The sequence below is a fragment of the Oncorhynchus mykiss genome, chromosome 19, assembly GCF_013265735.2.
Source record: "Oncorhynchus mykiss isolate Arlee chromosome 19, USDA_OmykA_1.1, whole genome shotgun sequence".
Taxonomy (NCBI): domain Eukaryota; kingdom Metazoa; phylum Chordata; class Actinopteri; order Salmoniformes; family Salmonidae; genus Oncorhynchus; species Oncorhynchus mykiss.
The window spans coordinates 4,617,278-4,688,272 of NC_048583.1; the positions used below are offsets into that span (position 1 = coordinate 4,617,278).

Below are 70,995 nucleotides of genomic sequence, written 5' to 3' on the forward strand. Positions count from 1 at the left end.
AGACAATGCGAGAGAGCAAGAGCGCTTAGTCAGATAACTGATGCAGCTGATAACAACTGGTAGCTAACAGCAACCGATTCCTTTCAAATCAGTGGCTGTGAGGGAGAGAGGATATGAAAAAAGGAGGGCATTTTAGTGTTTTGAAACAAGACCCTTACTTTGCTGACAACGGACAGGGTTACAGTACATCCGTTCCTGACGGGGTGCTAGCGGGCGCCGTGAGGCTCACGGTACTGTTGGCTGCACCGCCCCCAGTCACCATGGAGATGTTGGCAGGGAAGGAAGAAGTGAATCTGGAATTGTTGGTGGCTCGGGCGGTAAAGGTTCCTCCGGTTCTGTTGGCCGTTTCTGCAGTGAAGCGTACTGAAATGGTGGAAAACTATGGACAAAACAGGGTGTACACAAATGAGGGGTTAGGTAATAGTAGTATTGATAAATGAGGCCTCAAAGCTCTGTTGGTACAGTCCGATCTGCTGTCTCTCCAGTTTTTAGTCTTGGTCGAGATGTAGAACCAACCTTCAAAATCATCTCTCTTCCTCTGTAGCTGGTCTCTCTCTTTAGTTTCATTTGTTGTAACTTGTCTGTAGCTGGTCTCTCTCTTTAGTCAGGGTGTTGTAACTGATCTGTAGCTGGTCTCTCTCTTTAGTCAGGGTGTTGTAACTGATCTGTAGCTGGTTTTTATCATTAGTCCGGGTGTTGTAAAGGGTCTGTAGCTTGTCTCTCTTCTCAGTTAGGTTGTTGTAACTGGTCTGTAGCCGGTCTCTCTCTTCAGTCAGGTTGTCTTAGATTGTCTGTAGTTGGTCTCGTTCCTCAGTAAGGGTGTTGTAACTGTCACATAGCTGACAGATGTGTCATAGTGCCGATCTCACCGTTCCCCCCAGGGCCTCTGCACTGATGTAGATATCCTGGATACTTACTTAGTTAAAAATACAGACACACGATAAAGTGTGTGGGATTTATGAAAATGTATGACTGTAGGTTTACTCACTGAGATTGGTAAGCCTCCCACTAAGAAAATCTCTCTGTCTGTAGCTGGTCTCTAACTTTAATCAGGTTGTTGTAACTGGTCTGTAGCTGGTCTATCTGTGTTGACTTGTGATGATCAATGGCTCCATCTGTAAAAGGGAAAAGTTCATCAAACATGTAACTACCACACCATTAATGAGTAAGTATGATTAAGGAGGCTACTTAAGTCTCAGTGACAACATACTAAACTTACAGTAGACAGACAGGCCTATGATCCCAGCCAGTAGGAGAACACACAGCAACCCCAGACACACTGCAGCAACTCCAGAGGGTCTCTTCCACCACTGAACATGTACTGAATCACAAATGATTAAAGATCTTTGGTAATGTGTTTTACTGTATCATCCAGGATTGAGACAAATAAAGGTATGATGCTACAGGTTACTCTCACCTATTTAATGTGTGTGTGCGTGTGCGTATGTGAGTGTGGTCAAATACAGTAACTTATTCTTCTAACCTCAACTCTAATATACATCTTGTAGCTGTGTCTTCTCCATGGACTGTCCTGCGTCTGTGTGACTTACAGTGGTTCCTCAATTAAACGTTTTGAGATTATGCCGCAGGATTTAGAGGTCATTTGTGGTTTAGTATGTTACCTTGAGTCACTGCTTCATTGCTCCAGACCACCACAAGGGGGAGGCAGAGGACTGATTATGCTTTTGGGTCCCAATGCTTAATGTGTCTCTACCTGAATTAATGCTGTCAATGAATGAGCAGTATAAACCAAATATGAACTGATAATTGTGCATTCAAAATTGGATTTCAATGAACTGAATGATGAGGATGAAGAAGGTGATGGAATGTAAAACAATAGTGTCGGAATTGCTATTTCTCTGTCCTGCACGCACTTCCGAAAAAGACCCCTATTTTTTTGTTTCCACTTGGTCAGACGAAGCTGTAACTGGACAGTAGCAGTAACTGAAACTGTAGTTAGATTAGTTTTTTATTCTAAGACAAATGAAAATGTTAAATTATATTCTTAACATATATATGTGTAGGCATACTGTTTAATACAATCGATACTTTACTAAAAACATGAATGTGTTTTTGCAGAGCAAACAACCATGCAGACAACCATCCGTGGAGATCTGTGGACAAAGGGCTGGACAACGGGCCACACCCATAAAACACATGGTTCCCATGAAAGCGGTTGGTTTTGCTACATTCTTAAAATGTGTTTCTGTTCGCAGAATTCGTGTGTTGGAGTCACTTTTCATTCTTAATTGATCTACCATTTCTATCACAGGACACCACAATCAATGGGGACGCAGAGCAGTACCATTCTGCTCATCTGATGAAGGTGCACGTGAATCAGTATCCCTCATTATTTGAAGAGACAGATACTTGTATTTTTTATTTAACTCGGCAAGTCATTTAAGAACAAATTCTTATTTACAATGATGTCCTAGGAACAGTGGGTTAACTGCCTTGTTCAGGGGCTGAACAACAGATGTTTACCTTGTCAGCTCAGGGATTTGATTCAACAACCTTCCGGTTACTGGCCCAATGCTCTAACCACTAGACTACATGCCGCCCCAACTGGGATGGATCCCGAGGCAAATGTGGCTCACCAGTGAACCTCCAGGTGTTCATCATTAATACTGTGACCAAGACTGATGCAACCCGAAAAAACATTCAAGACAGAGTTAATGAGTTCTTGAGGTCACTGAGAAAGTCTTGACATGGCCTGCTCTCTCTTATGTAAGGAATGAAGCATCTTTGCCATGTTTACTATGTACTGTGGGCTATGTTTACTATGTACTGTGGGCTATGTTTACTATGTACTGTTGGCCATGTATACTATGTACTGTGGGCTATGTTTACTATGTACTGTGGGCTATGTTTACTATGTACTGTGGGCTATGTTTACTATGTACTGTGGGCTATGTTTACTATGTACTGTGGGCTATGTTTACTATGTACTGTTGGCCATGTTTGCTATGTACTGTGGGCTATGTGTACTATGTACTGTGGGCTATGTTTACTATGTACTGTTGGCCATGTTTGCTATGTACTGTGGGCTATGTGTACTATGTACTGTGGGCTATGTTTACTATGTACTGTGGGCTATGTTTACTATGTACTGTGGGCTATGTTTACTTGTCAGACTGCACAGTAGCTTATTAAACGTGTGCATTTTGAAATAGTAAAAAATAAAAGAATAATCAATAACATGTTTCTACCACGGTGTGTTTCTGGTTGATGGCCAATATTAAGTACAGTCAAATGCATTTGTGAATTAAATCACGTTATTGTTTAATTAATTAAGGCTCCTTTCTCTATTATGTGCTGGAGTTATTTTAAGAATAAAGTAGGCTAATGAAGGCAACAAATTGTTGCGTACTGAAACTCCCAATGTCATCCAATTGTTACAATAGGATTTGAAGCAAAAGCCTACCTGTGTATGGTCAACTATTTCAGCACTGTTTTGTCCTGCTCTGAGAAAAGCAAGACAACTTAATAAACATATACATTTTTAAAAAGTAATTCAAAAATATATTTATATTGTACCACTGTAGATGTTGCAGGCAGTCAGAGATGAGTCCTATTGTAAAGTGTAGCCTAAAGGCCAAAATGGGCACACTTCAATGTATTCAATGCTTAAGTACAATAAAACCAGATTTGCCCAACCCCTACAAATATATGAATGTATTATTATCCCTGCATTATCATTGTATAAAAGCCCATTAGATATTAATTTAGAATCCTCTAAATGTAATTAGATCTACTATTGTAATTTGATGATCTGAATTGATCTGCAAGTATTTTCATTTTGAGTTTCCGGTAAACTCTTTGTTTCCTTTCATGTGTCCAACCAATTATTATTGGATTATTCACCACGGCAACCAGTGAAATGTATTTCTGAGTTAGGTTGGCTTGTTTTCACAATTCACAACAAAATGCCTCCAGCTGTCCATCACCACTGTAAATATAAAGAGTGGTTATAGAGGGTGAGCGTGTATGTGTGTGTTTGTGCGAGAGAGAATCGAAACACACACAGTAACGTGTGTAAATGAGTTCCGAGAGCAGATCTGTTATCCAACGATTAGTTTCATATTAAAAACGGTTAAATGTTTCTCAAATATGCTCTCTGGTGGTCAAACTAGCTCTAACGAGCGTTAATGGCAACAATGTCTGACACTTAAATAATAAATAATGTGACATAGAATTCTGCGGCAGCCCGCAAGTTGTGCTGCAATATGATGCAACTTTTTAAGGAAGAACCACTGTAGGAGTTGGCAAGACAGCACTAAACCGACCTGGGACTCTAGCTAGTAGGAGTTGGCAAGACAGCACTAAACAGACCTGGGACTCTAGCTAGTAGGAGTTGACAAGACAGCACTAAACAGACCTGGTACTCTAGCTAGTAGGAGTTGGCAAGACAGCACTAAACAGACCAGGGACTCTAGCTAGTAGGAGTTGGCAAGACAGCACTAAACAGACCTGGGACTCTAGCTAGTAGGAGTTGGCAAGACAGCACTAAACAGACCTAGGACTCTAGCTAGTAGGAGTTGACAAGACAGCACTAAACAGACCTGGGACTCTAGCTAGGGTTGGGTTAAGTTTAGGTAAGAAGAATTGTTTACGGGTTGGAGTGAGGTTAGAAAACAAAATTCATGCCAGCAACCTTGTGTTATGCCTTCCATTCAACACCAATTTATCACCTAGCAAGTGTATTTAACACCACTGGGCACTGTAACCTCTGCCCACTGACCATTGAGCTTTAATTGAACCAATCACATTCAGTATGTCCTTGAGACAGAGCTGCCCTCAGGGCAAGATTGAATACTGAAAACTGTCCCTAACCAATCTGGATTGTTGTTTGAGGTTTAGGCTAAATCTCTATCACCTGTTCACATTCTTGTAACCCAACACTTTGTCCATCTGCTGGTGAATAAGAGAAAAAGCATTTAGCATTTAAATAAACCGATAACCAAACCAAAAACAACATGGAAGCTATCAAAAAACTATGAAGATGAAGGCACTTAAAATGCCTTCACTGTGGTCGTACATATAATGAAACAATATACAAAAAATGAATGTAAAAAGAAACAAGAATACAATGGAGCATATTATCTACAATATTGTATGTATACTGCATAACTTTGCTCTTCAATAAAACATATTTGTTCATTGAACAATATATTTTAAAATGTTATAGATTGGGTTGCCAGGTGGTGGTGTCATACATGACCGATGACATCACAATGGTCTTAAAGCCAATTTGAACAATGGGTTAATGTGGAAATGTATCAGTCTTCATTGGTTATCGACATGGCTTGTTTCTGCTGGTGCAAAAAGGTATGAAATCAGGTCATTTAATCAATGAACAACTACTATAATTCTGGAGTAGTATGTTTCTCTTTAACCTAGTGGGAAGAATAAAAGTAAAATTACATTCTGATTGACGAATACGTAAAAAGTGTACATGAAATGTACATGAAGTTCTGCTATTGCAAATGTCACTCAATGTAACCTGTCTATACTGTGTTATTTGAGGTTTAGGATAGATCCCTATGATTCTCCATTTAGGCCAACCTCTTCCTACTCTTATGACCCCCTCTTCCATTGGTTGGGGATCTGGGGGGAAAGTATTTAGCACTATCACATTTTCTTGTCAACAGAAAAAACGTCAGAAAGCAAATTCAGTTGATGTGGAGCAGAAGACAAGAAAGAAGAAGGAGAGGGGCACTTCATCCCCCTCTCCAATTCCATCTGACCGTTCTGAACGGAATGGCTCCGCTACCTCTGACCCCTCACCCTCTGATCAACTCTCCTCCCTCCATCCACTTCCCTCTCCTGTTAAATGTTCCTCTCAGCCTTGCTCTCCTGCTAAACAACCCTCTGTACCCCGGTCACCTGCCAAAAACCCTTCCCCAGGGAAATCCTCTCCAGTGGTGTCCCAGCCTAGTTCTCCCTCTCCTACCAACCCTCTGGACCGTCATGGAGACACCAGCCAGGAGGGCACAACAGTCAGGTAATCCAAACATAAAGTACAGTGCCATCCTAGAGTCTCTTTGGAGAGTTGGGTTTAGTGCTACCAGATCAGGGCCAGTGTTAATCAACAGTATGAGTGCTAATCTAGGATCAGGTCCTCTCTGTCCATAATAATCTTTCATTGATCTATGATCTAAAATGCAAAACTGGTCCTAGATCAGACTCCTACTCTGAGACACTTGGTAAACACAGTCCCAGAAAGTTATTTTCCTGAAACTGTAGTTTTAGCCTCTTCTGTCTACATCTAGTGGATAAAGAGAGTACTAACCTATTGGCCTGGTCTACTTGGTACACTGCATTTATATGGACAGCAGTACATGCATAACTACTCAGACTGTGTTTATAGTACAGTACAGTATTTAATAGAGAGACTGTGTAGAGTGATAATATCTATGTGTTGGAGGCGTTAGACCAGTTTCTCTCCTTCCTCCAGACCTCTGTCTCTTCAGGAACACTCTAGTCCAATGCCCCAGAGACCAGTCTCAGCCACCAGAAGCATGACTCTTCCCAGGGCCAGCTCAGCCACCAGAAGCATGACTCTTCCCAGGACCAGCTCAGCCACCAGAGGGTCAGAAGAGACCCAGGGGGCCAGAGGAGAACGGGGGGAACTGGTCAACATGGAACTTCTTGGGTAAACCACAACACACTGCAAATGCATTGAATATAAGTTCTTTATTGTTTAGAGATCAGTGTCTGATATACTATGGGGATAAGGCTTACTATCTAGCATGTCCTTTTTATTAGATATTTATAAACCCATGAATTATGTCAATCTTGGTCTAAAGGACATCCACTTCTTTGTGTTAAATATAATGTATCCCTTATCCCCTGCCATTATCATCACTTTATAGAGATGTGAAGGTTATGATTAATCTCTATGTGTGTACTGATGACTGATTCTTCTTCACAGGTTGCCTAACATTGGCAACACTTGCTTCCTTAACGCCACCCTGCAGTGCCTCCTGGTCCTGCCTTCCTTCTCAAAGGAAATCCTGCACCAGGAACAACTCTGGAGCTCCTCCCCCTTCTCCAACCTGCTCAGGTAAGGGAAGGCTCAAAAGCAGACACTCACCCCACACAGCCATTAATTGTGGTCATAAATTAAAGAAGGGACACTCTTTTCACGCCACTTCTACAGAAAGGGATTGTCGTAGCAGGTTAAGATAGCACTTTCACTAATCCTAACCCTTTTCCTAACCTTAACCACTTCATATTTTGCTGTGTATTGTATTTATGGTTTATTTTCCAGTTTCTTTTTGTTTTGGAATCTTCATAACCAAGAGGAACAACAATGACACACTGATTAGGATGTTGGCATTTTGTAGGCCAATTTGGAAAGTGTAGAATGACTACATTACCCATAATGCTCATTGACTGAACATTCCACCTTACTGTGGGAAATTTGGTAGTTTTTTTAAATGCTCTGGAATTGAGAGCAGTATCCAAACCAAATATCTTAGGAGAATAAACAATACATTTTTGTTGTTTGGCTTCATTGTCCGTCCTCAAAGGTGAAATTGCATCAAATCGAATGAAACATTTCTAATGATGGGGTGCCACTAGATAAAACATATTTGTATATACTCATCTGCCTCTTCAGGCGTAAGCCAGTAGGTTGACACCATTCAGTCAGCTGCTAACTTACTCTCTGTCTCCCCTACAGGTGTCTGTCTGATGTGCACCGTTCGGGTCTACCTGACAGTGTGGCAAACCAGGCCTCAAAAGCAGACCTCATGTGGAAGGTCAAGTACTCCTTGTCGGGATACGATTTGAAGTATCTGGGGGACACGCAACAGGTAACTGAGGCACTACTCTCTTGTGTACGAGTGCTCTTCTTGCAAGGGTTAATTTTCTCTTTTTAATTTGCTTTTATCTTGGTGTGTTTCTTTCTCTTCCTCATCATAGGACGCACACGAGTTACTTGTCAATATGCTGTGCCAGCTGAAGGAGGAGGGCATGATTCTGAAGACACTCGGGATGAACTATACCTGCCCTGTTTCCCAGCTGGAGTTCCAGCTTGTGTCGGTGCGCACATGTACCAGGTAAGAGATCCCATTGGTTGTAATGTATCTACTGAGAACATGATCTTTCTATATATATATATATATATATATATATACAGTATATATTAATATTACAAAACACATGGCATAACAGAAACATTGTAGAGACCTGAAACAGAAACAGACTTGATGCATTTTTCTTCTCTTTGTCCTGCTTCGGAAGCTGTGGGCGCGAGTCGTCCACCAGAGAGGACTACAACCACCTCTCATTGGACATCAGCCCTGAGCGCACCTTGCTGAACAGCCTAGCACTCACTTTCAAAGTCAGCACTTAGGGCTCAGCCCTGCATGTAGAGACTAACACCCAGGGCAAGCTGCCCACTGCCTCAGAATACGCTATCTTATTATTGTAGTGGTATCATTCATTATGTAATGCTTTTGTTTCTAACCAGAGTGAACAGGTTGAATTCACATGTGAGGGCTGTAAAGGCCTCCACGCCTCAAAGGTGGAGCAGTTCCACACACTGCCTCTGTGAGTTGTCCCTTTATAACCTCTCATAGTACTAGCAGTGTTTAATGTCCTGAGCCTTTAGGAGTAGTTACCTTCCTGAGCAGGTTGTAGGACTTAGAGGTGAGCACCGCCAAACAAATTTCACTCATCTGTTATTTTGTTGACTGGTTTCATTGTCTGTCTGTTCATCTCTCTTCCTCTCTCTTTCTGGGCAGTGTGCTGGTTCTGCATCTGAAGAGGTTTGGAGGACCTGGGGGGTTGGAGAAGCTGGAGGCTCCTCTTTTGTTTCCTTCGGAGCTGAGGCTCTCCACCCTCTGTGGGGACATGGTGCCACACCTGCACAGTGCCAGCCCACAGGCCCTCACCAACCAGGCCCCCAGCATCCAGGGGTCCATCCCCCAGACCCTCGCCAGCCAAGTCTCCAGCCCACCTGGAGAGGCCAAAGACAGCACCCTCTGCTGTTCAGGTAGGTCATGGCACCATAACACTATTCTTGCTCCAACACAACACAAACCACCCACTCCCAAAACGGTCCTGCTGACAGAGAATCTGGAAGCTGCAATTTAAAATGCTTCTCAGACATCTTTAGTGATGTATGGGAGCTGTTTTAGTCCAGAGCAATTCAGACAAGTGACCACGTTTTCACAGTTCTTGATATGTATATTTGACCCCTCAGGTTCAAATGAGCAGGAACCAGGGAAAGTGCTGCTGACTGCCTCAGTGGTGAGAAGAGAGAGAGAGATAGAGAGAGAGAGTGAAACCAGTGAAAAATAAGTTATGACAGGACACTGAGATAGTTATGAGGAGTACACGATGTAGTAGACCTGTAGTAGACTAGTACTGTAGTAGACTGTAGACAGTGTGGTGGACTGTAGAGGAAATGAGAATCCTATGATCACATGTGTTTTCTTACAGAAGCAGAAGCCAGTACAGTCAGTGAATGGTTACTACCAGCTGACTGGCGTAGTCTCTCATTTGGGAGGCTCCGCAAACTCCGGTAAGTAAATACCATCAAACACACACATGCAGATGCACAATACATATGACATCAGCTGATTTCCAAATCACTCCCTTCTCCTTGGATCTCAATTTGCATGTTCACGTGTGCCTCTGCCGTATACACAAGCATCCCAAAGCTGAGGGAGTGAAAATTATCGAGGGTGAGGGCCAGGGATCATCAACTAGATTCAGCCTCGGGTCCATTTTTTTTCTTAGCCAGATGGGAAGGGGTGTGGAACAAAATTACTAAAATTTGTAGACTGCAAATATACCGTAGAAAGGCCAAACAGATATAATATTTGACTCATTTCAAACCTTGCTTACATTTGTGTACAACCACATGTATCTCTTTATTGTGCGTGGGAATACTTTGAAAGAGATTTCCAAAATGAAAATCACTTGGAGCTGATTTGCTGGTGTTTTTACAGTCTTTTAACAATTGCGCTTTATTTGGACAGAAAACATAGGGGCCAAATAAAATCACCCTTGGACCAAATTTGTCCCGCGGGCCGCCATTTGTGGAACCCTGTTTTAGGGGATAATTAGACCCTCCAACAGCCATTTCGGCCAATGCTTTCAAGGCTGCAGGCTTCAGAGTGAAGTGTCATCCCAACAAGCACTGCAATATGTTTAGAGTTTGCTCAATTTAATTGAAAAGAATGGAGAGGCATGTCTAATTTAATGCCATGTGTATCTGTTTATCTCTGATTTCAAAACTTGACACATGTAACAGATAAAATTACCTCCCAAATGAACTGTTTAACTGTTACAAAACACTCTATTACCCACAATAGCCTGACCATTGACCTCTAGTCTGTCTTCCTTGTTTCACAGGGCACTACATTAGTGACATATTGCATGCCAGTGGAAATTGGTTCTGCTGTAATGACAGCCAGGTGTCAATGTCCAATGTAGCCACTGTGCTGAGGACCAGAGCCCGGAGTGCCTACATGCTCTTCTATATGTTCAGGTAATGTTTACTCTCGCCATCTATATTCTTGTGTTGCTATTTATGTGTACGGTTCCTTTCACCCTACAGGGCAATAGAGCGGGAGGCCCCAGCACACAGGGCCTAACAGGGCCACCAGCATCAGCCCCAGCCTAAACAGGGGCAGCACCTGGACCAGCCTCAAAACCCCCAGCCCAGCCTCAACAAAGGCAGCATCTGGACTAAGAAAATCCCATTTAAGATGATTCTGTTGACCGTTGTAACTCTTTAACTCAGGAAGATTTATGGTCTGGAATTCAGGCCGGTCCTAACAGGAAACGTGACAAAGGGAAGCAGCTGTAATGGAGCCTTCTAACACCCAATCAGGTCTGGAGGAGGAATGTCACAAAGATTCAGAGATGCTATGAGTATCTTTTGAAGTTACTCTCCAGTTGTATCCATTTGAATAAATACAGACATGAAAATGCTGGGCTACGGATGTGACCTTGGTTCTGTGAGTAGAGTAACAGGTCACCAAACAAGCTATGGGACAAGCTCAACCAAGCACAATAATGTCTCTGGATGCTTTCAAAAATTATGAATAATCAGACCTGGGTTTAAAAACTATTTGAAATCTGTCCACTACTTTTAGCATTTGGGACTATTCTATTGGTTCCATTAAGCCAGACAAGCTCAACCAAGCACAGCTAAAGTATGTGTGTTTTACAGCAGATTTCCTCTTTAATACCAATGAATACACTCAAAGCATTCATCTATTTGCATGATTGAAGGTAAAATCATTAAAAAAAGTGCTTCCACTGTGACTTGATATCAGTTAGCATTTTTCAGTGTTTTCAGTCGTGTGTGTGTGTGTGTGCGTGTGCTCAAATACAGTAACTTCTACTTCTAACCTCAACTCTAATATACGTCTGTACCTGTGTCTTCTCCCTGCACTGATTAATATTTTGGGTCCCAACCCCTAATGTGTCTCTACCTGAATTAATGCTGTCATTGAATGGGCGGTATAGACCTCTGGATCTCTGAACTGGTTTTGACCTTTGCCTGTTTTCTGGACTCCATTCCCACCTGCCTGACCATTCTGTCTGCCCTGACCTCGAGCCTGCCGCCAGTCTGTACCTCTGGATCTCTGAACTGGTTTTGACCTTTTGCTTGTCCATGACTATTATCTTGCCTTCCCCCTTTGGATTGTTAATAAATATCTTGGGCTCGAACCATCTGCCTCCTGTGTCTGCATCTGGTTCTCCTTGTGCCCCTATTGAAGAAGGTGATTGAATTTAGAACAATAGTGTAGGAATTGCTATTTCTCTTTCCTACACGCACACCCCAAAAATACACAGAATTCTCACAGATCAGATTTGCCCTAACAAAAAATGTTGCTTAGATATTAATTTAGAATCTTCCAGTCCTCTAAATGTAATTATTGGCGGAGTGTCACGTCATTAGCAGAGAGTCAGGCGGCATTGGTCAGAGAGTCATGCGGAGAGTCATGGGGTGGCAGGTATCCTAGAGGTTAGAGCGTTGGACTAGTAACCGAAAGGTTGCAAGATCAAATCGCTGAGCTGACAAGGTAAAATTCTGTTGATCTGCCCCTGAACAAGGCAGTTAACCCACTGTTCCTAGGCTGTCATTGAAAATAAGAATTTGTTCTTAACTGACTTGCCAAGTTCAATATAATAAAAATGATGCATTGACGAGGAATGAGATTGAGTCACAATCCATGCCAGGCACACCTGTGAGGAATTCCATCTCCTGTACTTGATGAAAATACCTGTCTATTTGTGGAAGAATCACCCTAATTAACTCTTTAGTCATATCACAGTTTACCTACTTTATGGTTTTGCCTACACCTAGCGACCTGTAAATTATATGAGAAAAAATATTCCATTTGATTTGGAATGGCAAGCCAGACAAAATGAAAAGGGCCTATTGTCTAACCTCATGTTCATGAATGGCCTTTTCCCCTTTAATCAAATTAAAACCGCACATTTTCAGTTATTTGAAAACAAAATCATCTCCAAAATATCAATATTTTTTAAACATGAACATGAAAATGAGAGTGTGAACTCACCTTTGAGAATGATAATGATAAATTACAGCAGTTAATACATTCATTCAATACATTGGAATACAAAAGAAGCCATCCACACATGATGAAATATTAGCAGGAGAATAGACTCTTCATAGCCCGGCTAATGTAGGCTGAAAATTCCCCCAACTTGCACGACTTTACAATTGATCCCTAGTTTTGGTCTCAAGTAAGCATGGTGTGTGAAGAGCGTTTAAATAAAATAAGCATTGTTTGTGAAAAAAACCCACCAGGAATATATAGACCGAGACCTATGAACACTTAAAAAACGAGAGTCAGGGTTAGTACTTTGTATAAATAATTGGTTATCCTGACCTGGATGACATGACAAAAATCCTAAAGTCTACCAGTATTTTTGAAATGTCTCCAGTAGATTGTCTGTTCCCCCTGAAAGCCCCAATCTGCTCACTTAAATGAATAGACATCCTGGTCATGGTGCTACAGTATGTTCTTACAGCATAATCAAAGTGAGGACATTCGGCGATCTGCTGTATACTTGTGGCCTATAGTAACCTGAAAGTCACACCTTTCCAGTACTCTTCTACCTGCCCCAAACTCCACCCATTCTATGGTGCTATATGTTCCAGGGTTAGGACTGTACCCACAAGAGGACTTGAGAAAATGAGCCAGAGCTGAGAGGATCACCAAAACTAAAGTTTTTTTGGTTTCAATGCATTTACTTATTTTATTTTTTTATATAGTCTGTCCATGTGTAGGCATACTGTGTAATACAATCAATACTTGTGTACTAAAAACATGAATGTGTTTTTGCAGAGCAAACAACCATGCAGACAACCATCCATGGAGATCGGTGGACAAAGGGCTGGACAACGGTACACACCGATAAAACACATGGTTCCCATGAAAGCGGTTGGTTTTGCTACATTCTTAAAACATGTTTCATTATGCAGAATGTGTGTGTTGGAGTCACTTTTAATTCTTAATTGATCTACCATTTCTATCATAGGACACCACAATCGTTGGGGGCGCAGAGCAGTACCATTCTGCTCATCTGATGAAGGTGCAGGTGAATCAGTATCACCCATTATTTGTAGAGACAGATACTTGTATATTTTATTTAACTAGGCAAGTCATTTAAGAACAAATTCTTATTTACAATGATGTCCTAGGAACAGTGGGTTAACTGCCTTGTTCAGGGGCAGAACAACAGATTTTTACTATGTACTGTGGGCTATGTTTACTATGTACTGTGGGCTATGTTTACTATGTACTGTGGGCCATGTTTACTATGTACTGTGGGCCATGTTTACTATGTACTGTGGGCTATGTTTACTATGTACTGTGGGCTATGTTTACTATGTACTGTGGGCCATGTTTACTATGTACTGTGGGCTGTTTACTATGTACTGTGGGCTATGTTTACTATGTACTGTGGGCTATGTTTACTATGTACTGTGGGCTATGTTTACTATGTACTGTGGGCCATGTTTACTATGTACTGTGGGCTGTTTACTATGTACTGTGGGCTATGTTTACTATGTACTGTGGGCTATGTTTACTATGTACTGTGGGCTATGTTTACTATGTACTGTGGGCTATGTTTACTATGTACTGTGGGCTATGTTTACTATGTACTGTGGGCCATGTTTACTATGTACTGTGGGCTATGTTTACTATGTACTGTGGGCTATGTTTACTATGTACTGTGGGCCATGTTTACTATGTACTGTGGGCCATGTTTACTATGTACTGTGGGCTATGTTTACTATGTACTGTGGGCTATGTTTACTATGTACTGTGGGCTATGTTTACTATGTACTGTGGGCTATGTTTACTTGTCAGACTGCATAGTAGCTTATTAAACGTGTGCATTTTGAAATAGTAAAAAATAAAAGAATAATCAATAACATGTTTCTACCACGGTGTGTTTCTGGTTGATGGCCAATATTAAGTACAGTCAAATGCATTTGTGAATTAAATCACTTTATTGTTTAATTAATTAATGCTCCTTTCTCTTTTATGTGCTGGAGTTATTTTAAGAATAAAGTAGGCTAATGAAGGCAACAAATTGTTGCTTACTGAAACTCCCAATGTCATCCAATTGTTACAATAGGATTTGAAGCAAAAGCCTACCTGCGTATGGTCAACTATTTCAGCACCGTTTTGTGCTGCTCTGAGAAAAGCAAGACAACTTAATAAACATATACATTTTTAAAAAGTCATTCAAAAATATACTGGTATTAACCATGATATCTGACTGTTATTAACCCTGTAGGTACTGGTATTTCTGATGACTGCCTTGCCTGGTTCACCAACTACTTTGCAGACAGAGTTCAGTGTGTCAAATCGGAGGGCATGCTGTCCGGTCCTCTGACAGTCTCTATGGGGTGCCACAGGTTTCAATTCTCGGGCCGACTCTTTTCTCTGTATATATCAATGATGTTGCTCTTGCTGCGGGCGATTCCCTGATCCACCTCTACGCAGACGACACCATTCTATATACTTCCGGCCCGTCCTTGGACACTGTGCTATCTAACCTCCAAACGAGCTTCAATGCCATACAACACTCCTTCCGTGGCCTCCAACTGCTCTTAAACGCTAGTAAAACCAAATGCATGCTTTTCAACCGTTCGCTGCCTGCACCCGCATGCCCGACTAGCATCACCACCCTGGATGGTTCCGACCTTGAATATGTGGACATCTATAAGTACCTAGGTGTCTGGCTAGACTGCAAAATCTCCTTCCAGACTCATATCAAACATCTCCAATCAAAAATCAAATCAAGAGTCGGCTTTCTATTTCGCAACAAAGCCTCCTTCACTCACGCCGCCAAACTTACCCTAGTAAAACTGACTATCCTACCGATCCTCGACTTCGGCGATGTCATCTACAAAATTGCTTCCAACACTCTACTCAGCAAACTGTATGCAGTTTATCACAGTGCCATCCGTTTTGTCACTAAAGCACCTTATACCACCCACCACTGCGACTTGTATGCTCTAGTCGGCTGGCCCTCGCTACATATTCGTCGCCAGACCCACTGGCTCCAGGTCATATACAAGTCCATGCTAGGTAAAGCTCCGCCTTATCTCAGTTCACTGGTCACGATGGCAACACCCATCCGTAGCACGCGCTCCAGCAGGTGTATCTCACTGATCATCCCTAAAGCCAACACCTCATTTGGCCACCTTTCGTTCCAGTACTCTGCTGCCTGTGACTGGAACGAATTGCAAAAATCGCTGAAGTTGGAGACTTTTACCTCCCTCACCAACTTCAAACATCTGCTATCTGAGCAGCTAACCGATCGCTGCAGCTGTACATAGTCTATTGGTAAATAGCCACCCATTTTCACCTACCTCATCCCCATATTGTTTTTATTTATTTACTTTTCTGCTCTTTTGCACACCAATATCTCTACCTGTACATGACCATCTGATCATTTATCACTCCAGTGTTAATCTGCAAAATTGTAATTATTCGCCTACCTCCTCATGCCTTTTGCACACAATGTATATAGACTCCCCTTTTTTTCTACTGTGTTATTGACTTGTTAATTGTTAACTCCATGTGTAACTCTGTGTTGTCTGTTCACACTGCTATGCTTTATCTTGGCCAGGTCGCAGTTGCAAATGAGAACTTGTTCTCAACTAGCCTACCTGGTTAAATAAAGGTAAAATAAATACAAAAATAAAATGAGTCCTATTGTAAAGTGTAGCCTATAGGCCAAAATGGGCAAATTTCAATGTATTCAATGCTTAAATACTCTAAAACCAGATTTGCCCAACCCCTACAAATATATGAATTTATTATTATCATTGTATAAAAGCCCATTATATATTAATTTAGAATCCTCTAAATGTAATAAGATCTACTATTGTAATTTGTTGATCTGTATTGTTCTGCAAGTATTTTCATTTTGAGATTCAAGTAAACTCTTTGTTTCCTTTCATGTGTCCAACCAATTATTAATGGTTTATTCACCATGGCAACCAGTGAAATGTATTTCTGAGTTAGGTTGGCTTGTTTTCAGAATTCACCACGAAATGCCTCCAGCTGTCCATCACCACTGTAAATATAAAGAGTGGTTATAGAGGGTGCGCGTGTATGTGTGTGTTTGTGCGAGAGAGAATCGAAACACAAACAGTAACGTGTGTAAATGAGTTCCGAGAGCAGATCTGTTATCCAACGATTAGTTTCATATTAAAAACGGTCAAATGTTTCTCAAAGATGCTCTCTGGTGGTCAAACTAGCTCTAACGAGCGTTAATGGCAACAATGTCTGACACTTAAATAATAAATAATGTGACATAGAATTCTACGGCAGCCCGCAAGTTGTGCTGCAATATGATGCAACTTTTTAAGGAAGAGCCACTGTAGGAGTTGGGAAGACAGCACTAAACAGACCTGGGACTCTAGCTAGTAGGAGTTGGCAAGACTGCACTAAACAGACCTGGGACTCTAGCTAGTAGGAGTTGGCAAGACAGCACTAAACATACCTGGGACTCTAGCTAGTAGGAGTTGGCAAGACAGCACTAAACAGACCTGGGACTCTAGCTAGTAGGAGTTGGCAAGACAGCACTAAACAGACCTGGGACTCTAGCTAGTAGGAGTTGGCAAGACAGCACTAAACAGACCTGGGACTCTAGCTAGGGTTGGGTTAAGTTTAGGTAAGAAGAATTGTTTAGGGGTTGGAGTGAGGTTAGAAAACAAAATTCATGCCAGCAACCTTGTGTTATGCAATCAAATTTCAATCAAATTTATTTTATATAGCCCTTCGTACATCAGCTGATATCTCAAAGTGCTGTACAGAAACCCAGCCTAAAACCCCAAACAGCAAGCAATGCAGGTGAAGAAGCACGGTGGCTAGGAAAAACTCCCTAGAAAGGCCAAAACCTAGGAAGAAACCTAGAGAGGAACCAGGCTATGTGGGGTGGCCAGTCCTCTTCTGGCTGTGCCGGGTGGAGATTATAACAAAACATGGTCAAGATGTTCAAATGTTCATAAATGACCAGCATGGTCGAATAATAATAAGGCAGAATAGTTGAAACTGGAGCAGCAGCACAGTCAGGTGGACTGGGGACAGCAAGGAGTCATCATGTCAGGTATTCCTGGGGCATGGTCCTAGGGCTCAGGTCCTCCGAGAGAGGGAAAGAAAGAGAGAATTAGAGAGAGCATATGTGGTATGGCCAGTCCTCTTCTGGCTGTGCCGGGTGGAGATTATAACAGAACATGGCCAAGATGTTCAAATGTTCATAAATGATCAGCATGGTCGAATAATAATAAGGCAGAACAGTTGAAACTGGAGCAGCAGCACAGCCAGGTGGACTGGGGACAGCAAGGAGTCATCATGTCAGGTAGTCCTGGGGCATGGTCCTAGGGCTCAGGTCCTCCGAGAGAGAGAAAGAGAGAAGGAGAGAATTAGAGAACGCACACTTAGATTCACACAGGACACCGAATAGGACAGGAGAAGTACTCCAGATATAACAAACTGACCCTAGCCCCCCCGACACAAACTACTGCAGCATAAATACTGGAGGCTGAGACAGGAGGGGTCAGGAGACACTGTGGCCCACTCCGAGGACACCCCCGGACAGGGCCAAACAGGAAGGATATAACCCCACCCACTTTGCCAAAGCACAGCCCCCACACCACTAGAGGGATATCTTCAACCACCAACTTACCATCCTGAGACAAGGCTGAGTATAGCCCACAAAGACCTCCGCCACGGCACAACTTAAGGGGGGGGGGGGGGGGGGGGCGCCAACCCAGACAGGATGACCACATCAGTGACTCAACCCACTCAGGTGACGCACCTCCTCCAGGGACGGCATGAGAGAGCCCCAGTAAAGCCAGTGACTCAGCCCCTGTAATAGGGTTAGAGGCAGAGAATCCCAGTGGAAAGAGGGGAACCGGCCAGGCAGAGACAGCAAGGGTGGTTCGTTGCTCCAGAGCCTTTCCGTTCACCCTCCCACTCCTGGGCCAGACTACACTCAATCATATGACCCACTGAAGAGATGAGTCTTCAGTAGAGACTTAAAGGTTGAGACCGAGTTTGCGTCTCTGACATGGGTAGGCAGACCGTTCCATAAAAATGGAGCTCTATAGGAGAAAGCCCTGCCTCCAGCTGTTTGCTTAAAAATTCTAGGGACAATTAGGAGGCCTGCGTCTTGTGACCGTAGCGTACGTGTAGGTATGTACGGCAGGACCAAATCAGAGAGATAGATAGGAGCAAGCCCATGTAATGCTTTGTAGGTTAGCAGTAAAACCTTGAAATCAGCCCTTGCTTTGACAGGAAGCCAGTGTAGAGAGGCTAGCACTGGAGTAATATGATCAAATTTTTTGGTTCTAGTCAGGATTCTAGCAGCCGTATTTAGCACTAACTGAAGTTTATTTAGTGCTTTATCCGGGTAGCCGGAAAGTAGAGCATTGCAGTAGTCTAACCTGGAAGTGACAAAAGCATGGATTAATTTTTCTGCATCATTTTTGGACAGAAAGTTCCTGATTTTTGCAATGTTACGTAGATGGAAAAAAGCTGTCCTTGAAATGGTCTTGATATGTTCTTCAAAAGAGAGATCAGGGTCCAGAGTAACGCCGAGGTCCTTCACAGTTTTATTTGAGACGACTGTACAACCATTAAGATTAATTGTCAGATTCAACAGAAGATCTCTTTGTTTCTTGGGACCTAGAACAAGCATCTCTGTTTTGTCCGAGTTTAAAAGTAGAAAGTTTGCAGCCATCCACTTCCTTATGTCTGAAACACATTCTTCTAGCAAGGGCAATTTTGGGGCTTCACCATGTTTAATTGAAATGTACAGCTGTGTGTCATCTGCATAGCAGTGAAAGTTAACATTATGTTTTCGAATAACATCCCCAAGAGGTAAAATATATAGTGAAAACAATAGTGGTCCTAAAACAGAACCTTGAGGAACACCAAAATTTACAGTTGATTTGTCAGAGGACAGACCATTCACAGAGACAAACTGATATCTTTCCGACAGATAAGATCTAAACCAGGCCAGAACTTGTCCGTGTAGACCAATTTGGGTTTCCAATCTCTCCAAAAGAATGTGGTGATCGATGGTATCAAAAGCAGCACTAAGGTCTAGGAGCACGAGGACAGATGCAGAGCCTCGGTCCGATGCCATTAAAATGTCATTTACCACCTTCACAAGTGCCGTCTCAGTGCTATGATGGGGTCTAAAACCAGACTGAAGCATTTCGTATACATTGTTTGTCTTCAGGAAGGCAGTGAGTTGTTGCGCAACAGCCTTTTCTAAAGTTTTTGAGAGGAATGGAAGATTCGATATAGGCCGATAGTTTTTTATATTTTCTGGGTCAAGGTTTGGCTTTTTCAAGAGAGGCTTTATTACTGCCACTTTTAGTGAGTTTGGTACACATCCGGTGGATAGAGAGCCGTTTATTATGTTCAACATAGTAGGGCCAAGCACAGGAAGCAGCTCTTTCAGTAGTTTAGTTGGAATAGGGTCCAGTATGCAGCTTGAAGGTTTAGAGGCCATGATTATTTTCATCATTGTGTCAAGAGATATAGTACTAAAACACTTGAGTGTCTCTCTTGATCCTAGGTCCTGGCAGAGTTGTGCAGACTCAGGACAACTGAGCTTTGAAGGAATACGCAGATTTAAGGAAGAGTCCGTAATTTGCTTTCTAATAATCATAATCTTTTCCTCAAAGAAGTTCATGAATTTATCACTGCTAAAGTGAAAGTCATCCTCTCTTGGGGAATGCTGCTTTTTAGTTAGCTTTGCGACAGTATCAAAAAGGAATTTGGGATTGTTCTTATTTTCCTCAATTAAGTTAGAAAAATAGGATGATCGAGCAGCAGTAAGGGCTCTTCGGTACTGCACAGTACTGTCTTTCCAAGCTAGTCGGAAGACTTCCAGTTTGGTGTGGCGCCATTTCCGTTCCAATTTTCTGGAAGCTTGCTTCAGAGCTCGGGTATTTTCTGTGTACCAGGGAGCTAGTTTCTTATGAGAAATGTTTTTAGTTTTTAGGGGTGCAACTGCATCTAGGGTATTGCGCAAGGTTAAGTTGAGTTCCTCAGTTAGGTGGTTAACTGATTTTTGTCCTCTGGCGTCCTTGGGTAGGCAGAAGGAGTCTGGAAGGACATCAAGGAATCTTTGTGTTGTCTGTGAATTTATAGCACGACTTTTGATGATCCTTGGTTGGGGTCTGAGCAGATTATTTGTTGCAATTGCAAACGTAATAAAATGGTGGTCCGATAGTCCAGGATTATGAGGAAAAACATTAAGATCCACAACATTTATTCCATGGGACAAAACTAGGTCCAGCGTATGACTGTGACAGTGAGTGGGTCCAGAGACATGTTGGACAAAACCCACTGAGTCGATGATGGCTCCGAAAGCCTTTTGGAGTGGGTCTGTGGACTTTTCCATGTGAATATTAAAGTCACCAAAGATTAGAATATTATCCGCTATGACTACAAGGTCCGATAGGAATTCAGGGAACTCAGTGAGGAACGCTGTATATGGCCCAGGAGGCCTGTAAACAGTAGCTATAAAAAGTGATTGAGTAGGCTGCATAGATTTCATGACTAGAAGCTCAAAAGACGAAAACGTCATTTTTTTTTTTGTAAATTGAAATTTGCTATCGTAAATGTTAGCAACACCTCCGCCTTTGCGGGATGCACGGGGGATATGGTCACTAGTGTAGCCAGGAGGTGAGGCCTCATTTAACACAGTAAATTCATCAGGCTTAAGCCATGTTTCAGTCAGGCCAATCACATCAAGATTATGATCAGTGATTAGTTCATTGACTATAATTGCCTTTGAAGTAAGGGATCTAACATTAAGTAGCCCTATTTTGAGATGTGAGGTATCATGATCTCTTTCAATAATGACAGGAATGGAGGTGGTCTTTATCCTAGTGAGATTGCTAAGGCGAACACCGCCATGTTTAGTTTTGCCCAACCTAGGTCGAGGCACAGACACGGTCTCAATGGTGATAGCTGAGCTGACTACACTGACTGTGCTAGTGGCAGACTCCACTATGCTGGCAGGCTGGCTAACAGCCTGCTGCCTGGCCTGCACCCTATTTCATTGTGGAGCTAGAGGAGTTAGAGCCCTGTCTATGTTGGTAGATAAAATGAGAGCACCCCTCCAGCTAGGATGGAGTCCGTCACTCCTCAGCAGGTCAGGCTTGGTCCTGTTTGTGGGTGAGTCCCAGAAAGAGGGCCAATTATCTACAAATTCTATCTTTTGGGAGGGGCAGAAAACAGTTTTCAACCAGCGATTGAGTTGTGAGACTCTGCTGTAGAGCTCATCACTCCCCCTAACTGGGAGGGGGCCAGAGACAATTACTCGATGCCGACACATCTTTCTAGCTGATTTACACGCAGAAGCTATGTTGCGCTTGGTGATCTCTGACTGTTTCATCCTAACATCGTTGGTGCCGACGTGGATAACAATATCTCTATACTCTCTACACTCGCCAGTTTTAGCTTTAGCCAGCACCATCTTCAGATTAGCCTTAACGTCGGTAGCCCTGCCCCCCGGTAAACAGTGTATGATCGCTGGATGATTCTCAAGTCTAATACTGCGGGTAATGGAGTCGCCAATGACTAGAGTTTTCAATTTGTCAGAGCTAATGGTGGGAAGCTTCGGCGTCTCAGACCCCGTAACGGGAGGAGTAGAGACCAGAGAAGACTCGGCCTCTGACTCCGACCCGCTGCTTAATGGGGAAAACCGGTTGAAAGTTTCTGTCGGCTGAATGAGCGACACCGGTTGAGCGTTCCTACAGCATTTCCTTCCAGAAACCGTGAGAAAGTTGTCCGGCTGCGGGGACTGTGCCAGGGGATTTATACTACTATCTGTACTTACTGGTGGCACAGACGCTGTTTCATCCTTTCCTACACTGAAATTACCCTTGCCTAGCGATTGCGTCTGAAGCTGGGCTTGTAGCACAGCTATCCTCGCCGTAAGGCGAGTACAGCGACTACAATTAGAAGGCATCATGTTAATGTTACTACTTAGCTTCGGCTGTTGGAGGTCCTGACGAATCGTGTCCAGATAAAGCGTCCGGAGTGAAAAAGTTGAGTAGGAAAAAACAAAAATATAAACGGTAATTAAAAAGTAAAAACCGTAAATTTGTCAGGTAGCAAAACAGGTTGGCAACAAAACGCACAGCAACTCAAAAACAAGTCTGCCTTCCATTCAACACCAATTTATCACCTAGCAAGTGTATTTAACACGCACTGGGCACTGTAACCTCTGCCCACTGACCATTGAGCTTTAATTGAACCAATCACATTCATTATGTCCTTGAGACAGAGCTGCCCTCAGGGCAAGATTGAATACGGAAAACTGTCCCTAACCAATCTGGATTGTTGTTTGAGGTTTAGGCTAAATCTCTACCACCTGTTCACATTCTTTTAAACCAACCCTTTGTCCATCTGCTGGTGAATAAGAGAAAAAGCATTTAGCATTTAAATAAACCAATAACCAAACCAAAAACAACATGGAAGCTATCAAAAAACTATGAAGATGAAGATGAAGGCACTTAAAATGTATTTATTGTGGTCTTACATATAATGAAACAACATACAAAAAATGAATGTAAAAAGAAACAAGAATACAATGGAGCATATTATCTACAATATTGTATGTATACTGCATAACTTTGCTCTTCAATAAAACATATTTGTTCATTGAACAATATATTTTAAAATGTTATAGATTGGGTTGCCAGGTGGTGGTGTCATACATGACCGATGACATCACAATGGTCTTAAAGCCAATTTGAACAATGGGTTAATGTGGAAATGTATCAGTCTTCATTGGTTATCGACATGGCTTGTTTCTGCTGGTGCAAAAAGGTATGAAATCAGGTCATTTAATCAATGAACAACTACTATAATTCTGGAGTAGTATGTTTCTCTTAAACCTAGTGGGAAGAATAAAAGTAAAATTACATTCTGATTGACGAATACGTAAAAAGTGTACATGAAATGTACATGAAGTTCTGCTATTGCAAATGTCACTCAATGTAACCTGTCTATACTGTGTTATTTGAGGTTTAGGATAGATACCTATGATTCTCCATTTAGGCCTACCTCTTCCTACTCTTATGACCCCCCTCTTCCATTGGCTGGGGATCTGGGGGGGAAAGTATTTAGCACTATCACATTTTCTTGTCAACAGAAAAAACGTCAGAAAGCAAATTCAGTTGATGTGGAGCAGAAGACAAGAAAGAAGAAGGAGAGGGGCACTTCATCCCCCTCTCCAATTCCATCTGACCGTTCTGAACGGAATGGCTCCGCTACCTCTGACCCCTCACCCTCTGACCAACTCTCCTCCCTCCATCCACCTCCCTCTCCTGTTAAATGTTCCTCTCAGCCTTGCTCTCCTGTTAAACAACCCTCTGTACCCCGGTCACCTGCCAAAAACCCTTCCCCAGTGAAATTCTCTCCAGTGGTGTCCCAGCCTAGTTCTCCCTCTCCTACCAACCCTCTGGACCGTCATGGAGACACCAGTCAGGAGGGCACAACAGTCAGGTAATCCAAACATAAAGTACAGTGCCATCCTAGAGTCTCTTTGGAGAGTTGGGTTTAGTGCTACCAGACCAGGGCCAGTGTTAATCAACAGTATGAGTGCTAATCTAGGATCAGGTCCTCTCTGTCCATAATAATCTGATTCATTGATCTATAATCTAAAATGCAAAACTGGTCCTAGATCAGACTCCTACTCTGAGACACTTGATAAACACAGTCCCAGAAAGTTATTTTCCTGAAACTGTAGTTTTAGCCTCTTCTGTCTACATCTAGTGGATAAAGAGAGTACTAACCTATTGGCCTGGTCTACTTGGTACACTGCATTTATATGGACAGCAGTACTCAGCTGTGTTTATAGTACAGTACAGTATTTAATAGAGAGACTGTGTAGAGTGATAATATCTCTGTGTTGGAGGCGTTAGACCTGTTTCTCTCCTTCCTCCAGATCTCTGTCTCTTCAGGAACACTCTAGTCCAACGCCCCAGAGACCAGTCTCAGCCACCAGAAGCATGACTCTTCCCAGGGCCAGCTCAGCCACCAGAAGCATGACTCTTCCCAGGGCCAGCTCAGCCACCAGAGGGTCAGAAGAGACCCAGGGGGCCAGAGGAGAACGGGGGGAACTGGTCAACATGGAACTTCTTGGGTAAACCACAACACACTGCAAATGCATTGAATATACGTTCTTTATTGTTTAGAGATCAGTGTCTGATATACTATGGGGATAAGGCTTACTATCTAGCATGTCCGTTTTATTAGATATTTATAAACCCATGAATTATGTCAATCTTGGTCTAAAGGACATCCACTTCTTTGTGTTAAATATAATGTATCCCTTATCCCCTGCCATTATCATCACTTTATAGAGATGTGAAGGTTATGATTAATCTCTATGTGTGTACTGATGACTGCTTCTTCTTCACAGGTTGCCTAACATTGGCAACACTTGCTTCCTTAACGCCACCCTGCAGTGCCTCCTGGTCCTGCCTTCCTTCTCAAAGGAAATCCTGCACCAGGAACAACTCTGGAGCTCCTCCCCCTTCTCCAACCTGCTCAGGTAAGGGAAGGCTCAAAAGCAGACACTCACCCCACACACCCATTAATTGTGGTCATGAATTAAAGAAGGGACACTCTTTTCACGCCACTTCTACAGAAAGGGATTGTCGTAGCAGGTTAAGATAGCACTTTCACTAATCCTAACCCTTTTCCTAACCTTAACCACTTCATATTTTGCTGTGTATTGTATTTATGGTTTATTTTCCAGTTTATTTTTGTTTTTGGAATCTTCATAACCAAGAGGAACAACAATGACACACTGATTATGATGTAGGCATTTTGTAGGCCAATTTGGAAAGTGTAGAATGACTACATTACCCATAATGCTCATTGACTGAACATTCCACCTTACCGTGGGAAATTTGGTAGATTTTTAAATGCTCTGGAATTGAGAGCAGTATCCAAACCAAATATCTTAGGAGAATAAACAATACATTTTTGTTGTTTGGCTTCATTGTCTGTCCTCAAAGATGAAATTGCATCGAATCGAATGAAAAATTTCTAATGATGGGGTGCCACTAGATACAACATATTTGTATATACTCACCTGCCTCTTCATGCGTAAGCCAGTAGGTTGACAACATCCAGTCGGCTGCTAACTTACTCTCTGTCTCCCCTACAGGTGTCTGTCTGATGTGCACCGTTCGGGTCTACCTGACAGTGTGGCAAACCAGGCCTCAAAAGCAGACCTCATGTGGAAGGTCAACTATACCTGCCCTGTTTCCCAGCTGGAGTTCCAGCTTGTGTCGGTGTGCACATGTACCAGGTAAGAGATCCCATTGGTTGTAATGTATCTACTGAGAACAGGATCTTTCTATATATATATATATATATACAGTATATATTAATATTACAAAACACATGGCATAACAGAAACATTGTAGAGACCTGAAACAGAAACAGACTTGATGCATTTTTCTTCTCTTTGTCCTGCTTCTGAAGCTGTGGGCGCGAGTCGTCCACCAGAGAGGACTACAACCACCTCTCATTGGACATCAGCCCTGAGCGCACCTTGCTGAACAGCCTAGCACTCACTTTCAAAGTCAGCACTTAGGGCTCAGCCCTGCATGTAGAGACTAACACCCAGGGCAAGCTGCCCACTGCCTCAGAATACTCTATCTTATTATTGTAGTGGTATCATTCATTATGTAATGCTTTTGTTTCTAACCAGAGTGAACAGGTTGAATTCACATGTGAGGGCTGTAAAGGCCTCCACGCCTCAAAGGTGGAGCAGTTCCACACACTGCCTCTGTGAGTTGTCCCTTTATAACCTCTCATAGTACTAGCAGTGTTTAATGTCCTGAGCCTTTAGGAGTAGTTACCTTCCTGAGCAGGTTGTAGGACTTAGAGGTGAGCACCGCCAAACAAATTTCACTCATCTGTTATTTTGTTGACTGGTTACATTGTCTGTCTGTTCATCTCTCTTCCTCTCTGTTTCTGGGCAGTGTGCTGGTTCTGCATCTGAAGAGGTTTGGAGGACCTGGGGGGTTGGAGAAGCTGGAGGCTCCTCTTTTGTTTCCTTCAGAGCTGAGGCTCTCCACCCTCTGTGGGGACATGGTGCCACACCTGCACAGTGCCAGCCCACAGGCCCTCACCAACCAGGCCCCCAGCATCCAGGGGTCCATCCCCCAGACCCTCGCCAGCCAAGTCTCCTGCCCACCTGGAGCGGCCAAAGACAGCGCCCTCTGCTGTTCAGGTAGGTCATGGCACCATAACACTATTCTTGCTCCAACACCACACAAACCACCCACTCCCAAAACGGTCCTGCTGACAGAGAATCTGGAAGCTGCAATTTAAAATGCTTCTCAGATATCTTTAGTGATGTATGGGAGCTGTTTTAGACCAGAGCAATTCAGACAAGTGACCACGTTTTCACAGCTCCTTATATGTATATTTGACCCCTCAGATTCAAATGAGCAGGAACCAGGGAAAGTGCTGCTGACAGCCTCAGTGGTGAGAAGAGAGAGAGAGATAGAGAGAGAGTGAAACCAGTGAAAAATAAGTTATGACAGAACACTGAAATAGTTATGAGGAGTACACGATGTAGTAGACCTGTAGTAGACTAGTACTGTAGTAGACTGTAGACAGTGTGGTGGACTGTAGAGGAAATGAGAATCCTATGATCACATGTGTTTTCTTACAGAAGCAGAAGCCAGTACAGTCAGTGAATGGTTACTACCAGCTGACTGGCGTAGTCTCTCATTTGGGAGGCTCCGCAAACTCCGGTAAGTAAATACCATCAAACACACACATGCAGATGCACAATACATATGACATCAGCTGAATTCCAAATCACTCCCTTCTCCTTGGATCTCAAGTTGCATGTTCACGTGTGCCTCTGCCGTATACACAAGCATCCCAAAGCTGAGGGAGTGAAAATTATCGAGGGTGAAGGCCAGGGATCATCAACTAGATTCAGCCTCGGGTCCATTTTTTAGCCAGATGGGAAGGGGTATGGAACAAAATTACAAATAATTTGTAGACTGCAAATATACCGTAGGAAGGCCAAACAGATATAATATTTGACTAATTTCAAACCTTGCTTACATTTGTGTACAACCACAAATATCTCTTTATTGTGCGTGGGAATACTTTGAAACAGATTTCCAAAATGAAAATCACTTGGAGCTGATTTGCTGGTGTTTTTACAGTCTTTTAACAATTACGTTTTAATTGGACAGAAAACATAGGGGCCAAATAAAATCACCCTTGGGCCAAATTTGTCCCGCGGGCTGCCATTTGTGGAACCCTGTTTTAGGGGATAATTAGACCCTCCAACAGCCATTTCGGCCAAGCTAGCAAGGCTGCAGGCTTCAGAGTGAAGTGTCATCCCAACAAGCATTGCAATATGTTTAGAGTTTGCTCAATTTAATTGAAAAGAATGGAGAGGCATGCCTAATTTAATGTCATGTGTATTTGTTTATCTCTGATTTCAAATCTTGACACATGTAACAGATAAAATACCTCCCAAATGAACTGTTTAACTGTTACAAAACACTCTATTACCCACAATAGCCTGACCCTTGACCTCTAGTCTGTCTTCCTTGTTCCACAGGGCACTACATTAGTGACATATTGCATGCCAGTGGAAACTGGTTCTGCTGTAACGACAGCCAGGTGTCAGTGTCCAATGAAGCCACTGTGCTGAGAACCAGAGCCCGGAGTGCCTACATGCTCTTCTATATGTTCAGGTACTGTTTACTCTCGCCATCTATATTCTTGTGTTGCTATTTATGTGTACGGTTCCTTTCACCCTACAGGGCAATAGAGCGGGAGGCCCCAGCACACAGGGCCTAACAGGGCCACCAGCATCAGCCCCAGCCTAAACAGGGGCAGCACCTGGACCAGCCTCAAAACCCCCAGCCCAGCCTCAACAGGGATAGTACCAGGCCCTGTCTCATAACCCCCAGCCCAGCCTCAACCCTCACACACCTGCCTCAAAATGGGTAGCACTTGGCCCAACATCAACATCAGCCCAGCCACATCAGGGGCAGCACTGGGCCCAACATCAACACACCCAGCCCAGCCTCAACATGGGAAGAACCAGGCCCAGCCTCAACATGGGCAGAACAAGACCCAGCCCCAACACCCTCAGACCTGTCTCAACAGGTGCAGCATTCGGCCCAACTTCAATCATGCTGCTCTTCAACACTAGCATGAACATTCTTTCAGTAGCTTATGTCATAAATACCTGCCCTTGATTTGACTACTTCACCTAATGTATAAACGTATAAAGTATACACACTAAATGTAGTACACATGTAGATGTGGTGGATAGAGAGTGTGATTATTTAGAGGGTACAACATCCCTTCTATTTGGTTTGGTTTGAAATCCTCCTGTTGTGAAATACACTGTGGTGTCTAACCTCTTATTCAGCATGGTCACACCGGAAGACCTGCAATATTAATAAAGACAAGCAAATGTAAGAAAATCCCATTTAAGATGATTCTGTTGACCGTTGTAACTCTTTAACTCAGGAAGATTTATGGTCTGGGATTCAGGCCGGTCCTGACAGGAAACGTGACAAAGTGAAGCAGCTGTAATGGAGCCTTCTAACACCCAATCAGGTCTGGAGGACGGCTGTCACATAAAGATTCAGAGATGCTATGAGTATCATTTGAAGTTACTCTCCAGTTGTATTTGAATAAATACAGACATGAAAATGCTGGGCTACGGATGTGACCTTGGTTCTGTGAGTAGAGTAACAGGTCACCAAACAATCTATGGGAACTCCTTCCCTTTATCGTGATGTGATTGAGATTGCTTAATATCAACGATGTTTACAATGACGCCACACCCTTACTGTACCATTGTGACCTGTCACTATTAAAGGCTGTGTGACGTGACATACTGTCTTTTCTTATCTCACGTACACTCCCTTACGTATTTATTTGGACAGTGAAGCTACAACTTTTCATTTGGCTCTATACGCCAGCGTTTTGGATTGGAGATCAAATGTTTCATATGTGGTGATTGTACAGAATGTCACCTTTAATTTAATGAATGGTAAATAATGTTGAGTGAGAAAGTTACAGAGGATCATACCCCCAAGACATGCTAACCTCTCACCATTACCAATAATAGTGGAGGTTGGCATTTTATATCATACCCCCAAGACATGCTAACCTCTCACCATTACCAATAATAGTGGAGGTTAGCATTTTTTTTGGGGGGGGGGGGGGGGGGGGGGGTATGATATTTATACCTCTGTAACTTTCTCACTCATCATTATTCACAATTCATTCATGATTATCTTTAATCATAGAATTAAATTCTTATTTACAATAAAAATGACTCCAAAGTTACACAATACATTGTTTACTATTACATTTCCATTTTAGTCATTTAACAGACTTACAATTAGAGCATTCATGTTTAACACACAGTGCCTTGACACCCCTAGACCTCTTACACATGTTGTTGTGTTACAGACTGAATTTAAAATGCAGTAAATATATTTTTTCTCTCACTCAACTACACAAAGTACTCCATAACGACAAAGTTAAAACATGTTTTTAGAAATGTTTGCAAATGTATTGAAAATTAAATATACTATAGATTTTACATAAGTATTCACACCCCTAAGTCAATACTTTGTAGAAGCACATTTGGCAGCGAAGAACTTCCGAAAGTGGGACCAGGTTGGACTACAGCAGAAATGTTGTTGTTATATTTATACAAAATACCCCATATTTTTAGAAATGTTTGCAAATGTATTGAAAATGAAATATAATATAGATTTTACATAAGTATTCACACCCCTAAGTCAATACTTTGTAGAAGCACATTTGGCAGCGATAACAGCTGTGAGTATTTCCTGGTAAATCTCTAGGAGCTTTCCACACCTGGATTGTGCAACGTGACCATTATTCTTTTCAAAATTCTTTAAGTTGTCAAATTGGTTTTTGATCATTGCTAGACAACCATTTTCAGGTCTTGCCATAGATTTTCAAGTAGATTTAAGTCAAAACTGTAACTTGGCCACTCAGGAACATTGACTGTCTTCTTGGAAAACAACTCCAGTGTATATTTGGTCTTCTGTTTTAGGTTATTGTCCTGTTGAAAGGTTTATTAATCTCCCAGAGTCTGGTGGAAAGCAGACTGAACCAGGTTTTCCTGTTTTGCTCCACTCAGGTTTTCCTGTTTAGCTCCACTCAGTTTATTTTTCTTCTGAAAGACTCTCCAGTCCTTAACGATTATAAACATACCTTCACATACTGTATGATAGTGAAACTCTTTATCAGTCAACCACAGTGGATTAGAAACACTGGCCACCACGTGACTCCCACCAGCCTTAGTTTGATAATATACTACATGATATGACTCCCACCAGCCTAAGTTTGAATATATACTACATGATATGACTCCCACCAGCCTAAGTTTGAATATATACTACATGGTATGACTCCCACCAGCCTAAGTTTGAATATATACTACATGATATGACTCCCACCAGCCTAAGTTTGAATATATACTACATGATATGACTCCCACCAGCCTAAGTTTGAATATATACTACATGATATGACTCACACCAGTCTTAGTTTAATAATATACTACATGATAATACTCCCACCAGCCTAAGTCTGTTAAAATAATACATGACATGACTCATACCAGTCTTAGTTCAATAATATACTACATGATATGACTCCCACCAGCCTTAGTTTGATAATTTAATACATTATATGACTCTATATCATATTACATACATACATACCTACATGAACTATTATACAACTCTACAGCTCTACTCTATTCCACAGGAGGAGAGAAAGCATCACACAAATCATTAGATACAGGGACAGAGTCAAAGGTGGCCCTCTGGTGGACGTAGTACTAACTACAGGTACAACTGTAGTGTTGGTGACAGAGACCAGGGTGGATGTAGTACTAACTACAGGTACAGCTGTAGTGTTGGTGACAGAGACCTGGGTGGATGTAGTACTAACTACAGGTACAGCTGTAGTGTTGGTGACAGAGACCTGGGTGGATGTAGTACTAACTACAGGTACAGCTGTAGTGTTGGTGACTGAGACCTGGGTGGATGTAGTATTAACTACAGGTACAGCTGTAGTGTTGGTGACAGAGACCTGGGTGGATGTAGTACTAACTACAGGTACAGCTGTAGTGTTGGTGACTGAGACCTGGGTGGATGTAGTACTAACTACAGGTACAGCTGTAGTGTTGGTGACAGAGACCTGGGTGGATGTAGTACTAACTACAGGTACAGCTGTAGTGTTGGTGACAGAGACCTGGGTGGATGTAGTACTAACTACAGGTGCAGCTGTAGTGTTGGTGACAGAGACCTGGGTGGATGTAGTACTAACTACAGGTACAGCTGTAGTGTTGGTGACAGAGACCTGGGTGGATGTAGTACTAACTACAGGTACAGCTGTAGTGTTGGTGACAGAGACCTGGGTGGATGTAGTACTAACTACAGGTACAGCTGTAGTGTTGGTGACAGAGACCTGGGTGGATGTAGTACTAACTACAGGTACAGCTGTAGTGTTGGTAACAGAAACCTGGGTGGATGTAGTACTAACTACAGGTACAGCTGTAGTGTTGGTGACAGAGACCTGGGTGGATGTAGTACTAACTGCAAGCCCAGACACACACCCACGTTGCCTGACCTGTCCACTACCAACAGCTCTACCTACTTTGAACAGCAGGTGAAGCTGTAGTCCAACTTGGTCACATTCTTGGACCTGGGGCCCACTGCCCCAGAAGTGTTGAGGGTCCCATTGCCCTGGTATAGGCTGATGCAGATGATTCTTGTCCCACTGACACAGTCGGGGAGGTAGGCAGAGAGCTGCCAGTTTTAGGAGCTGCATGTTTTTTTATTTTTTTATTTATTTACATTTTTAGCCCTTTTTCTTTTTTCTCCCCAATTTTTTTCGTGGTATCCAATTGTTGTAGTAGCTACTATCTTGTCTTATCGCTACAACTCCCGTACGGGCTCGGGAGAGACGAAGGTTGAATGTCATGCGTCCTCCGATACACAACCCAACCAGCCGCACTGCTTCTTAACACAGCCCGCATCCAACCCGGAAGCCAGCCGCACCAATGTGTCGGAGGCTACACCGTGCACCTGGCAACCTTGGTTAGCGTGCACTGCATCCGGTTTACACAGCCCAACATCACATGCTCACTAGCGCTCAGTGGGTACAGGGAGCAGCACAAGGCTCTCCAGAGGGTGGTACGGTCTGCCCAACATCACATGCTCACTAGCGCTCAGTGGGTACAGGGAGCAGCGCGAGGCTCTCCAGAGGGTGGTACGGTCTGCCCAACGCATTTACCGGGGGCACACTGCACAGCATTTGACATCTGGTAAATATGTGTATGTGACCAATACAATTTGATTTGATTTGAGCAGCAACGAGATCATTACGTCATCCAAAAACATGGCAGTCATTGAGTGACTGTAAAAAGTACAAAACTCGGCCTCAGCAACAACTATTTGAGATTACAATGAATTGTTTTGTGCACAAAGGTTCTGACTAAAGTGTCTTATTAGGAATTTTCTAATCTGACTTTCCTATGTGGCTGTGTACGGAAAATCTATTTCTGGGTCGAGTATCTGATAAACTGCAGTACCGAAACAAAACTGTAGGAGCATTCAAAACCGTGCTTCTAGACCAGAATCCTGGCCCTTTGGAGGAGACTCCTGGTAGCCCACACTGGAGAGTGGTAAAATCTGTCACCTGGAGGGAGGAAGGAAGTTAAGAAGGGGAGGAAGAGGGAGAGGGTATAGACAATGCGAGAGAGCAAGAGAGCTTAGTCAGATAACTGATGCAGCTGATAACAACTGGTAGCTAACAGCAACCAATTCCTTTCAAATCAGTGGCTGTGAGGGAGAGAGGATATGAAAAAAGGAGGGCATTTTAGTGTTTTGAAACAAGACCCTTACTTTGCTGAAAACGGACAGGGTTACAGTACATCCGTTCCTGACGGGGTGCTGGCGGGCGCCGTGAGGCTCACCGTACTGTTGGCTGCACCGCCCTCAGTCACCATGGAGATGTTGGCAGGGAAGGAAGAAGTGAATCTGGAATTGTTGGTGGCTCGGGCGGTAAAGGTTCCTCCGGTTCTGTTGGCCGTTTCTGCAGTGAAGCGTACTGAAATGGTGGAAAACAAAATGGACAAAACAGGGTGTACACAAATGAGGGGTTAGGTAATAGTAGTATTGATAAATGAGGCCTCAAAGCTCTGTTGGTACAGTCCGATCTGCTGTCTCTCCAGTTTTTAGTCTTGGTCGAGATGTAGAACCAACCTTCAAAATCATCTCTCTTCCTCTGTAGCTGGTCTCTCTCTATAGTTAAGTTGTTGTAACTTGTCTGTAGCTGGTCTCTCTCTTTAGTCAGGGTGTTGTAACTGATCTGTAGCTTGTCTCTCTTCTCAGTTAGGTTGTTGTAACTGGTCTGTAGCCGGTCTCTCTCTTCAGTCAGGTTGTCTTAGATTGTCTGTAGTTGGTCTCGTTCCTCAGTAAGGGTGTTGTAACTGTCACATAGCTGACAGATGTGTCATAGTGCCGATCTCACCGTTCCCCCCAGGGCCTCTGCACTGATGTAGATATCCACAATCCTTTTCTCCATATCACCTCTGTCAAACCACATTGGTCAAAATCTGGCTTGGTATAGATGGCCTCAGAAATGTTCAACAATGTTGCCTTAACTATAGGGAAGTATCAAAATGATGAAATGGTAGTTGTGGCTATCCTAATACATAAAATAGAACAAGTTTACTTACTTGTTTGCATGTGTGAGTGTAAGAGATTGTTACAGTGGTATTTGTTAAACCATTTTCTGCAGAACAATATAAATCATTCCATGTCTCTACATGGTCATCTTGTCCAGAGTATATCTCAACACAGTCCTCCTGCCCAGGGAATGGGACTTGCTAGTTGTGATGATGGACAGGACACTATCATACCAGGAAGATATAGATCATAGAGGGGAAGTGGAGAACAAAGACTAGCTGGTAACATATATTAAATATCATATGTAACAGTCCCAAGATAATTCAGGGAGTTTCCAGAACTCCTCCTTCCTTTCACCTTTCTGCTGATTTGGACCCTCTGTTTACTCCCAAATATACATCAACATGTTCAGGAGGTCCAGAACTACAAACATGGGTCATTATAATGTCCATACAATAGATTTTACACCACAAGATTACACCAAGTGGTTATTGAGGGTGGGTATGCTTAACCAGTGAGGATCAACCTGATTGGTTGAGGAGTTTTTTAGTGACAGCTGGTTGAACCACTGAAAATATTCACTTCCCTTTATATGGGACCCATATAAGGTAACAACAGTCAAATATGAGCATTTGATATTGTGCTTATTTGTAACTTGACAACAAAGACTGACTGTCAAATATTATTAAGTACCATTGTTTGATATCTCTACTACACTCATTGATTGGTGATACAGTCACCTCCTATACAGTGTATGTAATGGTGGTTTGGTACTGTAGAGAATGTCATCACCAGGCCTAAAGTGGAGCATGTAAATATCTGTAGAATATATTTTAATTGAATATTATGTAAATGCACAAAGTCAAATGTACTGAATTCATGTTGAACTACAAACACATACAACAATATGTGTATGCATGTGTGTATGTGCATGTGTGAGTGTGTGTGAGAGAAAGACAGAGAGAGAGAATGAAGGAGGAAGTTGTGTACATTGAAGGCTGCTGTATGTGTTTGCCATCACCATTATCAGGCTGATGTGAAGACCAGTACCTACAGGGCTAAAAACAGTCAGATATCATGGTTAATACCAGTACCTACAGAGTTAAAAACAGTCAGATATCATGGTTAATACCAGTACCTACAGGGTTAAAAACAGTCAGATATCATGGTTAATACCAGTACCTACAGGGTTAAAAACAGTCAGATTTCATGGTTAATAGCAGTACCTACAGGGTTAAAAACAGTCAGATATCATGGTAATGGTGAGAGAAAGACAGATAATGGTGAGAGAAAGACAGAGAGAGAGAATGAACCAGTACCAGTACCTACAGAGTTAAAACAGTCAGATATCATGGTTAATACCAGCACCTACAGGGTTAAAAACTATAAGACATCACAGTTACAACATCACAATCCTAAATAATATACAGACATGTTTCATCTTACAGTAACTTTGTTGATTGCTGCCATCAGTGACTGTATAGAACATTTTGAATGGAGCCTTATTGACAGATTAGTTATCATCTCTCACCTTGTGGTCAGTGGGGTGCCGTCCACCCATTTCCAGGTCCCCTCAATAACAGAGTCAGTCAGACCAATCCAGACCCTCTTCTTGAGGTTGAAGAGAAATGTCTGTTGTTGAGAAAGATAAATATATACAGTAAATATATTTATCCACAGTATATGCATGATCATATCTCTCTCTCTCTCTCTCTCTCTCTCTCTCTCTCTCTCTCTCTCTCTATCTATCTAATCACCAGGTCTGCTCTCCTTCCAGGTTTTATTCTCAGTAGATAGGAAGTACCAACTGGATTTTAATTTCTGCCAGCCTTCAGGACAGGTTTGTTCTTCAAGATGAAAACATGAATTTCCTTCAACTTATCACGCTGGATACTTACTTAGTTAAAAATACAGACACACGATAAAGTGTGTGGGATTTATGAAAATGTATGACTGTAGGTTTACTCACTGAGATTGGTAAGCCTCCCACTAAGAAAATCTCTCTGTCTGTAGCTGGTCTCTAACTTTAATCAGGTTGTTGTAACTGGTCTGTAGCTGGTCTCTCTCTTTAGTCAGAAGGCTGTTGCTGTCCTGTAGCTGGTCTCTCTCTTCAGTCAGGGTGTTGTAACTGGTCTGTAGCTGGTCTATCTGTGTTGACTTGTGATGATCAATGGCTCCATCTGTAAAAGGGAAAAGTTCATCAAACATGTAACTAAAACACCATTAATGAGTAAGTATGATTAAGTAGGCTCCTTAATTCTCAGTGACAACATACTAAACTTACAGTAGACAGACAGGCCTATGATCCCAGCCAGTAGGAGAACACACAGCAACCCCAGACACACTGCAGCAACTCCAGAGGGTCTCTTCCACCACTGAACATGTACTGAATCACAAATGATTAAAGATCTTTGGTAATGTGTTTTACTGTATCATCCAGGATTGAGACAAATAAAGGTATGATGCTACAGGTTACTCTCACCTATTTAATGTGTGTGTGCGTGTGCGTATGTGAGTGTGGTCAAATACAGTAACTTATTCTTCTAACCTCAACTCTAATATACATCTGTAGCTGTGTCTTCTCCATGGACTGTCCTGCGTCTGTGTGACTTACAGTGGTTCCTCAATTAAACGTTTTGAGATTATGCCGCAGGATTTAGAGGTCATTTGTGGTTTAGTATGTTACCTTGAGTCACTGCTTCATTGCTCCAGACCACCACAAGGGGGAGTCAGAGGACTGATTATGCTTCTGGGTCCCAAGGTCTAATGTGTCTCTACCTGAATTAATGCTGTCAATGAATGGGTGGTATAAACAAATATAAACTCATAATTGTGCATTCAAAATTGGATTTCAATGAACTGAATGATGAGGATGAAGAAGGTGATTGAATGTAAAACAATAGTGTCGGAATTGCTATTTCTCTGTCCTGCACAAACTTCCGAAAAAGACCCCTATTTTTTTGTTTCCACTTGGTCAGACGAAGCTGTAACTGGACAGTAGCAGTAACTGAAACTGTAGTTAGATTAGGTTTTTATTCTAAGACAAATGAAAATGTTAAATTATATTCTTAACATATATATGTGTAGGCATACTGTTTAATACAATCGATACTTGTGTACTAAAAACATGAATGTGTTTTTACAGAGCAAACAACCATGCAGACAACCATCCGTGGAGATCGGTGGACAAAGAGCTGGACAACGGGCCACACCGATAAAACACATGGTTCCCGTGAAAGAGATTGGTTTTGCTACATTCTTAAAATGTGTTTCTGTTCGCAGCATTTGTGTGTTGGAGTCACTTTTAATTCTTAATTGATCTACCATTTCTATCATAGGACACCACAATCGATGGGGACGCAGAGCAGTACCATATTTCTCATCTGATGAAGGTGCACGTGAATCAGTATCACCCATTATTTGCAGAGACAGATACTTGTATATTTTATTTAACTCGGCAAGTCATTTAAGAACAAATTCTTATTTACAATGATGTCCTAGGAACAGTGGGTTAACTGCCTTATTCAGGGGCACAACAACAGATTTTTACCTTGTCAGCTCAGGGATTTCATTCAACAACCTTCCGGTTACTGGCCCAACGCTCTAACCACTAGACTACATGCCACCCCAACTGGGATGGATCCCGAGGCAAATGTGGCTGACCAGTGAACCTCCAGGTGTTCATCCTTAATACTGTGACCAAGACTGATGCATCCCGAAAAAACATTAAAGACAGAGTTAATGAGTACTTGAGATCACTGAGAAAGTCTTGACATGGCCTGCTCTCCCTTATGTAAGGAATGAAGCATCTTTGCCATGTTTACTATGTACTGTGGGCTATGTTTACTTTGTACTGTGGGCTATGTTTACTATGTACTGTGGGCTATGTTTACTTTGTACTGTGGGCTATGTTTACTATGTACTGTGGGCTATGTTTACTATGTACTGTGGACTATGTACTGTGGGCTATGTTTACTATGTACTGTGGGCTATGTTTGCTATGTACTGTGGGCTATGTTTACTATGTACTGTGGGCTATGTTTACTATGAACTGTGGGCTATGTTTACTTTGTACTGTGGGCTATGTTTACTATGTACTGTGGGCTATGTTTACTTGTCAGACTGCACAGTAGCTTATTAAACGTGTGCATTTTGAAATAGTAAAAAATAAAATAATAATCAATAACATGTTTCTACCACGGTGTGTTTCTGGTTGATGGCCAATATTAAGTACAGTCAAATGCATTTGTGAATTAAATCACTTTATTGTTTAATTAATTAAGGCTCCTTTCTATTTTATGTGCTGGAGTTATTTTAAGAATAAAGTAGGCTAATGAAGGCAACAAATTGTTGCTTACTGAAACTCCCAATGTCATCCAATTGTTACAATAGGATTTGAAGCAAAAGCCTACCTGTGTATGGTCAACTATTTCAGCACCGTTTTGTGCTGCTCTGAGAAAAGCAAGACAACTTAATAAACATATACATTTTTAAAAAGTCATTCAAAAATATATTTATATTGTACAACTGTAGATGTTGCAGGCAGTCAGAGATGAGTCCTATTGTAAAGTGTAGCCTAAAGGCCTAAATGGGCAAACTTCAATGTATTCAATGCTTAAGTACTATAAAACCAGATTTGCCCAACCCCTACAAATATATGAATGTATTATTATCCCTGCATTATCATTGTATAAAAGCCCATTAGATATGAATTTAGAATCCTCTAAATGTAATTAGATCTACTATTGTAATTTGTTGATCTGAATTGATCTGCAAGTATTTTCATTTTGAGTTTCCGGTAAACTCTTTGTTTCCTTTCATGTGTCCAACCAATTATTATTGGTATTATTCACCATGGCAACCAGTGAAATGTATTTCTGAGTTAGGTTGGCTTGTTTTCAGAATTCACAACGAAATGCCTCCAGCTGTCCATCACCACTGTAAATATAAAGAGTGGTTATAGAGGGTGAGCGTGTATGTGTGTGTTTGTGTTACGGTGCGTGAATGAGGACCCAAAAGCGAATTAACGTAAACAGAGCTTCTTTAATAAGAAAACAAACGTAGGCTCAGATGGACCGGCAGGTTCCGACAGGACAGGACAAGGTTGCAGCAAACATGACGATAGTCTGGTTCAGGCATGAACAACACAAACAAGAATCCGACAAGGACAGGAACAAAAACAGAGAGAGATATAGAGGACTAATCAGAGGGAAAAAGGGAACAGGTGGGAAAAGGGGTGACGAGGTAGTTAGGAGGAGACAAGGAACAGCTGGGGGAAAGAGGGGGAGAAAAGGTAACCTAAAACGACCAGCAGGGGGAGACAGGGTGAAGAGAAAGGACAGAAACAAGACACAACATGACAATACATGACAGTACCCCCCCACTCACCGAGGAGGAAACCTGGCGGCAACGGAGGAAATCCTCGATCAGCGCACGGTCCAGCACGTCCCGAGAGGGAACCCAACTCCTCTCCTCAGGACCGTACCCCTCCCAATCTACTAGGTACTGATGACCACGGCCCCGAGGACGCATGTCCAAAATCCTACGGACCCTGTAGATGGGTGCGCCCTCGACAAGGATGGGGGGGGGGGGGGGGAAGACGAGCGGGGGCGCGAAGAACGGGCTTGATACAGGAGACATGGAAGACCGGGTGGACGCGACGAAGGTATCGCGGAAGAAGAAGTCCAACTGCGACAGGATTAATGACCTGAGAAATACGGAACGGACCAATGAACCGCGGGGTCAACTTGCGAGAAGCCGTCTTAAGGGGAAGGTTCTGAGTGGAGAGCCAAACTCTCTGACCGCGACAATATCTAGGACTCTTAGTTCTACGCTTATTAGCAGCCCTCACAGTCTGCGCCCTATAACGGCAAAGTGCAGACCTGACCCTCTTCCAGGTGCGCTCGCAACGTTGGACAAAAGCCTGAGCGGAGGGGACGCTGGACTCGGCGAACTGAGATGAGAACAGCAGAGGCTGGTACCCGAGGCTACTCTGAAAAGGAGATAGCCCGGTCGCAGACGAAGGAAGCGAGTTGTGGGCGTATTCTGCCCAGGGGAGCTGTTCTGACCAAGACGCAGGGTTGCGAAAAGAAAGACTGCGTAAGATGCGACCAATAGTCTGATTGGCCCGTTCTGCTTGACCGTTAGACTGGGGGTGAAAGCCGGAAGAGAGACTGACGGAAGCACCAATCAAACGGCAAAACTCCCTCCAAAATTGAGACGTGAATTGCGGACCTCTGTCCGAAACGACGTCTGACGGAAGGCCATGAATTCTGAAAACATTCTCGATGATGATTTGTGCCGTCTCTTTAGCAGAAGGAAGCTTAGCAAGGGGAATAAAATGAGCCGCCTTAGAGAACCTGTCGACAACCGTAAGAATAACAGTCTTCCCCGCTGACGAAGGCAGTCCGGTGACAAAATCTAAGGCGATGTGAGACCACGGTCGAGAGGGAATGGGAAGCGGCCTGAGACGGCCGGCAGGAGGGGAGTTACCGGACTTAGTCTGCGCGCAGACCGAACAAGCAGCCACGAAGCGACGCGTGTCATGCTCCCGGGTGGGCCACCAAAAACGCTGGCGAATGGAAGCAAGCGTACCCCGAACGCCAGGGTGGCCGGCTAACTTGGCAGAGTGAGCCCACTGAAGAACGGCCAGACGAGTAGGAACGGGAACGAAAAGAAGGTTCCTAGGACAAGCGCGCGGCGACGGAGTTTGAGTGAGTGCTTGCTTTACCTGCCTCTCAATTCCCCAGACAGTCAACCCGACAACACGCCCCTCAGGGAGAATCCCCTCGGGGTCAGTGGAGGCTACTGAAGAACTGAAGAGACGAGATAAAGCATCAGGCTTGGTGTTCTTAGAGCCCGGACGATAAGAAATCACGAACTCGAAACGAGCGAAAAACAGCGCCCAGCGCGCCTGACGCGCATTAAGTCGTTTGGCAGAACGGATGTACTCAAGGTTCCTATGGTCAGTCCAAACGACAAAAGGAACGGTCGCCCCCTCCAACCACTGTCGCCATTCGCCTAGGGCTAAGCGGATGGCGAGCAGTTCGCGGTTTCCCACATCATAGTTACGTTCCGACGGCGACAGGCGATGAGAAAAATACGCGCAAGGGTGGACCTTGTCGTCAGAGAGGGAGCGCTGAGAAAGAATGGCTCCCACGCCCACCTCTGACGCGTCAACCTCGACAACGAACTGTCTAGTGACGTCAGGTGTAACAAGGATAGGTGCGGATGTAAAACGATTCTTGAGGAGATCAAAAGCTCCCTGGGCGGAAACGGACCACTTAAAGCACGTCTTGACAGAAGTAAGGGCTGTGAGAGGGGCTGCCACCTGACCGAAATTACGGATGAAACGACGATAGAAGTTCGCGAAGCCGAGAAAGCGCTGCAGCTCGACGCGTGACCTAGGGACGGGCCAATCAATGACAGCTTGGACCTTAGCGGGATCCATCTTAATGCCTTCAGCGGAAATAACAGAACCGAGAAATGTGACGGAGGAGGCATGAAAAGAGCACTTCTCAGCCTTCACAAAAAGACAATTCTCTAAAAGGCGCTGGAGGACACGTCGAACGTGCTGAACATGAATCTGGAGTGACGGTGAAAAAATCAGGATATCGTCAAGGTAAACGAAAACAAAGATGTTCAGCATGTCTCTCAGGACATCATTGACTAATGCCTGAAAGACAGCTGGAGCGTTAGCGAGGCCGAAAGGAAGAACCCGGTATTCAAAGTGCCCTAACGGAGTGTTAAACGCCGTCTTCCACTCGTCCCCCTCCCTGATACGCACGAGATGGTAAGCGTTACGAAGGTCCAACTTAGTGAAAAACCTGGCTCCCTGCAGGATCTCGAAGGCTGAAGACATAAGAGGAAGCGGATAACGATTCTTCACTGTTATGTCATTCAGCCCTCGATAATCTATGCAGGGGCGCAGGGACCCGTCCTTCTTCTTAACAAAAAAAAACCCCGCTCCGGCGGGAGAGGAGGAGGGGACTATGGTACCGGCGGCAAGAGCTACAGACAAATAATCTTCGAGAGCCTTACGTTCGGGAGCCGACAGAGAGTATAGTCTACCCCGGGGGGGAGTGGTTCCCGGAAGGAGATCAATACTACAATCATACGACCGGTGTGGAGGAAGAGAGGTGGCCCTGGACCGACTGAACACCGTGCGCAGATCGTGATATTCCTCCGGCACCCCTGTCAAATCACCAGGCTCCTCCTGTGAAGAAGAGACAGAGGAAACAGGAGGGATAGCAGACATTAAACATTTCACATGACAAGAGACGTTCCAGGAGAGGATAGAATTACTAGACCAATTAATGGAAGGATTATGACAAACTAGCCAGGGATGGCCCAAAACAACAGGTGTAAAAGGTGAACGAAAAATTAAAAAAGAAATGGTTTCGCTATGATTACCAGAAACAGTGAGGGTTAAAGGTAGCGTCTCACGCTGAATCCTGGGGAGAGGACTACCATCCAGGGCGAACAAGGCCGTGGACTCCCTTAACTGTCTGAGAGGAATGTCATGTTCCCGAGCCCAGGTCTCGTCCATAAAACAGCCCTCCGCCCCAGAGTCTATTAAGGCACTGCAGGAAGCTGACGAACCGGTCCAGCGTAGATGGACCGACAAGGTAGTGCAGGATCTTGAAGGAGAGACAGGAGTAGTAGCGCTCACCAGTAGCCCTCCGCTTACTGATGAGCTCTGGCTTTTACTGGACATGAAGTGACAAAATGACCAGCAGAACCGCAATAGAGACAGAGGCGGTTGGTGATTCTCCGTTCCCTCTCCTTAGTCGAGATGCGGATACCTCCCAGCTGCATAGGCTCAGCACCCGAGCCGGCAGAGGAAGATGGTAGTGATGCGGAGAGGGGGGCAACGGAGAACGCGAGCTCCTTTCCACGAGCTCGGTGACGAAGATCAACCCGTCGCTCAATGCGAATAGCGAGTTCAATCAAGGAATCCACGCTGGAAGGAACCTCCCGGGAGAGAATCTCATCCTTTACCTCTGCGCGGAGACCCTCCAGAAAACGAGCGAGCAAAGCCGGCTCGTTCCAGCCACTGGAGGCAGCAAGAGTGCGAAACTCAATAGAGTAGTCTGTTATGGATCGATTACCTTGACATAGGGAAGACAGGACCCTGGAAGCCTCCTCCCCAAAAACAGATCGATCAAAAACCCGTATCATCTCCTCCTTAAAGTCCTGATACTGGTTAGTACACTCAGCCCTTGCCTCCCAGATTGCCGTGCCCCACTCACGAGCCCGTCCAATAAGGAGAGATATGACGTAGGCGACACGAGCAGTGCTCCTGGAGTAAGTGTTGGGCTGGAGAGAAAACACAATATCACACTGGGTGAGGAACGCGCGGCATTCAGTGGGCTCCCCAGAGTAACACGGCGGGTTATTGATTCTGGGCTCCGGAGATTCGAAAGCCCTGGAAGTGGCCGGTGGATCGAGGTGGAGATGGTGAACCTGTTCTGTGAGGTTGGAGACTTGGGTGGCCAGGGTCTCAACGGCATGTCGAGCAGCAGACAATTCCTGCTCGTGTCTGCCTAGCATCGCTCCCTGGATCTCGACGGCTGAGTGGAGAGGATCCGAAGTCGCTGGGTCCATTCTTGGTCGGATTCTTCTGTTACGGTGCGTGAATGAGGACCCAAAAGCGAATTAACGTAAACAGAGCTTCTTTAATAAGAAAACAAACGTAGGCTCAGATGGACCGGCAGGTTCCGACAGGACAGGACAAGGTTGCAGCAAACATGACGATAGTCTGGTTCAGGCATGAACAACACAAACAAGAATCCGACAAGGACAGGAACAAAAACAGAGAGAGATATAGAGGACTAATCAGAGGGAAAAAGGGAACAGGTGGGAAAAGGGGTGACGAGGTAGTTAGGAGGAGACAAGGAACAGCTGGGGGAAAGAGGGGGAGAAAAGGTAACCTAAAACGACCAGCAGGGGGAGACAGGGTGAAGAGAAAGGACAGAAACAAGACACAACATGACAATACATGACAGTTTGTGCGAGAGAGAGTCGAAACACACACAGTAACGTGTGTAAATGAGTTCCGAGAGCAGATCTGTTATCCAACGATTAGTTTCATATTAAAAACGGTTAAATGTTTCTCAAAGATGCTCTCTGGTGGTCAAACTAGCTCTAACGAGCGTTAATGGCAACAATGTCTGACACTTAAATAATAAATAATGTGCCATAGAATTCTGCGGCAGCCCGCAAGTTTTTAAGAAAGAACCACTGGAGGAGTTGGCAAGACAGCACTAAACATACCTGGGACTCTAGCTAGTAGGAGTTGACAAGACAGCACTAAACAGACCTGGGACTCTAGCTAGTAGGAGTTGGCAAGACAGCACTAAACAGACCTGGGACTCTAGCTAGTAGGACTTGACAAGACTGCACTAAACAGACCTGGGACTCTAGCTAGTAGGAGTTGGCAAGACAGCACTAAACAGACCTGGGACTCTAGCTAGTAGGAGTTGACAAGACAGCACTAAACAGACCTGGGACTCTAGCTAGTAGGAGTTGATAAGACAGCACTAAACAGACCTGGGACTCTAGCTAGTAGGAGTTGACAAGACAGCACTAAACAGACCTGGGACTCTAGCTAGGGTTGGGTTAAGTTTAGGTAAGAATAATTGTTTAAGGGTTGGAGTGAGGTTAGAAAACAAAATTCATGCCAGTAACCTTGTGTTACGCCTTCCATTCAACACTAATTTATCACCTAGCAAGTGTATTTAACACGCACTGGGCACTGTAAGCTCTGCCCACTGACCATTGAGCTATAATTGAACCAATCACATTCATTATGTCCTTGAGACAGAGCTGCCCTCAGGGCAAGATTGAATACGGAAAACTGTCCCTAACCAATCTGGATTGTTGTTTGAGGTTTAGGCTAAATCTCTACCACCTGTTCACATTCTTTTAAACCAATCCTTTGTCCATCTGCTGGTGAATAAGAGAAAAAGCATTTAGCATTTAAATAAACCGATAACCAAACCAAAAACAACGTGGAAGCTATCAAAAAAACTATGAAGATGAAGATGAAGGCACTTAAAATGTATTTATTGTGGTCTTACATATAATGAAACAACATACAAAAAAATGAATGTAAAAAGAAACAAGAATACAATGGAGCATATTATCTACAATATTGTATGTATACTGCATAACTTTGCTCTTCAGTAAAACATATTTGTTCATTGAACAATATATTTTAAAATGTTATAGATTGGGTTGCCAGGTGGTGGTGTCATACATGACCGATGACATCACAATGGTCTTAAAGCCAATTTGAACAATGGGTTAATGAGGAAATGTATCAGTCTTCATTGGTTATCGACATGGCTTGTTTCTGCTGGTGCAAAAAGGTATGAAATCAGGTCATTTAATCAATGAACAACTACTATAATTCTGGAGTAGTATGTTTCTCTTAAACCTAGTGGGAAGAATAAAAGTAAAATTACATTCTGATTGACGAATACGTAAAAAGTGTACATGAAATGTACATGAAGTTCTGCTATTGCAAATGTCACTCAATGTAACCTGTCTATACTGTGTTATTTGAGGTTTAGGATAGATCCCTATGATTCTCCATTTAGGCCAACCTCTTCCTACTCTTATGACCCCCCTCTTCCATTGGCTGGGGATCTGGGGGGAAAGTATTTAGCACTATCACATTTTCTTGTCAACAGAAAAAACGTCAGAAAGCAAATTCAGTTGATGTGGAGCAGAAGACAAGAAAGAAGAAGGAGAGGGGCACTTCATCCCCCTCTCCAATTCCATCTGACCGTTCTGAACGGAATGGCTCCACTACCTCTGACCCCTCACCCTCTGACCAACTCTCCTCCCTCCATCCACCTCCCTCTCCTGTTAAATGTTCCTCTCAGCCTTGCTCTCCTGCTGAACAACCCTCTGTACCCCGGTCACCTGCCAAAAACCCTTCCCCAGTGAAATCCTCTCCAGTGGTGTCCCAGCCTAGTTCTCCCTCTCCTACCAACCCTCTGGACCGTCATGGAGACACCAGTCAGGAGGGCACAAAAGTCAGGTAATCCAAACATAAAGTACAGTGCCATCCTAGAGTCTCTTTGGAGAGTTGGGTTTAGTGCTACCAGACCAGGGCCAGTGTTAATCAACAGTATGAGTGCTAATCTAGGATCAAGTCTTCTCTGTCCATAATAATCTGATTCATTGATCTATGATCTAAAATGCAAAACTGGTCCTAGATCAGACTCCTACTCTGAGACACTTGGTAAACACAGTCCCAGAAAGTTATTTTCCTGAAACTGTAGTTTTAGCCTCTTCTGTCTACATCTAGTGGATAAAGAGAGTACCAACCTATTGGCCTGGTCTACTTGGTACACTGCATTTATATGGACAGCAGTACTCAGCTGTGTTTATAGTACAGTACAGTATTTAATAGAGAGACTGTGTAGAGTGATAATATCTCTGTGTTGGAGGCGTTAGACCTGTTTCTCTCCTTCCTCCAGATCTCTGTCTCTTCAGGAACACTCTAGTCCAACGCCCCAGAGACCAGTCTCAGCCACCAGAAGCATGACTCTTCCCAGGGCCAGCTCAGCCACCAGAAGCATGACTCTTCCCAGGGCCAGCTCAGCCACCAGAGGGTCAGAAGAGACCCAGGGGGCCAGAGGAGAACGGGGGGAACTGGTCAACATGGAACTTCTTGGGTAAACCACAACACACTGCAAATGCATTGAATATAAGTTCTTTATTGTTTAGAGATCAGTGTCTGATATACTATGGGGATAAGGCTTACTATCTAGCATGTCCGTTTTATTAGATATTTATAAACCCATGAATTATGTCAATCTTGGTCTAAAGGACATCCACTTCTTTGTGTTAAATATTATGTATCCCTTATCCCCTGCCATTATCATCACTTTATAGAGATGTGAAGGTTATGATTAATCTCTATGTGTGTACTGATGACTGCTTCTTCTTCACAGGTTGCCTAACATTGGCAACACTTGCTTCCTTAACGCCACCCTGCAGTGCCTCCTGGTCCTGCCTTCCTTCTCAAAGGAAATCCTGCACCAGGAACAACTCTGGAGCTCCTCCCCCTTCTCCAACCTGCTCAGGTAAGGGAAGGCTCAAAAGCAGACACTCACCCCACACACCCATTTATTGTGGTCATAAATTAAAGAAGGGACACTCTTTTCACGCCACTTCTACAGAAAGGGATTGTCGTAGCAGGTTAAGATAGCACTTTCACTAATCCTAACCCTTTTCCTAACCTTAACCACTTCATATTTTGCTGTGTATTGTATTTATGGTTTATTTTACAGTTTCTTTTTGTTTTTGCAATCTTCATAACCAAGAGGAACAACAATGACACACTGATTATGATGTAGGCATTTTGTAGGCCAATTTGGAAAGTGTAGAATGACTACATTACCCATAATGCTCATTGACTGAACATTCCACCTTACCGTGGGAAATGTGGTAGTTTTTTAAAATACTCTTGAATTGAGAGCAGTATCCAAACCAAATATCTTAGGAGAATAAACAACACATTTTTGTTGTTTGGCTTCATTGTCCGTCCTCAAAGGTGAAATTGCATCAAATCGAATGAAACATTTCTAATGATGGGGTGCCACTAGATAAAACATCTTTGTATATACTCATCTGCCTCTTCAGGCGTAAGCCAGTAGGTTGACAACATCCAGTCGGCTGCTAACTTACTCTCTGTCTCCCCTACAGGTGTCTGTCTGATGTGCACCGTTCGGGTCTACCTGACAGTGTGGCAAACCAGGCCTCAAAAGCAGACCTCATGTGGAAGGTCAAGTACTCCTTGTCGGGATACGATTTGAAGTACCTGGGGGACACGCAACAGGTAACTGAAGCACTACTCTCTTGTGTACGAGTGCTCTTCTTGCAAGGGTTAATTTTCTCTTTTTAATTTGCTTTTATCTTGATGTGTTTCTTTCTCTTCCTCATCATAGGACGCACACGAGTTACTCGTCAATATGCTGTGCCAGCTGAAGGAGGAGGGCATGATTCTGAAGACACTCGGGATGAACTATACCTGCCCTGTTTCCCAGCTGGAGTTCCAGCTTGTGTCGGTGCGCACATGTACCAGGTAAGAGATCCCATTGGTTGTAGTGTATGTAGTGAGAACATGATCTTTCTATATATATATATATGTATACAGTATATATTAATATTACAAAACACATGGCATAACAGAAACATTGTAGAGACCTGAAACAGAAACAGACTTGATGCATTTTTCTTCTCTTTGTCCTGCTTCTGAAGCTGTGGGCGCGAGTCGTCTACCAGAGAGGACTACAACCACCTCTCATTGGACATCAGCCCTGAGCGCACCTTGCTGAACAGCCTAGCACTCACTTTCAAAGTCAGCACTTAGGGCTCAGCCCTGCATGTAGAGACTAACACCCAGGGCAAGCTGCCCACTGCCTCAGAATACTCTATCTTATTATTGTAGTGGTATCATTCATTATGTAATGCTTTTGTTTCTAACCAGAGTGAACAGGTTGAATTCACATGTGAGGGCTGTAAAGGCCTCCACGCCTCAAAGGTGGAGCAGTTCCACACACTGCCTCTGTGAGTTGTCCCTTTATAACCTCTCATAGTACTAGCAGTGTTTAATGTCCTGAGCCTTTAGGAGTAGTTACCTTCCTGAGCATGTTGTAGGACTTAGAGGTGAGCACCGCCAAACAAATTTCACTCATCTGTTATTTTGTTGACTGGTTACATTGTCTGTCTGTTCATCTCTCTTCCTCTCTGTTTCTGGGCAGTGTGCTGGTTCTGCATCTGAAGAGGTTTGGAGGACCTGGGGGGTTGGAGAAGCTGGAGGCTCCTCTTTTGTTTCCTTCGGAGCTGAGGCTCTCCACCCTCTGTGGGGACATGGTGCCACACCTGCACAGTGCCAGCCCACAGGCCCTCACCAACCAGGCCCCCAGCATCCAGGGGTCCATCCCCCAGACCCTCGCCAGCCAAGTCTCCAGCCCACCTGGAGCGGCCAAAGACAGCGCCCTCTGCTGTTCAGGTAGGTCATGGCACCATAACACTATTCTTGCTCCAACACCACACAAACCACCCACTCCCAAAACGGTCCTGCTGACAGAGAAGCTGGAAGCTGCAATTTAAAATGTTTCTCAGATATCTTTAGTGATGTATGGGAGCTGTTTTAGTCCAGAGCAATTCAGACAAGTGACCACGTTTTCACAGTTCTTGATATGTATATTTGACCCCTCAGATTCAAAGGAGCAGGAACCAGGGAAAGTGTTGCTGACTGCCTCAGTGGTGAGAAGAGAGAGAGAGATAGAGAGAGTGAAACCAGTGAAAAATAAGTTATGACAGGACACTGAGATAGTTATGAAGAGTACACGATGTAGTAGACCTGTAGTAGACTAGTACTGTAGTAGACTGTAGACAGTGTGGTGGACTGTAGAGGAAATGAGAATCCTATGATCACATGTGTTTTCTTACAGAAGCAGAAGCCAGTACAGTCAGTGAATGGTTACTACCAGCTGACTGGCGTAGTCTCTCATTTGGGAGGCTCCGCAAACTCCGGTAAGTAAATACCATCAAACACACACATGCAGATGCACAATACATATGACATCAGCTGAATTCCAAATCACTCCCTTCTCCTTGGATCTCAATTTGCATGTTCACGTGTGCCTCTGCCGTATACACAAGCATCCCAAAGCTGAGGGAGTGAAAATTATCGAGGGTGAAGGCCAGGGATCATCAACTAGATTCAGCCTCGGGTCAAGTTTTTTTCTTAGCCAGATGGGAAGGGGTGTGGAACAAAATTACAAATAATTTGTAGACTGCAAATATACCGTAGGAAGGCCAAACAGATATAATATTTGACTAATTTCAAACCTTGCTTACATTTGTGTACAACCACATATATCTCTTTATTATACGTGGGAATACTTTGAAACAGATTTCCAAAATGAAAATCACTTGGAGCTGATTTGCTGGTGTTTTTACAGTCTTTTAACAATTACCTTTTATTTGGTCAGAAAACATAGGGGCCAAAAAAAAATCATCCTTGGGCCAAATTTGTCCCGCAGGCCGCCATTTGGGGAACCCTGGGGTAGGGGATAATTAGACCCTCCAACAGCCATTTCGGCCAAGCTAGCAAGGCTGCAGGCTTCAGAGTGAAGTGTCATCCCAACAAGCACTGCAATATGTTTAGAGTTTGCTCAATTTAATTCAAAAGAATGGAGAGGCATGCCTAATTATGTGCCACGTGTATCTGTTTATCTCTGATTTCAAAACTTGACACGTATCAGATAAAATACCTCCAAAATGACCTGTTTAACTGTTACAAAACACTCTATTACCCACAATAGCCTGACCATTGACCTCTAGTCTGTCTTCCTTGTTCCACAGGGCACTACATTAGTGACATATTGCATGCCAGTGGAAACTGGTTCTGCTGTAACGACAGCCAGGTGTCAATGTCCAATGTAGCCACTGTGCTGAGGACCAGAGCCCGGAGTGCCTACATGCTCTTCTATATGTTCAGGTACTGTTTACTCTCACCATCTATATTCTTGTGTTGCTATTTATGTGTACGGTTCCTTTCACCCTACAGGGCAATAGAGCGGGAGGCCCCAGCACACAGGGCCTAACAGGGCCACCAGCATCAGCCCCAGCCTAAACAGGGGCAGCACCTGGACCAGCCTCCAAACACTCAGACCTGTCTCAACAGGGGTGGTACCAGGCCCAGCCTCAAAACCCCCAGCCCAGCCTCAACCCTCACACACCTGCCTCGAAAGGGGTAGCACTTGGCCCAACATCAACAACCCCGAGCCCAGCCACAACAGGGGCAGCACTGGGCCCAACATCAACACACCCAGCCCAGCTTCAACATGGGAAGAACCAGGCCCAGTCTCAACATGGGCAGAACAAGACCTAGCCCCAACACCCTCAGACCTGCCTCAACAGGTGCAGCATTCGGCCCAACTTCAATCATGCTGCTCTTCAACACTAGCATGAACATTCTTTCAGTAGCTTATGTCATAAATACCTGCCCTTGATTTGACTACTTCACCTAATGTATAAACGTATAAAGTATACACACTAAATGTAGTACACATGTAGATGTGGTGGATAGAGAGTGTGATTATTTAGAGGATATAACATCCCTTCTATTTGGTTTGGTTTGAAATCCTCCTGTTGTGAAATACACTGTGGTGTCTAACCTCTTATTCAGCATGGTCACACCGGAAGACCTGCAATATTAATAAAGACAAGCAAATGTAAGAAAATCACATTTAAGATGATTCTGTTGACCGTTGTAACTCTTTAACTCAGGAAGATTTATGGTCTGGGATTCAGGCCGGTCCTAACAGGAAACGTGACAAAGGGAAGCAGCTGTAATGGAGCCTTCTAACACCCAATCAGGTCTGGAGGAGGAATGTCACATAAAGATTCAGAGATGCTATGAGTATCTTTTGAAGTTACTCTCCAGTTGTATCCATTTGAATAAATAAAGACATGAAAATGCTGGGCTACGGATGTGACCTTGGTTCTGTGAGTAGAGTAACGGGTCACCAAACAAGCTATGGGAACTCCTTCCCTTTATCGTGATGTGATTGAGATGCTTAATATCAACGATGTTTACAATGACGCCACACCCTTACTGTACCATTGTGACCTGTCACTATTAAAGGCGGTGTGACGTGACATACTGTCTTTTCTTATCTCACGTACACTCCCTTACGTATTTATTTGGACAGTGAAGCTATAACTTTTCATTTGGCTCTATACGCCAGCGTTTTGGATTGGAGATCAAATGTTTCATATGGGGTGACTATAGAATGTCACCTTTAATTTAATGAATGGTAAATAATGTTGAGTGAGAAAGTTACAGAGGATCATACCCCCAAGACATGCTAACCTCTCACCATTACCAATAATAGGAGAGGTTAGCATTTTATATCATACCCCCAAGACATGCTAACCTCTCACCATTACCAATAATAGGGGAGGTTAGCATTTTATATCATACCCCAAGACATGCTAACCTCTCACCATTACCAATAATAGGGGTGGTTAGCATTTTATATCATACCCCCAAGACATGCTAACCTCTCACCATTACCAATAATAGGGGAGGTTAGCATTTTATATCATACCCCCAAGACATGCTAACCTCTCACCATTACCAATAATAGGGGTGGTTAGCATTTTATATCATACCCCCAAGACATGCTAACCTCTCACCATTACCAATAATAGTGGAGGTTAGCATTTTATATCATACCCCCAAGACATGCTAACCTCTCACCATTACCAATAATAGTGGAGGTTAGCATTTTATATCATACCCCCAAGACATGCTAACCTCTCACCATTACTAATAATAGGGGAGGTTAGCATTTTATATCATACCCCCAAGACATACTAATCTCTCACCATTACCAATAATAGGGGTGGTTAGCATTTTATATCATACCCCCAAGACTTGCTAACCTCTCACCATTACCAATAATAGGGGATGTTAGCATTTTATATCATACCCCCAAGACATGCTAACCTCTCACCATTACCAATAATAGGGAAGGTTAGCATTTTATATCATACCCCCAAGACAAGCTAACCTCTCACCACTACCAATAATAGTGGAGGTTAGCATTTTATATCATACCCCCAAGACATGCTAACCTCTCACCATTACCAATAATAGTGGAGGTTAGCATTTTATATCATACCCCCAAGACATGCTAACCTCTCACCATTACCAATAATAGGGAAGGTTAGCATTTTATATCATACCCCCAAGACATGCTAACCTCTCACCATTACCAATAATAGGGAAGGTTAGCATTTTATATCATACCCCCAAGACATGCTAAACTCTCACCATTACCAATAATAGGGGAGGTTAGCATTTTATATCATACCCCCAAGACATGATAACCTCTCACCATTACCAATAATAGGGGTGGTTAGCATTTTATATCATACCCCCAAGACATGCTAACCTCTCACCATTACCAATAATAGGGGTGGTTAGCATTTATTATCATACCCACAAGACATGCTAAACTCTCACCATTACCAATAATAGGGGAGGTTAGCATTATATATCATACCCCCAAGACATGCTAACCTCTCACCATGACCAATAATAGGGGAGGTTAGCATTTGGGGGGTATAATATTTATACCTCTGTAAATTTCTCACTCATCATTATTCACAATTCATTCATGATTGTCTTTAATCATGGAATTCTATTCGTATTTACAATAAAAATGACTCCAAAGTTACACAATACATTGTTTACTATTACACTTACATTTTAGTCATTTAACAGACTTACAATTAGAGCATTCATGTTTAACATACAGTGCCTTGAAACCCCTAGACCTCTTACACATGTTGTTGTGTTACAGACTGAATTTAAAATGCAGTAAATATATTTTTTCTCTCACTCAACTACACAAAGTACTCCATAACGACAAAGTTAAAACATGTTTTTAGAAATGTTTGCAAATGTATTGAAAATTACATAAGTATTCACATCCCTAAGTCAATACTTTGTAGAAGCACATTTGGCAGCGATAACAGCTGTGAGTATTTCCTGGTAAATCTCTAGGAGCTTTCCACACCTGGATTGTGGAACGTGACCATTATTCTTTTCAAAATTCTTTAAGTTTGTCAAATTATTTTTTGATCATTGCTAGACAACCATTTTCAGGTCTTGCCATAGATCATAGTCAAAACTGTAACTTGGCCACTCAGGAACATTGACTGTCTTCTTGGAAAGCAACTCCAGTGTATATTTGGTCTTCTGTTTTAGGTTATTGTCCTGTTGAAAGGTTTATTAATCTCCCAGGGTCTGGTGGAAAGCAGACTGAACCAGGTTTTCCTGTTTTGCTCCACTCAGGTTTTCCTGTTTAGCTCCACTCAGTTTATTTTTCTTCTGAAAAACTCTCCAGTCCTTAACAATTATAAACACACCTTGACATACTGTATGATAGTGAAACTCTTTATCAGTCAACCACAGTGGATTAGAAACACTGGCCACCACGTGACTCCCACCAGCCTTAGTTTGATAATATACTACATGATATGACTCCCACCAGCCTAAGTTTGAATATATACTACATGGTATGACTCCCACCAGCCTAAGTTTGAATATATACTACATGATATGACTCCCACCAGCCTAAGTTTGAATATATACTACATGATATGACTCCCACCAGCCTAAGTTTGAATATATACTACATGATATGACTCCCACCAGCCTAAGTTTGAATATATACTACATGGTATGACTCCCACCAGCCTAAGTTTGAATATATACTACATGGTATGACTCCCACCAGCCTAAGTTTGAATATATACTACATGATATGACTCCCACCAGCCTAAGTTTGAATATATACTACATGATATGACTCCCACCAGCCTAAGTTTGAATATATACTACATGGTATGACTCCCACCAGCCTAAGTTTGAATATATACTACATGGTATGACTCCCACCAGCCTAAGTTTGAATATATACTACATGGTATGACTCCCACCAGCCTTAGTTTGATAATATACTACATGGTATGACTCCCACCAGCCTTAGTTTGATAATATACTACATGGTATGACTCCCACCAGCCTAAGTTTGAATATATACTACATGGTATGACTCCCACCAGCCTAAGTTTGAATATATACTACATGGTATGACTCCCACCAGCCTTAGTTTGATAATATACTACATGGTATGACTCCCACCAGCCTAAGTTTGAATATATACTACATGATATGACTCCCACCAGCCTAAGTTTGAATATATACTACATGGTATGGCTCCCACCAGCCTAAGTTTGAATATATACTACATGGTATGACTCCCACCAGCCTAAGTTTGAATATATACTACATGATATGACTCCCACCAGCCTAAGTTTGATAATATACTACATGGTATGACTCCCACCAGCCTAAGTTTGAATATATACTACATGACATGACTCCACCAGCCTTAGTTTGATAATATACTACTTGATATGACTCCCACCAGCCTAAGTTTGAATATATACTACATGATATGACTCACACCAGTCTTAGTTTAATAATATACTACGTGATAATACGCCCACCAGCCTAAGTCTGTTAAAATAATACATGACATGACTCCACCAGCCTTAGTTTGATAATATAATACATTATATGACTCTATATCATATTACATACATACATACCTACATGAACTATTATACAACTCTACAGCTCTAGTCTATTCCACAGGAGGAGAGAAAGCATCACACAAATCATTAGATACAGGGACAGATTCAAAGGTGGCCCTCTGGTGGACGTAGTACTAACTACAGGTACAACTGTAGTGTTGGTGACAGAGACCAGGGTGGATGTAGTACTAACTACAGGTACAGCTGTAGTGTTGGTGACAGAGACCTGGGTGGATGTAGTACTAACTACAGGTACAGCTGTAGTGTTGGTGACAGAGACCTGGGTGGATGTAGTACTAACTACAGGTACAGCTGTAGAGTTGGTGACAGAGACCTGGGTGGATGTAGTACTAACTACAGGTACAACTGTAGTGTTGGTGACAGAGACCTGGGTGGATGTAGTACTAACTACAGGTACAGCTGTAGTGTTGGTAACAGAAACCTGGGTGGATGTAGTACTAACTACAGGTACAGCTGTAGTGTTGGTGACAGAGACCTGGGTGGATGTAGTACTAACTACAGGTACAGCTGTAGTGTTGGTGACAGAGACCTGGGTGGATGTAGTACTAACTACAGGTACAGCTGTAGTGTTGGTGACAGAGACCTAGGTGGATGTAGTACTAACTACAGGTACAGCTGTAGTGTTGGTGACAGAGACCTGGGTGGATGTAGTACTAACTACAGGTACAGCTGTAGTGTTGGTGACAGAGACCTGGGTGGATGTAGTACTAACTACAGGTACAGCTGTAGAGTTGGTGACAGAGACCTGGGTGGATGTAGTACTAACTACAGGTACAACTGTAGTGTTGGTGACAGAGACCTGGGTGGATGTAGTACTAACTACAGGTACAGCTGTAGTGTTGGTGACAGAGACCTGGGTGGATGTAGTACTAACTGCAAGCCCAGACACACACCCACATTGCCTGCCCTGTCCACTACCAACAGCTCTACCTTCTTTGAACAGCAGGTGAAGCTGTAGTCCAACTTGGTCACATTCTTGGACCTGGGGCCCACTGCCCTAGAAGTGTTGAGGGTCCTATTGCCCTGGTATAGGCTGATGCAGATGATTCTTGTCCCACTGACACAGTCGGTGAGGTTGGCAGAGAGCCAGTTTGAGGAGCTGCATGCTAACAGACAGTCAGAGGAGACCACTGAGGTATAATAACAACAGTTTGAGGAGCTGCATGCTAACAGACAGTCAGAGGAGACCACTGAGGTACAATAACAACAGTTTGATGAGCTGCATGCTAACAGACAGTCAGAGGAGACCATTGAGGTATAATAACAACTGGAGACTGTGTCCAAGATGTTGTTGTTTTCAAGGTATTCACGTTCACATACGCAGATTCATGGACGTCTGTATCCGGGTTGCATTCGGTTTACACAGCCCAACATCACATGCTCACTAGCACTCAGTGGGTACAGGGAGCAGCACGAGGCTCTCCAGAGGGTGGCACGGTCTGCCCAACATCACATGCTCACTAGCACTCAGTGGGTACAGGGAGCAGCACAAGGCTCTCCAGAGGGTGGTACGGTCTGCCCAACTCATTTATCGGGGGAGCACTGCACAGCATTTGACATCTGGTAAATATGTGTATGTGACCAATACAATTTGATTTGATTTGAGCAGCAACGAGATCATTACGTCATCCAAAAACATGGCAGTCATTGAGTGACTATAAAAAGTTTAAAAAACGGCCTCAGCGACAACTATTTGAGATTACAATGAATTGTTTTGTGCACAAAGGTTCTGACTAAAGTGTCTTATTAGGAATTTTCTAATCTGACTTTCCTATGTGGCTGTGTACGGAAAATCTATTTCTGGGTCGAGCGTCTGATAAACTGAAGTACCGAAACAAAACTGTAGAATCTCCAGAATCCTGGCCCTTTGGAGGAGACGCCTGGTAGCCCGCACTGGAGAGTGGTAAAATCTGTCACCTGGAGGGAGGAAGGGAGAGGGTATAGATAGTGCAAGAGAGCTTAGTCAGATAACTGACGTAGCTGATAACAACTGGTAGCTTACAGCAACCAATTATTTTTCAATCAGTGGCTGTGAGGGAGAGAGGATATGAGAAAAGGAGGCCATTTTAGAGTTTTGAAACAAGACCCTTACTTTGCTGACAACGGACTGGGTTACATCCGTTCCTGACGGGGTGCTAGCGGGCGCCATGAGGCTCACCGCCCCCAGTTACCATGGAGATGTTGGCAGAGAAGGAAGAAGTGAATCTGCGATCGTTGGTGGCTTGGACTGTAAAGGTTCCTTCGGTTCTGCAGGCCTTGGAAAACTTCTTCCTTGGAAAACTATGGATGAAATAGAGCTTAGACTCTGATGGGTTAAGTAGAGGTAGTATTGATACATGAGGCCTAACTGGTTTGTAGCTTGTCTCTCTTTTCAGTTAAATTGTTGTAACTGGTCTGTAGTTGGTCTCGATCCTCAGTAAGGGTGTTGTAACTGTCATGTAGCTGGTCTCTCTCTTCAGTTAGGTTGTTGTAACTGGTCTGTAGTTGGTCTCGTTCCTCAGTAAGTGTGTTGTAACTGTTATGTAGCTGGCCTCTCTCTTCAGTTAGGTTGTTGCAACTGGTCTGTAGTTGGTCTCGTTCCTCAGTAAGGGTGTTGTAACTGTCATGTAGTTGGTCTCTCTCTTCAGTTAGGTTGTTGTAACTGGTCTGTAGTTGGTCTCGTTCCTCAGTAAAGGTGTTGTAACTGTTATGTAGCTGGTCATTCTGCAGATGTGTTGAGGTGCTGGTCTCACCGTCTCTCAGGGTCTCTGCACTGATGTAGATATCCACAATCCTCTCTTCCATCTCACCTCTGTCAAACCTTAATGGTCATATCCGACTTGGTATAGATGGACTCACACATTTTCAACAATGTTTATTGACTATAGCCATGTTGCCTTAAAGCAGAGTTTCCTAAACTCGGTCCTGGGGCCCCCCTTAGTGAACATTTTGGGTTTTACCCTACACTACACAGCTGATTCAAATAACCAACTCATCATCAAGCTTTGATGATTAGAATCAGCTGTCTAGTGCTAGTGCAAATTGAACTGGCTGGTCTCTGTCTTGTGTCAGGCCAGTGGTGTTGTAACAGGCCTCTAACTGGTCTGTCTCCTTTGTGTAACAGGATAAAATAAAATATGGAGTCGGGTGATGTTTGCCCTCGATGCTGATCTTGGGTCAGTTTTTCCTCCACTAAATGATTCAGGTTAGGATTGGGGGAGGGGAAGTTGATCCTAGACCTCTATGGACATGGTCAACGGTCTTTTTTGTGTGTTTCAAACTACAGGTCACACAATTATATGATTTTAGTGTTTGCCTAGTTAAGTGTGTTTGTGTGTGTGTGTGTGTGTGTGTGTGTGTGTGTGTGTGTGTGTGTGTGTGTGTGTGTGTGTGTGTGTGTGTGTGTGTGTGTGTGTGTGTGTGTGTGTGTGTGTGTGTGTGTGTGTGTGTGTGTGTGTGTGTATGTGTGTGTGTAATCTTATCTGAAGAAACAGCTCCATGGTGATCATAAACAGCAGAGAGGAATAGATGAGAGAGAGATGGTGTATAGTTTGGCTGGTGGATGCATCAGAAAATAAATAAAGAGATAGAGACCCAAAAGAGTAGAGTAGTTGAGATATACTATAGACAAGATTACCCTGTACAGACATGGAATGATGACAATTGTCACAAATAACATTTCTGGATCTGTGAGAAAGGGGTGTAACAATAACCTACTGTGCTAATGCCCTCTCTCTCCCTCTCTCCCTTTCTCCCTCTCTCACTCTCTCTCTCTCTCAAAGGGCTTTATTGGCATGGGAAACATATTGCCAAAGCAAGTCAAATAGATAACAAACAAAAGTGAAATAATGAATAAAACATAAACACTATACTAACAAAAGTTTCAGAGGAATATAGACATTTCAAATGTCATATTATGGCTATGTAGAGTGTTATACCGATGTGCAAATAGTTAAAGTACAAAAGGGAAGATAAATATAAATGGGAAGGCAGGTAGCCTAGTGGTTAGAGCGTTAGGCCAGTAACCTTAAAAGTAGCTGGATCAAATCCCTGATCTGTCGTTCTGCCCCTGAATAAAGAAGTTAACCCACTCTTCTCTGGGATGTTGTCATTGTAAATGACATATGTATACATATATATATATATATATGTTGGATAAGGTCCTGAATGGTTAGGTGATGATTCCAGCTAGTGGTTAAAGTGAGAGATGAACTCACCATAGAGGTGAAATATAGGTATTACAGACTTGTCTATGAGCTCTTTCTCAATTCATCCTTTCTCAATTCCTCCTCACATCCTCTCTCCTCCCCTCTTTCTCAAAAATCATTGGAGAATACAATCCTAGGGGAGGGACCTTGAACCTTCTACTCTAATAGTGTTGACTGTGTGTTACCTGATTGCTGGTCTCCTGGTCCATTATTAGGAGCAGTGTCTGCTGTCTCTTCTCTCTTGGTGCTGGTCTCACCATCTCTCAGGTTGTCTGCATTGATGTAGATATCCTCTCCTCCATCTCACCTCTGTCAAACTTGACCTTTGTGTTCATATCTAGTTCAGCATAGATGACCTTCAACATCTGTTATGTATTGATTGTAACGGCTGCTGTTCATCGATAATGATTAACTGTTTATAATTACGTGATTAAATGAATCAGGTGATTATTAACTCAGCAACCTGGGGCACCATGGGAAAGTTTTGTTTTATTGAGTTTCTTTTTCACAAAATAACTCAAAGAATATCAGAATATCGATTTTACAACCGTTGCTAATTAATTAATTTCCTCGACCATCTCATCCTGAACGTCACATAATCCGGGAATCTGCACAAACCCCAGTCCCACTAAATAAGTCTGTGCCTCACCAATTTAGTTGAATATTTATTTACTAACAAGCTAAAATGATAATATAAGATACACAAACACACAGTCTATTGATTAGAACGTAGTTTAATGAAACATGTCCCTAGCTGGCCAACACAATATGACACATGTTATACAAAATGGGGATTTAAAAAGAGTGAGAAAGTGAGAGAGCACAAGTGAAAAGCACACCTAGGTACATTTGTAAACCATGCTTAGTTTAGCCCTAACCTCGCCCCGAACTGCCACTCTCATGGGTCAGAATATAATGATGTAATTACGTGTCAAAGGTCTCCGATTTGGCATCTCCCTGTGGACCGAGTTCCTCCTTCTCTGATGGCAGCACTTCTTTGGTTACCGGGTGTAACTCTCTGATTGTCCACACGAGGTCAGGGTCCTTTCTCATAGTGGCCTGTTTCCTCGCCCTTGTTCTGAACGGGGGTCTTCTGAGTATGGTCAGCCGTGTAGCGTAGGAATGAAAGGAGTGTCGACACACGATTCCTTGGAGAGTGGTAACCGGGTGGTCTTGCTTGAATTCAGAGACACAGCTACTCATCCGTAGCACAGATTTGTTAAAAGGTTCCTTTGTCTTCTTCAACCTCGTGTTGCGTTGTGGGGTTACAACTAATAGAATATTGGCTGCAGCACATGGTCACGTAGTCTGTTATGCTCATTCTTAACTCACATGTTTTATACCCTCGGGTCAGAAAGAGGTGTTTCCGTCTTTTTGGCAAGTTCTCTGGGCGTAACTAGTTACGAGGCAAAGTCTGGATTTTACACATATCCAATTTAGACAACTAACGTCACATTTCATCTTTTCAGAAACATTCTATTTGATCTGGACATTTTCCACACAACGTACAGCGTGCAAACTTCAGGTACATATTGTGGAAACTCTTCAAGTTACACTGTTTTTGTTATAACGTCATCGTTTAACTTTTAATAACATAACAAAAACAACATTGATTTTCATATTCCATCTATCGTCATTACCACCATTTTGTCTGACAAAACATATTGTCCCACAGTCCCTTTATTGCATGTTACTGTTCTGAGGTAGGTTCTCCATAGGCCCAACATACATTCCATTCCTCCACAGTAAGAGGACAAAGGGAATTTCTCTGCTGCCTTAAGATTTACAAAGGGCGTGAGGTTTCATAAAAAACCCCACCTCCATACCTCTCCATCTCCCCCCTCTGGCGGGTGTGAGAGATGTCTCTGTAGGAGTGTGGTCCACGGTAACCTGACCCGAACAGGACAGTTATGACACATCTTTAACAATACATGGGTCTTTCTTTCTATGTAGGTCTACTCTACATGAAGTCTCTGCTTCTAGAATTAATATGGAGGTCTTCCAACATGGTCACCAGGAGGCGTCGTACGTCAACTGTAAGACCTCTATACGTTAAGTCTCTGCTTCTAGTGACATCTCTGTCTCTGAGTCATCTGTGTGTCTCTGTCTGTGTGACTACTGTAGGTGTTAACTCCAGGGAAGTATCAACAAAATGACACGGGTAGTTGTGGCTATGCTAATACAACAAAATAGAACAAGTTTGCATACTGTGTCTGTGCGCGTGTGCATGTGCGCGTGTGTGTGTGTGTGTGTGAGTGTGAGAGATTGTTACAGGGGTTATTGTTAAACCATTTTCTGCAGAACAATATAAATAATTCCATGTCTCTACATGGTCATCTTGTCCAGAGTATATCTCAACACAGTCCTCCTGTCCAGGGAATGGGACTTGCTATTTGTGATGATGGACAGGACACTGTCATACCAGGAAGATATAGATCATAGAGGGGAAGTGGAGAACAAAGACTAGTTGTTAACATATATTACATATCATATGTAACAGCCCCAAGATAATTCAGGGAGTTTCCAGAACTCCTCCTTCCTTTCACCTTTCTGCTGATTTGGACCCTCTGTTTACTCCCAAATATACATCAACATGTTCAGGAGGTCCAGAACTACAAACATGGATCATTATAATGTCCAGACAATAGATTTGACTACTACAAACTGCTCCAAGTGGATATTGAGGGTGGGTAGTTTTAACCAGTGAGGATGAGATGATAACAGTAACCCCCGGGGCTCTCCTCTACATTTACAGTTTAGCCATTTAGAAGATGCTCTTATCCAGAGCGACTTACAGCAGCAATTAGGGTTAAGTGCCTAGCTGAAGGGCACATCAACAGATTTTTCAAATAGTCGTCTCAGGAATTCGAACCACCAACCTTTCGGTTCCTGGCCCAACGATCTTAACCGCTAGGCTACCTGCCGCCCTTTCTCTTAATGAACCTGATTGGTTGAGGAGTTTTTGAGTGACAGCTAGTTGAACCACTGAAAATATCTACTACACTTCCATCTTTTGGGACCCATATAGGGGAACAACAGTCAAATATGAGCATTTGATATTGTGCTTATATGTAACTTGACAACATAGACTGACTGTTAAATATTATTTAGTAACATTCTTTGATATCTCTACTACACCCATTGATTGGTGATACAGTCACCTCCTTCCTATACAGTGTATGTAATGGTGGTTTGGTACTGTAGAGAATGTCATCACCAGGACTAAATTGGAGCATGTAAATATCTGTAGAATATATTTGAATTGGAAGTTATGTGAATGCACAAAGTAAAATGTACTGAATTCATGTTGAACCTGATGATGTGTGAAACATAACTACTGGTACACAGGAAGTTACAAACAGGAAATAAGTAGGACTTTTATTAACATGATACTACAAACAAATGCAACAATAGATGCGTTTGCATGCATGTGTGCACGCTGTGTGTGTGCATGTGTGTGTGAGGTTGTGTGTGTGGGTTTGAGACAGAGAGAGAATGTCTGTGAGAGAGAGAGTGAGAGAGAGAGAGACAGAGAGAGACAGAGAGAGAGACACACAGAGTAAGCGAGAGAATGAAGGAGGAAGTTTCGTGCACTGTGTGCTGCTGTATGTGTTACAGTATGTTGTCATGGTGATGTTAAACAGCTTTCTCACAAACCCAGTAGATTTTACTGTCACATGACAAGTCATTCCATGCCTCCAGAGGACGCTGATCTTTACGTATCTCAACACAGTCCTCCTCACCATAGTCTAGTCTGCCAGCACCATTATCAGGCTGTGGTTTATGCCAGTACCTACAGGGTTAACAACAGTCAGATATCATGGTTAATACCAGTACCTACAGGGTTAACAACAGTCAGATATCATGGTTAATACCAGGACTTACAGGGTTAACAACAGACAGATATCATGGTTAATACCAGTACCTACAGGGTTAATAACAGTCAGATATCATGGTTAATACCAGTACCTACAGGGTTAAAAACAGTCAGATATCATGGTTAATACCAGTACCTACAGGGTTAAACACAGTCAGATATCATGGTTAATATCAGTACCTACAGGGTTAAAAACAGTCAGATATCATGGTTAATACCATTACCTACAGGGTTAACAACAGTCAGATATCATGGTTAATACCAGTACCTACAGGGTTAAAAACAGTCAGATAGCATGGTTAATACCAGTACCTACAGGGTTAAAAACAGTCAGATATCATGGTTAATACCAGTACCTACAGGGTTAAAAACAGTCAGATATCATGGTTAATACCAGTACCTACAGGGTTAACAACAGTCAGATATCATGGTTAATACCAGTACCTACAGGGTTAAAAACAGTCAGATATCATGGTTAATACCAGTACCTACATGGTTAATAACAGTCAGATAGCATGGTTAATACCAGTACCTACAGGGTTAAAAACAGTCAGATATTATGGTTGATACCAGTACAAACAGGGTTAAAAACAGTCAGATAGCATGGTTAATACCAGTACCTACAGGGTTAACAACAGTCAGATATCATGATTAATACCAGTACCTACAGGATTAAAAACAGTCAGATATCATGGTTAATACCAGTACCTACATGGTTAATAACAGTCAGATAGCATGGTTAATACCAGTATCTACAGGGTTAAAAACAGTCAGACATCACAGTTAAAACATCACAATCCTAAATAATATACAGACATGTTTCACCTTAAATTCAACTTTGTTGACTGCTGCCATCCATGACAATAATCTGTATAAATAAAGGCTGAATAAACTGAAAATTGGAGCCTTATTGTCAGAGTAGTTATCATCTCTTAGTCTGTGGTCTGTGTTGGTCCATCAGTTGAGTGTGGAGGACATAGAGTATGAACAACACAGACAAACAGTCCTTCTCCTTACACTGTGGTCAGTGTTATTATAACAGTAGTATATTACCTTGGGTTGGTCAGTGTTATTATAGTAGTAATATATTACCTTGGGTTAGTCAGTGTTATTATAACAGTAGTATATTACCTTGGGGTGGTCAGTGTTATTATAACAGTAGTATATTACCTTGGGTTGGTCAGTGTTATTATAACAGTAGTATATTACCTTGGGGTGATCAGTGTTATTATAACAGTAGTGTATTACCTTGGGGTGGTCAGTGTTATTATAACAGTAGTATATTACCTTGGGGTGGTCAGTGGGGTGCCGTCCACCCATATCAAGTGCCCCTCAGTAACAGAGTCAGTCAGACCAATCCAGACTCCCTTGTTGAGGTTGAAGAGAAACTCCTGTTGTTGAAAAAGATAAATAAATATTCTCTCTCTCTCTCTCTCTCTCTCTCTCTCTCTCTCTCTCTCTCTCTCTCTCTCTCTCTCTCTCTCTCTCTCTCTCTCTCTCTCTCTCTCTCTCTCTCTCTCTCTCTCTCTCTCTCTCTCTCTCTCTCTCTCTCACCTGTTCCATATCACTGTTTACGATCACCAGGTCTGCTCCTCTCTCCAGACAGTCCTCTCTGCTCTCCTTCCAGGTTTTAGTATCATCAGACAGGAAGTACCAACTGGATTCAAAATTCTGCCAGCCTTTGACACAGGTTTGTTCTACAAGATGAAAACATGAATTTCTTTCAATTTACCACACAGGATACTTAAGTAAAAAAATTCAGCACACAATAAAGTGTGTGGGATTAATGAAAATGTACTATTGTATGTTTACTCACCGAGATTGGTAAGCCTCCCACTAAGAAAATCTCTCTCAGTCTGTAGCTGGTCTCTCTCTTTAATCAGAAGGCTATAACTGGCCTGTAGCTGGTCTCTCTCTTTAGTCAGGTTGTTGCAACTGGCCTGTAGCTGGTCTCCCTCTTTAGTCAGGTTGTTGTAACTGGACTGTAGCTGGTCTTTCTCTTCAGTCAGATTGCTGTAACTGGCCAGCAGCTTGTTTCTCTCTGAGTTGTGATGATCAATGACTCCATCTGTAAAAGGGAAAAGTTTATCAAACATGTAACTAAAACACCATTGATGATTAAGTATAATTAAGTAGGCTCCTTAATTCTCAGTGACAACATAGTAAACTTACAGTAGACAGACAGGCCTATGATCCCAGCCAGTAGGATAACACACAGCAGCCCCAGACACACTGCAGCAACTCCAGAGGGTCTCTTCCACCACTGAACATGTACTGAATCACAAATGATTAAAGATCTTTGGTAATGTGTTTTACGTGTATCATCCAGGATTGAGACAAATAAAGCTAGAGTTCTACAGGGTTATCACACCTGTATTTGTTTGTGTGCTTATGTGTGTGTGTGTGTGTGTTCGTGCAATCTTACCAGATTCAACAACTCCATCTCTTGTACTGGACTTGAAGGCTTTTACGTTGGCATATAATTGGTCATCAATGTCTGTGTTCTTCATTGCATCAGGCTCATCGTCTTCAAATCCATCTGAGATTTCATAAACTTCCTCTGACATCTTAACACACTGGTGGTGAAATACAGTAACTTCTACTTATCTCAACTCTAATATACGTCTGTATCTATGTGTTCTCTCTGGACTGTCCAGCATCTGTGTGACTTATTATAATGATACATGTTTTAAACAGTTAACCACAGTGAAGAGGAAACTGTCAAATCAACACCACACTGGTCATCACGTGACTTGCACCAGCCAATCTAAACATGTATGTTTCCCACAGTGCTCATCAGTATTAAACATGTGTTTCAACTGAAGTGATAATATAATACATGATATGACTCCCACCAGCCTTAGTTTGATAATATAATACATGATATGACTCCCACCAGCCTTAGTGTGATAATATAATACATGATATGACTCCCACCAGCCTTAGTTTGATAATATAATACATGATATGACTCCCATCAGCCTTAGTTTGATAATATAATACATGATATGACTCTAGATCATGCTATATGATGTATGTATGAATTCACAGGGTCCCGATTTTGGATCTGCTAAAATAAATTGTGATCCTGTTAATTGACATATACACTACATATATCCTGACTGAGTTTACAGCACCCCCAGCCTTCAAATGGAGAGCACATTATGGATCTCACTCTGTGACTGGTGGTGTAGGGGGAAGTTGTCCCTAGACGCTGATCTTAGGTCGGTTTTGCATTTCTACCACAAATGGTTAAGGTTAGGATTGGGGGAGAGAAACCTGATCCTAGATCTGAACCTAGGGGAATCTTCCTTCCGTGGCCATCTACAGTAGGGGTCTTTTTTTATCTATACTGACTGTGAAGAGTTTCTCAGAATGAAAAAGCAGAAGTTCTAACAATATCTCCATTGTTCCAGTTTGACAGATTTAAGAGAAAGAAGAATATAAACTCTCCACATGTTTTATGATAAAACGTTCATATTTCCACCCTGTCTTTCAGTACAACATCAAATCAAATCAAATTTTGTTTGTCACATACACATGGTTAGCAGATGTTAATGCGAGTGTAGCGAAATGCTTGTGCTTCTAGTTCCGACAATGCAGTAATAACCAACAAGTAATCTAACTAACAATTCCAAAACTACTCTTATACACACAAGTGTAAGGGGATAAAGAATATGTACATAAAGATATATGAATGAGCGATGGTACAGAGCGGCATAGGCAAGATACAGTAGATGGTATTGAGTACAGTATATACATATGAGATGAGTATGTAAACAAAGTGGCATAGTTAAAGTGGCTAGTGATACATGTGTTACATAAAGATGCAGTAGATGATATAGAGTACAGTATATACGTATACATATGAGATGAATAATGTAGGGTATGTAAACATTATATTAGGTAGCATTGTTTAAAGTGGCTAGTGATATATTTTACATCATTTCCAATCAATTCCCATTATTAAAGTGGCTGGAGTTGAGTCAGTGTGTTGGCAGCAGCCACTCAATGTTAGTGGCCTTGAGATAGAAGCTGTTTTTCAGTCTCTCGGTCCCAGCTTTGATGCACCTGTACTGACCTCGCCTTCTGGATGATAGCGGGGTGAACAGGCAGTGGCTCAGGTGGTTGTTGTCCTTGATGATCTATATGGCCTTCCTGTAACATCGGGTGGTGTAGGTGTCCTGGAGGGCAGGTAGTTTGCCCCCGGTGATGCGTTGTGCAGACCTCACTACCCTCTGGAGAGCCTTACGGTTGTGGGCGGAGCAGTTGCCGTACCAGGCGGTGATACAGCCCGCCAGGATGCTCTCGATTGTGCATCTGTAGAAGTTTGTGAGTGCTTTTGGTGACAAGACAAATTTCTTCAGCCTCCTGAGGTTGAAGAGGCGCTGCTGTGCCTTCTTCACGATGCTGTCTGTGTGGGTGGACCAATTCAGTTTGTCTGTGATGTGTATGCCGAGGAACTTAAAACTTGCTACCCTCTCCACTACTGTTCCATCGATGTGGATAGGGGGGTGCTCCCTCTGCTGTTTCCTGAAGTCCACAATCATCTCCTTAGTTTTGTTGACGTTGAGTGTGAGGTTATTTTCCTGACACCACACTCCGAGGGCCCTCACTTCCTCCCTGTAGGCCGTCTCGTCGTTGTTGGTAATCAAGCCTACCACTGTTGTGTCGTCTGCAAACTTGATGATTGAGTTGGAGGCGTGCGTGGCTACGCAGTCGTGGGTGAACAGGGAGTACAGGAGAGGGCTCAGAACGCACCCTTGTGGGGCCCCAGTGTTGAGGATCAGCGGGGTGGAGATGTTGTTGCCTACCCTCACCACCTGGGGGCGGCCCGTCAGGAAGTCCAGTACCTAGTAGCACAGGGCGGGGTCGAGACCTAGGGTCTCGAGCTTGATGACGAGCTTGGACGGTACTATGGTGTTAAATGTCGAGCTGTAGTCGATGAACAGCATTCTCACATAGGTATTCCTCTTGTACAGATGGGTTAGGGCAGTGTGCAGTGTGGTTGAGATTGCATCGTCTGTGGACCTATTTGGGCGGTAAGCAAATTGGAGTGGGTCTAGGGTGTCAGGTAGGGTGGAGGTGATATGGTCCTTGACTAGTCTCTCAAAGCACTTCATGATGACGGAAGTTACCTTAGCTTTCTTGGGAACAGGAACAATGGTGGCCCTCTTGGCCCACATATACATACTGGTTACATCTAATGACACAACTCTCTCTGCACTGATTCCACTGTTCCACATGACATCTACCTACATGAACTATTATACAACTCTACAACTCTACTCTATTCCACAGGAGGAGAGAAAGCATCACACAGACCCTTAGATACAGGGACAGAGTCAAAGGTGGCCCTCTGGTGGACGTAGTACTAACTACAGGTACAACTGTAGTGTTGGTGACAGAGACCTGGGTGGACGTAGTACTAACTACAGGTACAGCTGTAGTGTTGGTGACAGAGACCTGGGTGGATGTAGTACTAACTACAGGTACAACTGTAGTGTTGGTGACAGAGACCTGGGTGGACGTAGTACTAACTACAGGTACAGCTGTAGTGTTGGTGACAGAGACCTGGGTGGATGTAGTACTAACTACAGGTACAGCTGTAGTGTTGGTGACAGAGACCTGGCTGGATGTAGTACTAACTACAGGTACAGCTGTAGTGTTGGTGACAGAGACCTGGGTGGATGTAGTACTAACTACAGGTACAGCTGTAGTGTTGGTGACAGAGACCTGGGTGGATGTAGTACTAACTACAGGTACAGCTGTAGTGTTGGTGACAGAGACCTGGCTGGATGTAGTACTAACTACAGGTACAGCTGCAGTGTTGGTGACAGAGACCTAGGTGGATGTAGTACTAACTACAGGTACAGCTGTAGTGTTGGTGACAGAGACCTGGGTGGATGTAGTACTAACTACAGGTACAGCTGTAGTGTTGGTGACAGAGACCTGGGTGGATATAATACTAACTACAGGTACAGCTGTAGTGTTGGTGACAGAGACCTGGGTGGATGTAGTACTAACTACAGGTACAGCTGTAGTGTTGGTGACAGAGACCTGGGTGGATGTAGTACTAACTGCAAGCCCAGACACACACCCACGTTGCCTGACCTGTCCACTACCAACAGCTCTACCTTCTTTGAACAGCAGGTGAAGCTGTAGTCCAACTTGGTCACATTCTTGGACCTGGGGCCCACTGCCCCAGAAGTGTTGAGGGTCCTATTGCCCTGGTATAGGCTGATGCAGATGATTCCTGTCCCACTGACACAGTCGGTGAGGTTGGCAAAGAGCTGCCAGTTTGAGGAGCTGCGTGCTAACAGACAGTCAGAGGAGACCACTGAGGTACAATAACAAAAGTTTGAGGAGCTGCATGCTAACAGACAGTCAGAGGACACCACTGAGATATAATAACAACAGTTTGAGGAGCTGCATGCTAACAGACAGTCAGAGGAGACCACTGAGGTATAATAACAACAGTTTGAGGAGCTGCATGCTAACAGACAGTCAGAGGAGACCACTGAGGTATAATAACAACAGTTTGAGGAGCTGCATGCTAACAGACAGTCAGATGAGACCACTGAGGTATAATAACAACAGTTTGAGGAGCTGCATGCTAACAGACAGTCAGAGGAGACCACTGAGGTATAATAACAACAGTTTGAGGAGCTGCATGCTAACAGACAGTCAGAGGACACCACTGAGGTATAATAACAACAGTTTGAGGAGCTGCATGCTAACAGACAGTCAGAGGAGACCACTGAGGTACAATAACAACAGTTTGAGGAGCTGCATGCTAACAGACAGTCAGAGGAGACCACTGAGGTATAATAACAACAGTTTGAGGAGCTGCATGCTAACAGACAGTCAGAGGAGACCACTGAGGTATAATAACAACTGGAGACTGTGTCCAAGATGTTGTTGTTTCCAAGGTATTCACGTTCACATACGCAGATTCATGGACATCTGTATCCGGGTTGCATCCGGTTTACTCAGCCCAACATCACATGCTCACTAGCACTCAGTGGGTACAGGGAGCAGCACGAGGCTCTCCAGAGGGTGGCACGGTCTGCCCAACATCACATGCTCACTAGCACTCAGTGGGTACAGGGAGCAGCATGAGGCTCTCCAGAGGGTGGCACGGTCTGCCCAACATCACATGCTCACTAGCACTCAGTGGGTACAGGGAGCAGCACGAGGCTCTCCAGAGGGTGGTACGGTCTGCCCAACGCATTTAACGGGGGCACACTGCACAGCATTAGACATCTGGTAAATATGTGTATGTGACCAATACAATTTTATTTGATTTGAGCAGCAACGAGATCATTACGTCATCCAAAAACATGGCAGTCATTGAGTGACTATAAAAAGTACAAAAATCGGCCTCAGCGACAACT

At 43.2% G+C, this 70,995-nt stretch overlaps 5 protein-coding genes across 9 annotated transcripts; all 5 read left to right on the top strand.

Annotated features, from left to right (window-relative positions):
• Positions 1-3,863: 3,863 nt before the first annotated feature.
• On the top strand, positions 3,864-9,172 carry LOC110533205 (ubiquitin carboxyl-terminal hydrolase 37-like). Its single transcript, XM_036955468.1, has 10 exons — positions 3,864-3,977; positions 5,652-6,004; positions 6,458-6,655; positions 6,935-7,066; positions 7,688-7,820; positions 7,930-8,066; positions 8,251-8,350; positions 8,480-8,559; positions 8,754-9,004; positions 9,150-9,172. The coding sequence occupies exons 3-10, from the start codon at positions 6,489-6,491 to the stop codon at positions 9,170-9,172; spliced, it is 1,023 nt and encodes a 340-aa protein (XP_036811363.1). The 5' UTR covers positions 3,864-3,977; positions 5,652-6,004; positions 6,458-6,488.
• Positions 9,173-9,293: 121 nt separating this feature from the next.
• On the top strand, positions 9,294-11,078 carry LOC118941419 (ubiquitin carboxyl-terminal hydrolase 8-like). Its single transcript, XM_036953995.1, has 3 exons — positions 9,294-9,535; positions 10,372-10,507; positions 10,577-11,078. The coding sequence occupies exons 1-3, from the start codon at positions 9,430-9,432 to the stop codon at positions 10,611-10,613; spliced, it is 279 nt and encodes a 92-aa protein (XP_036809890.1). The 5' UTR covers positions 9,294-9,429; the 3' UTR covers positions 10,614-11,078.
• A 12,279-nt stretch (positions 11,079-23,357) lies between these two features.
• LOC118941538 (ubiquitin carboxyl-terminal hydrolase 37-like) lies at positions 23,358-26,166 on the top strand. The gene is made up of 6 exons (XM_036955469.1): positions 23,358-23,384; positions 23,710-24,062; positions 24,505-24,702; positions 24,982-25,113; positions 25,735-25,878; positions 26,055-26,166. The coding sequence occupies exons 1-6, from the start codon at positions 23,358-23,360 to the stop codon at positions 26,164-26,166; spliced, it is 966 nt and encodes a 321-aa protein (XP_036811364.1).
• Positions 26,167-26,766: 600 nt separating this feature from the next.
• On the top strand, positions 26,767-28,488 carry LOC118941420 (ubiquitin carboxyl-terminal hydrolase 8-like). 3 transcript variants are annotated; one of them, XR_005037633.1, is made up of 4 exons: positions 26,768-26,808; positions 27,256-27,337; positions 28,168-28,303; positions 28,373-28,488. XR_005037633.1 is itself a non-coding variant. In XM_036953996.1 (3 exons), the coding sequence occupies exons 1-3, from the start codon at positions 27,232-27,234 to the stop codon at positions 28,407-28,409; spliced, it is 279 nt and encodes a 92-aa protein (XP_036809891.1). In that variant the 5' UTR covers positions 27,064-27,231; the 3' UTR covers positions 28,410-28,488. The 3 variants fall into 3 exon arrangements, 1 of the variants encoding a protein (XP_036809891.1); XR_005037634.1 differs by lacking the exon at positions 28,168-28,303 and having other exon boundaries at positions 26,767-26,808; positions 28,373-28,462; XM_036953996.1 differs by lacking the exon at positions 26,768-26,808 and having other exon boundaries at positions 27,064-27,337.
• An 18,230-nt stretch (positions 28,489-46,718) lies between these two features.
• LOC118941421 (ubiquitin carboxyl-terminal hydrolase 37-like) lies at positions 46,719-51,170 on the top strand. Of its 3 annotated transcripts, XR_005037635.1 has the most exons (10): positions 46,719-46,998; positions 47,278-47,409; positions 48,032-48,164; positions 48,274-48,410; positions 48,587-48,686; positions 48,816-48,895; positions 49,090-49,340; positions 49,786-49,867; positions 50,702-50,837; positions 50,907-51,170. XR_005037635.1 is itself a non-coding variant. In XM_036953998.1 (9 exons), the coding sequence occupies exons 1-9, from the start codon at positions 46,865-46,867 to the stop codon at positions 50,712-50,714; spliced, it is 1,062 nt and encodes a 353-aa protein (XP_036809893.1). In that variant the 5' UTR covers positions 46,719-46,864; the 3' UTR covers positions 50,715-51,170. The 3 variants fall into 3 exon arrangements, 2 of the variants coding, with proteins under 2 accessions (XP_036809893.1, XP_036809892.1); XM_036953998.1 differs by having other exon boundaries at positions 50,702-51,170; XM_036953997.1 differs by lacking the exon at positions 50,702-50,837.
• The last annotated feature ends 19,825 nt before the right edge of the window (positions 51,171-70,995 follow it).

Excerpts from the sequence above, each read along its gene's own strand:
- LOC118941419 (XM_036953995.1), top strand. The coding sequence starts at position 9,430 with ATGATCACATGTGTTTTCTTACAGAAGCAGAAGCCAGTACAGTCAGTG. Across the intron at positions 9,536-10,371 it reads GGGAGGCTCCGCAAACTCCG|GGCACTACATTAGTGACATA; the intron begins GTAAGTAAATAC and ends CTTGTTTCACAG. Across the intron at positions 10,508-10,576 it reads ATGCTCTTCTATATGTTCAG|GGCAATAGAGCGGGAGGCCC; the intron begins GTAATGTTTACT and ends TTCACCCTACAG.
- LOC118941538 (XM_036955469.1), top strand. The coding sequence starts at position 23,358 with ATGGCTTGTTTCTGCTGGTGCAAAAAG. Across the intron at positions 23,385-23,709 it reads GTTTCTGCTGGTGCAAAAAG|AAAAAACGTCAGAAAGCAAA; the intron begins GTATGAAATCAG and ends TCTTGTCAACAG. Across the intron at positions 24,703-24,981 it reads GTCAACATGGAACTTCTTGG|GTTGCCTAACATTGGCAACA; the intron begins GTAAACCACAAC and ends TCTTCTTCACAG.
- LOC118941420 (XM_036953996.1), top strand. The coding sequence starts at position 27,232 with ATGATCACATGTGTTTTCTTACAGAAGCAGAAGCCAGTACAGTCAGTG. Across the intron at positions 27,338-28,167 it reads GGGAGGCTCCGCAAACTCCG|GGCACTACATTAGTGACATA; the intron begins GTAAGTAAATAC and ends CTTGTTCCACAG. Across the intron at positions 28,304-28,372 it reads ATGCTCTTCTATATGTTCAG|GGCAATAGAGCGGGAGGCCC; the intron begins GTACTGTTTACT and ends TTCACCCTACAG.
- LOC118941421 (XM_036953997.1), top strand. The coding sequence starts at position 46,865 with ATGACTCTTCCCAGGGCCAGCTCAGCCACCAGAAGCATGACTCTTCCC. Across the intron at positions 48,165-48,273 it reads ACCTGGGGGACACGCAACAG|GACGCACACGAGTTACTCGT; the intron begins GTAACTGAAGCA and ends TCCTCATCATAG. Across the intron at positions 48,687-48,815 it reads GCCTAGCACTCACTTTCAAA|AGTGAACAGGTTGAATTCAC; the intron begins GTCAGCACTTAG and ends GTTTCTAACCAG.
- LOC110533205 (XM_036955468.1), top strand. The coding sequence starts at position 6,489 with ATGCCCCAGAGACCAGTCTCAGCCACCAGAAGCATGACTCTTCCCAGG. Across the intron at positions 7,821-7,929 it reads ATCTGGGGGACACGCAACAG|GACGCACACGAGTTACTTGT; the intron begins GTAACTGAGGCA and ends TCCTCATCATAG. Across the intron at positions 9,005-9,149 it reads CAGCACCCTCTGCTGTTCAG|TCCAGAGCAATTCAGACAAG; the intron begins GTAGGTCATGGC and ends GAGCTGTTTTAG.